The sequence below is a fragment of the Gossypium hirsutum genome, chromosome A05 (assembly GCF_007990345.1).
Source record: "Gossypium hirsutum isolate 1008001.06 chromosome A05, Gossypium_hirsutum_v2.1, whole genome shotgun sequence".
In the NCBI taxonomy this organism is placed as follows: Eukaryota; Viridiplantae; Streptophyta; class Magnoliopsida; order Malvales; family Malvaceae; genus Gossypium; species Gossypium hirsutum.
This window is the reverse complement of record NC_053428.1, coordinates 32491391-32563479: the sequence shown is the minus strand read 5'-3', so window position 1 is coordinate 32563479 and position 72089 is coordinate 32491391. Positions and strand designations below refer to the sequence as shown.

Sequence of the window (72089 nt, the reverse complement as noted above, 5' to 3'; positions counted from 1 at the left end):
AAGGCTGAGGCTATTGCTGTTGTCCGTAAGCACAAGGGACGTGGGGATGGCACCCTTGGCATCTTTTCTTGGCTTATTGTAGCAGCTCTTGCAGGGTAATTCTCATCCCTTTTATTATATGTCATTCCATTCCAATCCTATCTAATATACAATACTAATTTCCCGTCCTTTTGTCCGTCCAGTTGAGTGCTAAGACATGGTATAAGGATTAATAATAGTTTTATTCAATTTTAATATACATCCCCAGCTTGCTTTAAAATTAGTCGGACCAGGGCTAGGGAAAGTTAGGAAAAGTAATGTGGTCTTCTCATGTCATAATTATGAATAAAGAAGATGCTTTCCATCCACTTCGAACAATAATAATTGACTAAATGATCTCTCTCAATGACCCTGCAGGTCCTTGAATGTATTGCTGACAAACCCAATATGGGTTCTTGTGACCCGTATGCAGGTCTAGTGTTTCTTCCCTTTACTATACCTCTACCATTATTAATGTTGTTGTTGTTGCTACCTTTCTTTGTGCCTTTTTTTCCGTTGTAAAACTAGTGATGTGTGGAATTTCAGTTTTTGTGAATATTCCAATATTGATGTTTATGAATGATGCTCTCTCTCATCAGTACTAACTATATTTGAGTTTAATTTTCCACCTAACTTCCTACAAATACAAAGTGGCTTTGAAAGAACAAAAATTCAAAATCATGGAATGGAATGCTCACTAAACAACTGTTTGGTCTACATAGTGCTTGTGATCCCCTGAAGATAATAAACAGGGCGTTCTCTGTCTTTACTTCAGACTCATACTCAAGCAGAAAGAAAAATTATGGAGTCCAAAAAGGAAGCTCTATTAAAGGAGGCTTCTGAAAACGGCTTAATAGGTTCAACACTGCCAGAAAAATTGGATGAGCTTGAGTCAACAAAGCCTCATCCTTATGGAACCATTCATGCGGTTCGTATCTCTCTTGCTTTTTCTTTTTAATGCCTTGTGGGTTCAGAGTTTGAGGAACGGTTGCCATTGACATAATTAGTTTCACCATTTTCTCTGGTTGCTTTTCTTTTTATTGGTTTAAATAGATTTTTAGTTAGCCTTAGTTTTAGTGGAAAACTTCTTAAAAACTGCTAGTCATACATTTTCTGATCTTCAAAACTATGCATAATTATCAGATTATAATGTAAATGACAACCGTTATATTCATTCATTGCTAGGCCCGTGAAGTTTATACCGAAGCAGGAATTAGAGGATTCTGGAAAGGCATCATACCTACACTCATTATGGTTAGTCTCTATTTAATCTATGTAAACCTGGGATAAACTATCTAGTTGAATCTGACTAATGAAGATTTTGTTTATGCCAGGTCTGTAATCCCTCAATCCAGTTCATGATATATGAGACCTCATTAAAGCGTCTGAAGGAAAAACGTTCTGCTAATAAGCATGGATTAAAAAATGTATCAGCTTTGGAGGTACAACATAATCTTTGAGATGCATTACCGAATGGTCATCTTGGAGTTGCATTTTTATTTCAATTTCCTTTCTCCTTTTTCAGCATTGATGTCAAAATACTTAAAAACCTTGTTTGTTATGCATGGTTCATCTGATTGGTAGATTTCTTTCTTGCCTATCAAATTTTCTACTTTTGGAACAAAAGATAGATTCAGAAAAGGTTAATCACATATTTGGTACACTAACTACTGTCAAATGTTCAATTTGATACCTATTGTTGAAAAATTAAATACCATCAATGACATTTCAACCTCCCCACTATGGGGCTGGTCAATTCCATAAAACATCTGAACGGTAGTCTTGTCTAAATTTCTACATTTTTCTGCCTTGCTGTTTCTATGAGCAGGTGTTTTTATTAGGAGCCTTGGCAAAACTTGGGGCAACTGTAACAACATACCCACTGCTGGTCGTCAAGGTAAACATTGGCAGAAATGCAAGTGTCTTGTTATGTCCTTTGTCTTGCACCAACACTTTTGAAGCATATTCTTACTTTATTTGTTCTCTTTTAAACGCTTGAACAGTCTCGGCTTCAAGCAAAACAGGAGATTGGTGGGAATATATCACTAAGATATTCAGGTTTGTATACCAAAGGAATTCGGCCCTATCATGATATTTAAAACTTTTTGGAGTTTGGACAAATTCTTATCATCTTCCTGATACCAGAGTTTTTCTGTAGTAAGATATTGTACTGGCTGAGGTGAACTTATAATGGTTATAGTTTACATTTTACTATTTTTCATCTTCTGAGTGTCAGATTTTGTGCCATTTCTCCAAACCTTTATTGTTTCTGATGGGTAGCCAGTAACTACCTGATGCCCATAAGGTGCTTTCAGGAAGCTGCATTTATAAGTTACAGGAATTTTGTATTCAATTATGCCTTCATTATGAATGTTCTACATCTCTTACATTCTTTAGTTTAGTTCAATTCTATACTCATGTTCTACCTTATACAAAGCTGCATTATGATTTGATTCTAGTTTAGTTACCAATATACCTTTCCCTTGTCTTGTTCAATCTTTTTCATCTGCGTGCTCAAGTAAGGTAAAATATCAATTGACATCTACATCCGTTCTAACCTTGTCTAATGAAGACTTTGCCTTAAGCTTATCTACAAAGCTCATCCATGTTTCATTTGATGTTGGGCAAGAATGCTAACTGGAAAATTTCGCTGCACAGGTACAGTAGATGCAATTGTTAAAATGATGAAGTATGAGGGATTGCCTGGCTTTTACAAGGGGATGAGCACAAAGATAGTACAGAGTGTTTTTGCTGCTTCTGTACTTTTCATGTTCAAGGAGGAGATTGTGAAAGCTTACATATTCCTTGTTCATAGGATCCGGAAAGCAAAAGTCCCATTGAACTGAATGTGAAAAATTTATTCTGTAAAGGCAGGTATTATCTCTCACTCATTTCCTCTTTTCCTTTCTGGGGCTGGCATTGCATGTGCCCAGTTCTTAAAACATTGTGTCTTAACCAGATCCATTAGTAACGAATTTTGAATTATTTTCAGATAATGTTATGTTACAGGTAATGAAGTTCAAAGCTCTAGAGATGGTGAAAATTTCAAGCAATTTAAGCTTAACATTAAGAGACATGAAATGATCAATTTAAGCATGATAACAAAATTGATTATAAGCGTGTCTGTGTAGAGTAGCAGGACATAGGCTTTGAGGCTGTGAAAGTTTAGATGAATATATAGGAGTGAGATATTTGGCAGCAATTAGAAAACATTACAAAGCTCATCTCTTCCCGAATTACCTTGTGCCTTTTATGTACAGCTGGTTTAATGGCTTTGCTTATTGCAACTGCATTTTGGTGCCTACTTCCTATTTTAACCGTTGCTCTTTGTTAATATGATTCATACACAATTGATAAGGGCAGGGTTGTGCAGGCAGAGCCTGTTGATTAGAAAATTATGCGCACAAGCATTTGAGTTTTTTAGAAAGTGAAGCAAAAATGTCGCATTCATTTGTTGAGTTGTAAAAAAACTACCTTTCCATCTTAAGTTTACAACGCCCAACACATTCCCATCAGAATGAAGAGATATCTGTGCTTTGAAATTATAATTTATACATATAATTATTATTCAACTAAAAACATAACCATTAAATCAAACAACAATACACATACTTGGACAACCACCACATTAACATATTCTTCTTGTATCCTTCCATAATGACTTGAGTGTAAAACTTTCATTTGTGGCCTTCAACCTTTATGTTTTCAGCATCTAATTTTTCTCAAATCCTTCTTATAAAACAATTATACAACCATCTAAAGATATATACATGCATAAAACCTTACATTTCTGTCCCACTAAATTTTTCGCATTTTGACTTCTTATTCTTTTAAAATTATTATAAATATATTCGATAAAAAGAAAACCTTTAAATGAAGTGATTAGGACATTGGAAAATACTAAATAATCAAAAGATGCAACTCTTCAGAATTCTTATTGAAGACATAAAATTTCATTTATGGAACATATTCTTTAACTCATAAAAGAATGTTTTCAAAATGTTCCAACAAAAACTGTAGGTTTCTGCTTCTCAAAATCCTCTACTATACTGCATCTGTGCCTGCCAATCTGCCATTAGCAATTTTATTGAAATGAAAATACAGAGAAATCTGGTAACTCTTGAAATAACTTCGGCATTTTTAGTGCACCCAATTTAGTTTATCAGCAGTAGAGATTTATTCAGTAAATGGTTGCAGAACCAATTTAAAACACAGCATACGGCAGAGCTTCAGTGAACACATTTCTGGCAAACTATGTTCTATGGGTCTTTTCAATCTTCATAAACTTTTTGACTTGGTGCGAAATGGGAATGAGCCAGGATTTGAGGGCAAAATGTCATCATGGAACCTCTGTGTTCAGATTTCGTATTTGTTTTGAGCTGGGGTTAGTGAATAATGAGTTAAGAGTTAGAGAGTCAATGCCATTTTCATCAAGCCATGGCCTACTTATGAATGCTCTTAAATTAACTAACTAGGACAGCTGACAGAAAAATAATTCGGAGAAAGATCCTCCAATCTGCTCCACCAAAGTATTACTATCTATTTAATTTAAACAAACAGGAGTAATTATACTGCCTATTTAAACAGGAAATCAAACTGAATATTAAGAAATGAAGAGACAAGACAAACTGTGAGACTTATTTATTTTAGAACAAGAAAAAGAAATAGTTCTGGAATCTTCTTCGCAAAACTGAATCATACTAGCTTTCATGATTCACCATACAAATACAAATACAAATACAAACACAATTGTACATGTATAGTATTAATAAATGTACTCTGTAATACTTACATTATTACGAAGCCAAAGGAGGGGCGTGTTCAACTTTTTTTGTTTACCACTATGCTGTTCAACTCCCTCAGAGCGGTTACCTTATGATGGTAGATCAGGCTGAGGCTGCGGAGTTCGGCTCAATTAACTTGCTTGCTGGTGCTTTCTCTTGTCTTTCTACATAAGCAGAGGGAAACCATCCAGCCTTGCCCTTGCATTCTCCCTCCGACCATCCACTAGGACCCACCTTAATTTTCGTATTACATTACAACCAAACATATGATTATCATCACCTAAAATATTAAAGTTAAAACATTTAACCAGGCTAGCCAGCACTGCAGTTAGAAATAGCCCGTACCTGGCGAACCACAACATAATCACCAACTGCTAAGCTTAATTCCCCATCTGTTTCAGCATCAAATGGGTGTACAACCTGTTAAAACAAACACCTCAATCAAGTCCGCAACTGTAAACTAAAAGCACTTGAAACCAAGCCAGTTTCACAAACAACCAAAAATGTGTGTGTGTGTGTATATATATATATATATATAGACACCAACTACATAAGCTTGACGCACAACAATATAAAAACTGATTAAAAATTGGCATCCCACTAATCGATTTAATATCAGGGGATTTCTTCAATAAAGTTTTACTTTTAAAATGAAAAATAATGGTATATGATGCCACAAATGATTACGTCCATTTGCTAAATTACGTCACAAGTCTCAAGGTCGATCATACCCTAGCCAACTCAAATGCAGTACAAACATCAAGAAAGGGTTTCAATCAGCCTCCAATGAGTTTTCCGGCAATAAATAAAAAATGTTCTTTTTTCTAACAGACACAGAACACAAGAGAAAGAAAATAAGAGACTCAAAGAAGGCTGTAGAAAGGAACACAGATAGGTGAAAATGTGAAAAATAATCACTCTAAGTGGCTAACTGAAGCTCCAATCTAGGAAGAGGACCTTTTTGGTTTTTGGCAAAACAAGAAGAGGAGGTTCAAGTATCCTAAAATTTACAAGTTTTCATGGTTGTCAATCAGCTATTCTAACTGGCTGTTTACCCTAGTGGAAAAATTCTTGTAATTCTAAATTTGAGAAAGCATAAGAGGACTGAATCAAATTTTGCAGAAACCATAGCTAAACTGAATCAAATTTTGCAGAAACCATAGCTAACTTCAGTGTTAAATTCATCTTTTTCCTTCATTACACAAGACCAACACTCCAGGCCATTTTCAGTAAATTTTAGCTACTGTCAAAGTACACTTGTTTCAAAAATCTCTAAAACCTTCTACCTAACATAAGATAGGCCTGCTTGATATGATCACTAACAGATACATAGAATATAAGAGGAGTAAACTGACATGTCTACATTTACTTTATTCAGAGAATACGTTCCCGACTTCAATTTATCTACAGAGGGGCTAAAAAAAGGCAACAGAAGAGTTCAAAAGCTAAACCTTTGCTATGAAAAATACATCGCTTTGATTGCTTCCCTGAGCTTCAGATTTATTCGAACTAAATTTATCATGTGCAGAGGCGACATTCACCTCTCTCTGCAACGTCACTGAGTTCAATGACTCGTTCATCTGCCCCTCTAGAATCATCTATCCAGCAGCAAACTTTGATCATAACCTTTTGGATATGCAAAAAATAATTGAAAAGTAACAGCAATTTGGCCCCCATAAAATTCATGTACTTGATGCCGATGCCTATAGATGTCATGAGAACAATAACACAGCCAAGGGGGATTAAGTACAAACCTCAGCATGTAGCTTCTCTAAACTAGCAAGAACACGTTGATGGTAAGATTTTTCGGCGTCAACCTGCAAAATGATTCTGGTGAGGGCCAAGGACCTGAGCATTACATCTAGGGGTGATGAGCATTAAATATGAACTCACTGAAGAGTCAAGACTAAGTTGACTGCATCAGTTATCTCACAGATAAGTCTGAAACATCAGACAGACAATACCCTTGTGATACAGCCTTGGAAGGAAAAATCTTTGCTACTTTCATATATATGTGTGTTCAAGCACACATGGAGAGAGAGAGGGAGGGAGAGATTCTCATTCTATGAAGGACACACCATGCAGGGAAGTGTCCCCGTATCAAATATAGACATGAATTTGACACGACATACAAGTCGGTCAAATGAGAGCATGTCAATTTTTTTTTTTAAAAACAGACACAACATATTTGGACACTCGGAAACTACTAGAGTTTTTTTAAAAAGATATTGATACACCTTGATCCACTAAAGTTTCATCTTCCTCTGACAAGGAATTTTTTGTTCTGGACTACAAGTCAAACAAAGCAGCTAAATAATTTGCTAAACTAAATTTATGACTACCAATGTACATTCAAATGGAACCCTCAAAAAAGGGATCATTCTTTTTGCATAAATAACAGTTGCAAAACTTCTTTCAGTTGAAGGTCAATCTTATGTAGCTGTAAAGATAGTGCTGCTGAGAACTAGAAAAACAGTTTTGTTTTCTGAACCAAAGAAACAGGTTCATTACAGGCATTGCAAAAAATGGTTAAATTAAAATTAGCAATACCATTGCAAGAAGCAGCTGGAAAGTAATCTTTTGCTGCTGATCCTCAGCTGACAACATGGCAGCAGTTGCTTCTCTTCCTAGAACCATCATTGAGGATTTAAGGTCAGCCAATCTTGCTTCTGCTTGTTTAAGCTTCATGTAGCTTTCTGCAGATATATCAGCTTCCCTGGTTTTTGATCTACGCCTCAAAACATCTGCTGCCTGTTTGTGGGGGGTGGGGGGGGAAGGAAAAAAGGCTGAGAATAAATAAACATATAAAAAAGAATTAAGAAGAAAGCTATAAAAAGATATGATAAAATTGTTTAAAGGTTAGACACTTGAGCCGAAAAACATTTAACTCATTCCATATTTTTTTGGAATAAGAAGGAAGAACAAGCATAATTTCGCTTGTTAATGTGTTAGGAAAAAAAATTTACCCTGCCTATCCTGTCAGTGAACACATAGATTAATTTTTGTGTTAACTAGATAAACCTTTGATGAATTGGCTGAGCCATGCAATGACAATAATTTCAAGAGATTACAGTAGACTGCAGTCAGCACAGTACATCCAAATTTCTGATACCTTTTCTGTTCAATGGTCTAACCAACCAAAGTTCGCACAGCTAGATTCTGACAGTTGAAATTGGTCAACTCCAAAATTTAAAACAATGAAATACCTGAGCTTCAACCTCTTGGCAGAATCTATCATATCGGTGGGTCAAGTGCCGAGCATCTTCTAGAGGAGCTCCTGTAATTAATGCCCGTAGTGGCTCAGAAACCTACATATATGAAACCTGTAACACAATTAGAAGCATGAAAAAGAAAAAGAAAATGTAAAAAAGGAGGGAATATCAAAGCTAGGATACATAAATGTTATCTTAAATTTTCAACACTGTTTCCTAGCAATACTTGGTATCAAGTGCACCCTTGGCATGTTTAAAACAAAGAGAACAGAACAGAAGGGCAAATAATCTATTCGAATATGGTCAAATCAAAATATCCAATTTTTTGGAAACCAGTCCAAGTTTGCTAGCAACAAATGTCACAAGATAACTAATTATAACTAATTTTGGAAAAGCTATGGATAATTAAGTCCTCATTCGACCACACATTTTGATACAAAAGGCTGCATACAATTGGTAAGGCAGTTATGTACATTATGTATAAATATATATACATACTAGAAATCATGCTCAGGAAACAATAAATCAGTAAATTTTGTCACTTCTAGTCTATAAATGCCTAGAATCAGCAATACGCATCAAACACTCCATCTTGTAATCTGCACCATATCCTTTTGAAGGCCACTGCTTTCAAGGTAGCTTGTATAATAGAATTGAAAACTCAAATTCATTGAACTCACATTTTTGTTTTCTTCTGCTCTCAATCCGCAAGTATTGTTTCTTATTAATGCCAGAGGATTCACATCAGTGATTGCTATGTATAAAGTCTAATTTATTCTTGAAGCTACTGAACTATAATAATTACTAATATAAAATTCCTCACAAATGAACTCTGAAAAGTTTTATTCTTATTTTTAGCACAAAACAGCTTCACAAAAAACTAGTTCATGAGAGCAAACCATACACAAATTAATGAAAGAATATTTAGTTCTTTAATTGAAGACAATGCCAAAGGGGATCATCAACTGCATAAACTATTGAAGAGTAAAGACAATGCCTAACAAGAAACAATCAGAAGGCATACTTGCATGCTTGCGTTCTAGTCTCTAAATATCTCATTTCTTTTTCACAAACCATATTGCTGTCTGTCCGAAACTATATAACCCAAAAAATAAATGTTCCGAGTTAGTTTTCTACGAGTTAGTTTTCTACATCTCTTATAATTGTTTCATCATAATAATATTTTAAGTAGATTTCAATTATCTTTAACAATACCTATAATTTCCTCTCCACAAGAAGCTCCTAAGAACAATTAGTATATGGTAATAAAGTTAAGAAATCACCTGCTCACCAAGGATCCCAAGCAAGGTCTCTCTTTCATCTTCTATTGATTTATGTGAATTGCCAAAGTGAAGAGCGGCTTTTGCAAGAGAAGAACCAGTATTTTGATTTTCAACTCCATACTTGCAACAATCATCAGCCAACTTCCTAGCTAAAACAGTTGAGGTGAAAACCGTGAATCAGCTTTGTACAGGGATCAACACCCAGTAAATGAACCAACCATGCTTACATATTTCTATCAGCTTTGAGCTTGTTGCAATAAAACCTTCTATGCCACGGACGATGTTCCGCTGCAAATGCTGCAAGCATAGTTTAGAAGTGTAAGTTGATATGCATTTACTTACAAGTTAAAAGTTAAACCACTTTATTAGAAACTAGGACAAGTTAAGAAAGGATTGAAAAATGTACCTTAGCTGCCTTTGTAGAACTGTACAGGTCTTGAAGCTTTTGATGACATTGAAGATCAGCTTCATCAACAGTAATGTCTTCATTGCTAAAATGCCCAAGATGCCTAAGTACTGCCTACAATATAGAAAAGATTTGAACCATATATTTGAAAATTACCTTAGAAACTACTGAGAGTAATGAAAAAACAGAGTAACAAAAGAACGGTATATAGCTTAACAATTCTACCCAAAGTATTCTATGAAATTGAAGAAACAGGAAAACTTAAACATTAGAAATCAACTATTTATAAGATAGCAGGAAAATTGGTGAAGCATAGTGATCTATATGAGTGCTTTTTATCAGTCAAAAGCCTGAAGTTGAAACTTAGAAGCTTAATTAAAAAGGAAAAGAAAGAAAACCCTACTTGCTGTTGCTTGGCAACTTGCTCTCTGAGCTTGGTAGCCTGCTTCTTGATAGCTTCCATATCTAACAGAGGAAGATGAACAATAGATATGATGATTACTGTAAATCAATGTCCAAAACCAACAACAACAGAGCGAATCATCAAAAAGATGGGGAGAAATCAAAGGATAAAAGAAACCCAAAGACTGAGAATCAGAAAAAAGGCTTGGGAAGCTAGAGAAGAGGAAAGTGTCTTTCAACTGTACTTCCACCAGAAAGGCCGTAAGCTTTTTCAGTTTTTTTTTTTTAATTTGAGATTATTTTATTTTCTTTCAAGGAATTTACAAGCAGCGACAACCACAATATGAATAACAGCAAATATATTATGTAAAATTGATATATTACACCCTCTTGCACTATTGGTTAAACTTTTTTAGTAATACACGTGTTATTGAATTTTAAAAAGAAAACATGTTTATTTGTTTAATTATTTTTCAATCTTATTAATTTCACATCTTAGTCAAAAGTATTATTATAATAAAAATACGAAATAAATCTTAAAATTATACATAAATTTTAATTTAATGTATAATTATATATAAACTTTAATCTGGTGTAATTATATACGTGAAACTTTAACATTAATTTAATCATACATATTTAAAAAAATAAATATATTAATTTATTTTTATATTAAATTAACATAATTATTTATATGCAAGAGTGAAGCCAAAAAACTTTTTAGGAAGTTGAAATTAAATTTTAATTTTTAATAATTTATATCTTTATAATTTTTAAATGATTAAATATAATTTTTATTATTTTTAGGGGATAAAATATAATTTTACTTTAATTAATTTAAAATTTTAAAATTTTTAAAGGGCTAAATGGATAATTTTTCATTTTAGGGAGATTAAGCCCCTATCAGCCCCAATACGTCACTATTTATGTATGTAATATATAAACATTGTCGAAACTATTTTTTTATTTCGTTTTAAAAATGATGGATCGATTTTTTGGAAAGCGAAAATGGAGTCGCCACCAATCTTTTTTTGTTTAAGTGTGATCGGATCAGCTAGAAATTTGGGTTGTTTTAATAAAACATTTTGGTTTATTAAAATAATGATTTTGGTCTACGAAAATATGAGAAAATAGGCTCGGGAGTCGGTTACGTATGAGGAAGGATTAGCACCCTCATTACGCCCAAAATTGGTATCAAATTGATTAAATACTGTCCTTTTGTCTAAAATTAAAAATGTTTTTGAAATGTGGTTCTTGTTAATAACATTTGAATAACCCGAGTCCATTGCCAAAAATCTTCTTGTTTCGACGTTTGAAAATTTGTAATTCGAAAATAACAAAAGGATGCCCAACTATTTGGTCTAATGAAAAATCGATACCCAGCACAGTAGGGCACGATTCATCGAATTTCCAAACATTGACCATTGCCTCACCTTGGAAGATACAAGTGAAATTCCGAAGAGATATTCGATTATTTGAGCAAATAGGAAATTGCAACCAAGCACGATAGGGTACTATTCCCCGAACTGCTAAATACCGAACATTTCCTTTATAAGTTTTTTTTTTAGAAAACATGAATGAAATTCTAAAGAGACATTCGATTATTTTGAGCAAACGAGAAATTGCAACCCAACACGTTAGGGCACGATTCCATGAATTGCTAAATATCGAACATCTCTTTCGTTTTAATGAAATTTTTTAAAAGACATGAGTGGAACACCGAAGGAATATTCGATTGTTTTGAACAAACAGGAAATTACAACCCAGCACGATAGGGCACGATTTCCCGAATTGCCAAACATCTAATATTGCCTTTACTTGCGAAAAATCTTATTTCGAGGTAACAAAATGTCATATCCAGTGAGTTAGGACACAACTATTTCTCGAATTTCTAAACACGAAACATTGCCTTAATTTGTGAAGTTTCAAATACAATTGCAAAAAAATGAGTCAATATACTTGTTTGATTATTTAGAGATAAAAACAATTGGCGTTGAGAAAGAAGTTGGAATTAAAAAAAACATGATGCAATAAAGAGCATGCAAGCTTAGTATTGAGCCAGAAATAAAAATTTGGGACAATAACATTACATGAATAATCAAGAATGATACAAAAACATGAAGGAACAAATATATAAATACAAATGTTAATAATTATAAGCTAATGAATTAAAAGCCAACTTAAAAGAAGTTCTAAGCAAATTACTCAAATAAAATATCAAGTTTTAAAATAAAATGAACAATAGGGAAGAAAGGAAATTTTAAAAGAACACTACTATAAAAGTAATACAAAGACTTTAAAACAAATAATGGATATAAAACTTTTAAAATAAATAGAAAAATATAAATAAGTAATAAATTAAATAATATCATACGAATGAATTTTAAAATAAATGCCATAAAATAATTTACATGGAAATTTGAGATGCATCAAATATATATATATATATAGATAATACATAAATGAAGTTTCAAAAAGATTTAGCAATATGCAAAGTGATATATGTACAACATTTAAGTAAATAATATATGAAATTAATAAACCTAATATAATATATATACATATATATATATATAAGAGATAATGATAATATACAAAAGTATTTGAAAAAAGAAAAGAAAAAAAATATGCACATAAAAAAAAACAACGAAATCATCAAAACAATACAAGATTATATGCTAAAATAATATGCTCTTATTTCTTAAGGAAAAAAACTTCATTCTAAGCACAACAAAACCAAAGGGATAATTTATAAACAAAACTAATCATTTAAACAAAATTGTGGGCCAAAATAAATCGCACACAAATGCTCGGGGATCAAAATTGAAAATGACCCAAATCACCAAAAACACTGCCTAGACGCGGACCAAACTGAAACAGCGTGCAAACTTTTGGAGAAAAATAAAAGAAACATAATAGGGACAAATTAAAGGTAACGCAAAATAAGAAGGACTGGTCGCGCAAATTACCCATTTAAGGGGAACATGCGCAAAACCAACTGTCCATGCGGCCAACTGTCCATGCGGCCATCTTTTTCCTTTCCCCAAAAGCAATTAAAATTAAAGAATAGTGACCCTTTTTTAAAAAAAAAAAATTTAGAACACCCAAATCCCTTTTTTTAAAAAAAACTTTTTTTTTCTTAAAACATTCACCCCTTTTTATTCATTCAGCAGAAATAAAGAAAGCAACCCATTCTCCTCAACTTCTTTTCTCTGTTAGGTTTTCTACCTTCCCCCTTTTGAACTGTCACCAAACCATCGTGAACCCGCCGTGGCTTCCATCGTAAACGGTGGTTCAAAGCCTCATGGAACCGAGTTTTTGGCACTTTTAAAGGGAGATTCAATGGTGATGCCTCTCTATATCGAAGAAAACAAAGGAGAAAGAACCCCCCACCTTCTCCTTGCGTCGATTCTGACGACGAAAAAGAAAACTCCAGCGACGCAACCCCGGGGTGCATTCGGTAAGACTCTCTTCTCCTCTTTTTTTTTTTATTTTTTATGCCCACTTTCGTTTAATAGATTTGTAAACAAAAATAAAAAAGAAACTAAAGAACAAAATGAAAACCAAGAGAATACGATCGGAAATCCACCTTTTCTTTGTGTTTTTTTTTCTGAAATCCTACGTACAAGAATGGGGATCCCCTTTTACGATTTCTTTCGGCTTCTATTTTTAGCCGAAAAAAATGAGATAGAATCCAAAATCCCCCCCTTTTCTTCCTGATTTTCGGATGGCTTTCTTATAGCCATCCATTTTTTACAAATTTTATTATTATTTGTTGCTGTCTTTTCTCCTTTTTCTCCTTTGCAGGTGTAAGTAAGGCAAGTGGAGGTGTGGGTGGTGACAGACTTTGATGGCTAGTTTTTTTAGTTTTTTTTTTTTGTGTGTTTGGGTTGGGCTAGTGTAATGGGATTAGGTTGGGCCAAAATTGGGTTTGGGCTTGTAACTGGGTAATGGGTTAGGTTTAATTTGGGTTTGGTTTTATTGGGCCCCGGGCAAAATTTGGGCCTTACAAACATAAAATAATTTTATATAAATAATTGTGTTAATAATTTAAAAGAATTGAATCAAATTAAAATTTCATTTATAAAATTACACAAAATTAAAATTTATATATATAATTATACAATAATTAAGATTACTTTATTAATAAATAATTCTCAATTTAGCTCTTAAATTGGTAATTATTTTTTTTCTTTATTCCACTTTTATACTTCAACTATTAATTTGTTAAACCATATAACTTATGGGTTAAAAAATTGACATGTGACATCATTAAAACGTGCCATGTCGTTTTATTTTATTTTTTAAATATTATAAAAATTATATTAATTAATAAAATCATAAATATAAATTATAAAAAAGTCGAAATAGTACTTAAAAAAATAAAAATTAGTTAAATTTAAAAAAAAGTTAAAAAAACCTCAAAATTTTACAAATATATTTTCTTGAAAAAACTATAATAATTTTCTTTTTTTCAAAACACCCAAAATATATCTAAAAATTCAAAATAGTATATCAAAAATTCAAAAAATTGAAAAAAAAAATTTAACACACAAAATATAAATTCTAAAAAATGAAAAATAAAAAAGTTTTAACTTAAAAATTCAATATATATATGTTCTAAAAATTGTAATAATTTTAAAAATTGCATATATATAATTTCTATAAAATATCCATAAAATATTAAAAATGAAAATGAAAATTTCGTCAACAACAGTAGGTCAATGTTAGACAGCTATTAGTGAACATCGGTCCACGACGATTAAACGTCCATTGATTAAAGTCAACGGTATATTAATAATTAAAATTTTAAAAATATTTTTTATTTTTAAATTTTATAAATATTTATTTTAATAAACTTGACTGTCACATGTCACATGTTATATTCTAAATGATTGAAGATGCTACGTGGCACATCTAAATTGATACCTTATGTTAATTGAATTTTTTAATTTTTTAATACTGTTGGACTAAATCAAATAATAAAATAATAGTTTAAATATTAAAGTGCGACAAAAAGAAATGTTGAGGTAATGAAATGAGAAAATTAGTATAGTTTTAACCGGCATTGATATTTTTTATAAATATGTTTTGTAGGTTATTATATGATTTTTTTTATCTGAGATAAAAAGAAATTGTTAAAATTAATTTAATATCAACCAAAATTTAAAAATAACACAACAATTTTGCTGATTTTTTATATTTTATTTGGAATAAATTAATGAAGGTTTTGTTGGGTGGAAATGGCGTTGGTGAGTGAGGTAGGCTTTGTTAAATCAAGTTTTAGCATTGTCTTTGTCTTCTTGACAGTTGTGTGTTTACTGGGCCATCCACAGCTGTGTAAATTATTAATTAAGATGTTTGATTTTGAGCTAAACAATTATATATCGGTAATCCAGTTATTTCTGTATGATTCTTCTATCTACTTCAGAAAGAGGAATTGTATGTCAATTATTTTCGCCCATTTTAATCTACTAATTTATACATTTATTTTATTTTATTTAACCAACGAAATTGAATAATTATATATATACACATTGTTTTTAATTCATTCTGGCCGAATAGTTTTTAATCCCATTCATTGAGTCTTCGAAAGCTCTGAATGGAATTTATTAAACTATCGTTTAGGTTATTTGTCTATAATATATATATATGTATATATATATATTAAACTTTTTTATATGTTGTTTTATATTTTTTATTTTTAAATATTTTTTATAATTATTATAATTTTTTAATAAATTTAAAGAAGATACGGCACAATCTTAATGTGACACGTGGTAAAAATAACTCAAAAAAATTAAAAACAATAATGGCTATACTTTAATGGTTAATCATTAAAGTTACTAGGAAAAAATTGAATTGATAAAAATTCTAACATTCTAGAGCTTAATTCAATAAATTTGTATAAAAAAGTGTTATACCTCCCCCCAAGAATGAAGACATGTGGCAAATTGGAAAACTACATTAGCTATCGAATGGAAGGTCATCAGAAGCTTCACCTCCCATCCTAACCATCCAGACAAGCAAGAGGTAGCCTTTAAAGGAGGTTAGCCATCAACTCCTCCAACTCTCAGTTTCTATTAAGAACATGGTCTTCTTGGTCACCAAACCCTCACGTGAGTTCAACTACTTCGTACCATCAAATCAGAATGAATGACAGGATCTGTCTCATCTTAAGCATCATCGCCCCGTTAAAGACATTCGCCCTACACATCCCATAATGATGGTTTGATGGCAAGTCCCACGCACTAGCATCATTCAACACGAAACCCATCTATAAATTCCTTCAAAGACGATGAATAAGGGATCGACTTTCAAATATACTAGCCTATACTCTGTTTTATCTTTGGCATCCAATCTTTAGACTTTCTCCACCTCCACTTTTGCAATCTCTGGCTTTCTGCCTCAATCGGATGAATCGACCTTTGTTGTTACCACCATACTCTCATCCATACTCCTCCTTTGTTTAGGAATGATAGGGGGTTTGATATCTCTACAAATTTTGAAATATCTAAATTTGAATCCGTAAATCTGCCTAAAAATCTGAATCCGTAAATTATCTGTAAATTATCTGTAAATTCTTCGAGTAATACTATATCCAATTCCGAATTAAATATCACTATCTGTCAGATATCTAAATCCAAAAAAAATCTAATTTTCACATTTTCAATCACATGTTGAATCTGCAAAATAATATAAAATAAAAAATAAATTTAAATAAAATTTATTTATAGTTAATAATAAAAAAATACAAATGAGCAAAAGTAATTAAATATAATCCAAACAAATTAAACATGATAATTTTACAACATTTAAATATACCTAATAACTTAAACATAAGAATTTTGAACAAATTAGAAGTTTCATAACAATCTGCAAAAAATCTAAATTTAACATTTTCAATCATATGTCGGATATTTGAATCAGTAAAAATCTATATTTGAATCAACAAAAATCCAAATCTAAATATGCAAAATGATATAAAATCAAGCCAAGAAATTAATTTTAAATAAAATTTATTCATAATAAACAATAAATAAATGTAAATTAATAAAAGCAGTTAAAATAATAATCCAAACAAATTAAATATAACAATTTCAAAATAATTTAAATATACCTAACACTTTAAAGATAAGAAATTTCAAACAAATTAAAAGTTCCATAACAATCCAGAATTACTTAATTACTTAATCCATATTAATTGTATATATTATATGTTGGAAAAATTGCATTTTTATGGAACTTTGAGGCATATTCTCAATAGGTAAAGATGGAGAGTTGAATCATAAAATTATGGTTTCATATTCTACTCTATGAGACCTTTACAACAATATATCATATGCTCTAAATGGTTGAGTCATGAATGAGAAATTAATGCTCAAAGTAAGCTATTTGGAAATATTTGTTGAGGAAAAGTAAATGCTTAGATCCCATATTGGTTAAATACCAAGTGTAAAATGTGTTTATAAATGGGAACCCATTCTTAAAGAATGATTGAATGATGAAGTTTGGAATTTTGCCTCACGCGCAAGGGGAGTGCAGGTCCAAACCCAATAGGGTTAAGGCGCACAACATGGACAACACAAAATGTCCGGACAGGTTGGGGCACAAATGGGCTTATGGATATTTTAGCCTAACACGAAATTATTTTTTCCTCAACAGACATAATCTGGTTATATAAGGACACAACTTATTTATTTGATACCAATCAATTAAATCAAATTGATTTATTGGCTCCTTAATGGTAGATTTTGGGGTAATTTTCCAAAATTCTAACATTCTCATTGCCTATAAAAGGCTATGTTTTTTTGAAGGGTTTTACACATTCTGATATTTTCTCAAACCGAAATTCTGTTGCTCTCAATATTATTCTTTTTCCTCTCTGTTTTTCTCAAACATTTCGGTGATTAAAAAAATGTATCGTTTGTTCATTGATCACTGCAGAGGTACTGCTGCTTTGATCTTTGTGTTGTTGTATCCTGGGAGACATTCGACCAACGTTTCCTTAAGTACCGTAGGAGCGACAAAATCTGTCTTAAGGAAACTGTGTTTCACAGGCCTCAATGTTTCTTAAAATCTCTGTTCTTCCTTTTTATTTTAACTTCTGTTACGATTTTATTTGATTATTTATATTTCAAAAATTAAATATAAATTGTTCTATTTATATTTCATTATATATATAAATATTTATTTATGTTTATCTATTTTGTTTCATTAACGTGTTTTGTCTAACAATTCAAATAAAATCTGTTAACAAAAGTTGAAATAAAAAGGAAGAATGGCAATTTTACGAAAAGTTGAGGCCAGTGAAATATAGTTTCCTTAAGATAGATTTAGCTGCTCCTACGGTACTTGGAGAAATGTTGGTCAAATGTACACCAATAAGTTTTGATGTACACCAACACACTATCCCATACAAAGTGATCCAATTCACGTTAACAATTGAATATTAAAGGCTTTAGTCGGATTTTTTTGTAACCAATCCTACAATGGGAGAGAAAAACACAAACGTTGCCTATGAAGAGGTAAAAGACCGTTCCAAATCAAAGTTAAGCTTGGGCAGTCACGAAGTAAATGAATCAGGCTTTCTTTGTAACATTCTGGAATTTGGGGTTAGAAGTTTTGAGGTTTGTGGTTAGAGTAGGTTGAACCTTTGGGTTCAACTTCGCGTTTTAATATTAGAATGGGTCTGCTGGTCTGATGGTTAGTTGTGTGTTAGTGTATCTCGGGGTCTCGTATTCGAATCCCTGTGAGTGTTTTTGATATTTATTTGTCTTTATGTTGTTTTATTTTATTTTTTTAAAAAGGGAAGCTAACTTTAAAATAGAAAATAAGCTTATGTTTTTCATTTTTTATTTTTATTCTTTTTCTTCCCCATCATTCTTTTTTCTATTCTTACCAAATTCCAATTTCATTTGTTTCTTGTTTCTTCTGTTTTACACACGTTACGTGTTGTTTGTCAAGACTGATCATCCTTGTGTTTCGTTTTATCAAATGTGAAGCGAGTAAGTTTTGTTCATGAAGATTTATGGTAGAATTACTTTTGTTTTTATTATTTTTTAATGGAAGTTCTTATAGTTTAAATTTATGTGTGAAATTGAGGTTTCCGAACAGTTGGTGAGGGTGAATCGATTGATCTTTGTTGCTTGATATCGCGGTCTAAGGTGTGTGTTTTGAAACGGTTTAACTTTGGTATTGAATTACGGTGAAATTCGATAATGTTTTGTGTGTTTATGAAATTGGTTATTTGAAGTATTATATTGTTTCTAAATTGCATGAAATTTTATATGTTTTGGCATAATTCTGGGTTGCCAAGTGTTGGGGAACGTTTCGACATCAAAAGCATGATTTTCAGGCTATTTCGGTGTGGTTACGTGACCATACGGGTGGCCACAAGAGCGTGTGCCGCATACAGGCAGTCCACATGGCCGTGTGCAATTGGGAATTTAGGGTTTTCGATGGCTTTTTGGTTCCACACGACCTGACCACACAGACGTGTGTACCACACGGGCGTGTGAGATCTCCACACGGTCGTGTCACCTCTACTCTTTATTTTTGGCATTTTTGGACAGAGAGTTACACGGGCTGTTCATACGGGCGTGTATCCCCTCCACACGGGCGTTGTAGCCTTCACATGGGCGTGTAGACCCCCATAAGGCCTGGGCAATTCCACACAGCCGGGGCACACGACCTTATGGCCCTATTTTGCAATATTTTTATTTTAAATCATAAACTGTCTATTTTATGTTTCTGTGTAATCCGTACCTCGGTCAAGCCTCAGTAAGTGTGTTTGAGACTCGATTTAGTTTGGTTCATGTATATATGTGCGTTTATGGGCTTTAATTTTATTGCTCGTTTACATGATAAATAAGTATGTGATTATTATTGTTGTCATAACTGAATATCAGAATACAAGTGTAATCAAATCTGAATTTGTTCAACTGGAAATGTTAATGTCCGTTTCTGTACGTTGTCTACAAAATGTGTGCATTGTTGCATAACATGAAAATTTTGGGATCTGGCTATGAAGAGAAAGAAGACAGAATTAGCAGTTTTAACTGTGATACATTTGTATGACGGGTTACCGCACTATCCTATACGTATATCAGCTCAGCTGTATATAGTTACTCAAGTGGCATAGTTCCACGTTGTGGTGTGTTGGTGGATAAACCTATTATGGTTCTATGTGGTGTGCATTGTGGACGGGCCTACCATAGCCCTTATATGGTGTGCTAGATGGACGAAGTGGTGTTTGGTTGGTGGGGTGGGATTTTGACTTATGCATTTGTTCACATCTGAATATACGTCTGGTCCTCAGAACATTTTCTCTGTTTGTGTGAACTTTTGGTTATTGACAATATAGTTAATGTCATGTAATATGATCTGATTATTGTGTATGGCTATAAAATCATTTATGTGGTTTGACATTGTATTTGACATACCGATTGAGACTTCTGTAAGTGATATTTTTATGCACATGCTTGTCTGAAGTATTTATTGTGTCACTCCGTCTTTTGCCGTTTGTTCATGTTTCAGACTCACACTGAGCTCACGTAGCTCATCTCTGTAATGTCTTTCCTTTCAGGTACTTTCTGTGTTTTGAAGCTAGACTTGTTATACTAGAGGTCTTAGAAAGATATGGTTTGATTTGGTTTAAGTAAAATCTCATAAGTTTTATACTATTAATTTTAATTTGGTTTGTAAAATGATTATATAAACTGTGTTACAAGTTTTTATGCTGGACTTTCGTAAGGTGTTATTTGGATTGAACTTTAGAAACTGTGAGTTTTATTTCTGAATGTTTGACGCCAGTTTAATATCGTTTCAAACATAATGAACAAAAAGGTTTTCTTGGTCTAAATTAAATTTTTTGTTTCTGCCACTTCTGATGGCCAATGTAACCTCCAGGATTCGGTCTAAACTTCTAGGCCGGGTTTTGGGGCATTACATTCTTACTGTTGTGTTTTTCTTTTTTTTGGTATATTGTGTGAATGCATTTGAGGGGTGATTTGTTTTTTTTTTGTTTTTAATACATCTTTGTTATCTTTCTATTCTTTTGCTGGGTTTTTGGAGAATGAGTGTTTTTGTTTAGTGAAATCAAATAGGGAATTGTACTACTATTATGCTATGTTGTAATCAAGTAGGGGTCAAATTGATAAAAATTGTAAAAGTTGTAGGACTAAATTTTTTATTGTACCTAATTTTTCAACAGAATTAATGGAAAAAGTTAATGGATGGATTGAATATGAGCAAATCGAAAGATAGAAAGGTTAATTTTGAGTAAATAAAATTAAAAAAAATTAAATTTGCACAAATTGATAAGTACAAAGACTATCTTCAAAATCAAACCTATTTTATAATCTCTCCCTGATTAAATTGGACAAGTGAGTAATTGTAAACAAAATTTAAGGACATAGACACACAACTATTGTCGAAACCATTTTTTTTAAAGTTAAAAAATAGTGGGGATCGACTTTAAAAAACGAAAATGTGGAGTCGCCACCAATCTTTTATTTAGGTGTGATTGGGTTACCCAATAAAACACTTTGTTTTATTTAAATCGATTTTGGCCTACGTAAATTTGAAAAAATGGGTTCGGGAGTCGGTTACGTATGAGGAAGGATTACACCCTCACTACGCCCAAAATTGGTACCAAATTGATTAAGTGTTGTCCTTATGTCTAAGTTTTAAAGCTGTTTTTGAAATATGGTTCATTTTGAAGCATTTGAATGGCTCAAGTTGGTTGTCAAAATTCTTTTGTTTCAGACGAATGCAGCATCACATCCAGCACGATAGGACACGATCCTTTATACTCTCGAAAACAATGATAAACTTTGACTTCCGAAAGTTTATACGTTGAAAATTACAAAAGGATGCCCAATTATTTAGTCCAACGAAAAATCGAAACCTAGCACAGTAAGGCACGATTCTCCGAATTTCCAAACATTGAACATTGCCTTGTTTTAGAATTTAGAAAATATGAGTGAAATTCTAAAGGAATATTCGATTATTTTGAGCAAACGGGAAATTGCAACCCAGCACGATAGGGCACGATCCCCGAATTGCCAAACATCGAACATTTCCTTCATTTTGAAGAATTTTTAAAGACATGAGTGAAATTCCAAAGGAATATTCGATTATTTTGGACAAACGGGATATTGCAACCCAGCACGATAGGGCACGATTCCCCGAATTGCCAAACATCGAACATTGCCTTCGTTTTAAAGAATTTTGAATGAATAGTTATAAAACTAGCTTAAAACGTATTAATTCGACTTGGAATAAAGCGGAATACATAGTTTTAAAGAGTTGGAAGTTATAAAGCAACATTTGTAAACCAAGAGGAAAAAAATGAAGACATAGGATAACATGTATGCATAAAATACGACAATGGATGAATGAAGATAATATAACTTATTTAATCAACTAACAAAACAATTAAATATAATTAATCTAAAAAATATAACTCAATGTTCAAGCATGTATGGAGAATAATTGACATAATAAAAAAAACGAATAAGTGACGTGCAACAACAATCTATGGAATAATATGTAAAAAAAAATAAAATACAAAACAATATAGAAATTAAGAGCTACTATGAGGCGAATCGATATAAAACTATATATATATAAAAAATCATAAGTGAATAACACATGCAAAATTAGAAATAATTTATATATATAAAAACTAAGTATATACATAACTTATTATTGAAATATATATTATAAAAGAGGAAATTTGAGTCAAATAATGGACATAAACATTTTAAAGATGATGTATCCATTTAAAGTTGACAAATGTGTATATATATAAATAGTATTTAAATGTAAGACTTTAAATCAAAACAATATGTAATGAAATATGTTCAAAAAAATGACTCATATACATAAAAATATATACGGATAAATTTAAAAGAACTTATAAAATAAATTAGCATGGGACATAATATGTACATAGAATTATATTAATTTTATTATAAATTATATATATAATAGACTTAAAAACATACTCTTATGTACAAAGAAAACTATAGTTATAAAATACATGGATTTAGTAATGTATATAGATCAAATAGATGTACCAATATATATATAAATATTTAAACAAAATGTTATATAAAAGCGTTAAAATAGTAACTTTAAGAGAACTCAACGCATATACACATATGTAAAAAGAATTTTAAAACGATGATTTTATAAACAAGATAAAGTTTTTAAGAGAACTCAACGCATATACACATATATAAAAATGTTAGGAACTTTAAAATAGTAAGCATTACGAGTCAAAAACTCAATTAAAATATTACATGTACAAATATATATAGATTATCTAAAGGAATATTGTACAAAAATGTTAAAATAATCTAATAAAAAAATCTTCAAAAACAATTGTACAAATAGAACCAAACAAAATGATTAAAACAAATCAGCATAGAAATATTAAATATGTTAAAATGGTAAGTTATACAAATAGAAAACTAAATTAAAACTGAATTAAAATAAGAGGAATAATTTATAAATAAAATAATCGAAAATTGGATCAATAAGTAATCCGCGCAAATATATGGGGGCTAGAAATAGAAATATCCCCTAGACCAAAACGCTGCGCTGTACATCGGACTAAAATGAAAATGCGTACAAATTAAAGAGCTAATTTAAGAAAGAAAAAAAAGAAAAGCAGATAAGGTGCGATTGAATGCATACGCGAAAGGGGAGGACCTATCGTGTAAATATCCCCTCACCTCAAAAACGCGCGGGTCCCAAGGGCGACAGACCGGATCGAGTCGGGCTGGCTCCAGACAACGTCGTTTTAAACCATTGAAGATGGTTTAAACGACGCCGTTTTTGCTTCTTTATAAAGGCCAAATGAGGCCTTCATTCAGCCGAACCATGAAAAGAACCCTAGCCTCCCTATTTCATTCTCTTCAGTCGAACTCTAGCCCTCCTTTTAAACACCGATTCACCTCCCTAAATGGCGATCAATACCTTAATGCCTTGAGGGACATTTTTTAGCCTCGAAATTTCATTTTCACGTCGATTTCAAAGAAGCCAAAAGAGATCTACGACATATTTGCAAGGTAAAGTTTATTTTATCCCTTTTCTTTTATTTTTCTAAATGCAATGATGAAGGATTTGAGTAAATGCCAGTAAAAAGAAAGAAGAAAAAGAAAAAGAGTATAGAAATCAAAAGCAAAAAATCACCTTTCTCTGTTTTTTTTATATATTTGATTGCCTTATATTGCGTGTTTTTTATGCGTAAAAAAAATCAATACATTGTTTGTCTTGCTTTATAGCCGAAATCTAAAAGAAAAATAAATATAAAAATACAATATTTTTCTTACTTTTTGCTGTCGTTCTTTTGTTCGTTTAAAGGTACGGGGTACGGGGCGTGTGTTGGGACTTGGCGTGAGGCGTACGGAAGCGCGCGTGGCGGTCGTACGATGTTGAAGGCACATGGAGGTTGGGGCTCGGCTGCGGCGCAAAATGGGACAAGCCCTAGGGTTTCTGTTAGTGTTTTAACTTTTGGGCCATCTGGGCCTATTTCTATTGTTGGATCATTTGTGAAATTGGGCCAAGTGATCTGGGCTGTAATTTGGACAGTATTTATTTTGTTTTATATTTTTTTTAGATTTTATATTTATTTTGTATTTTGGTGGACCCGGGCAAATTGGCTCGTTTACAGCTACCCCTCTTTGCTCATTGTCGTGTAACGAGAATAGAGCAAATACTTCAAAGAGGACCAATTTTGCCCGGTCTCGTCAAATCATGACTTCTTTGAAGCTCTTCTTCTTCGAGGTAGCTTTGTTCCAATCCTATGCAACTTCAGGGATATAGGAATTGTTGCTTCAATCTGCTCCGTTGTAACTCTAGAGAGACTAGCCTTGTAACTTTTAATTTGCTCTACCGCAACTGCTCCACTGCAACCTCAAGGAGATATGGTTCGTGTATTTTTATCCTACTCTACTGCAACTTTAGAGAGATAAGGATTGAGACTTCGATTTGCTCCACTGCAACTTCAGGGAGATAAGATCTGCTAACTTTAGTCTACTCCATTGCAACTGCTCCACTGCAACTTTAGGGAGATAAGACTTGTAATTTTTGATCGCTCCAATGCCATTTCAGGGAGAAGAGATTTGTAGCCTCGGTCTACTCCGCTAAAATTTCAAGGAGATTTGCTGTGGCTTCGAGCCGCTCTAATGCCATTTCAGGAAGAAGAGGTTTGTAGCTTCGATCTAATCTGCTGAAACTTCAAGAAGATACGAATGGTGGCTTCGAGTTACTTCACTGAAACTTAAAGGGGATAAAATCTGGTAATCTTCAGTCTGCTCCACTACTGCTTAGGGAGATAGGATCTGTAATTTTCAGGCCGTTACCCTACTGCTTAGGGGGTTAAGGTTCACTGTCTTCGATCTGCTCCGCTACTGCTTAGGGCGACAAGATCTACAATCTTCAACCTGTTACCCTACTACTTAGGGGGTCAAGGCTCACCGTCTTTGATCTGTTCCACTGCAACTTTGAGGAAACAAGATCTGCAATCTTCAGCTTGTTACTCTACTACTTAGGGGGTTAAGGCTTGCTTCTTCGATTTGCTCCACTACTGTTTAGGGAGACAAGATCTACAATATTCAGCCTGTTACCCTGCTACTTAGGGGGTTAAGGCTTACCATTTTTGATCTGTTCCACTGCAACTTCAGGGCGACAAGATCTACAATCTTCAGCCTGTTACCCTACTACTTAGAGGGTCAAGGATCACCGTCTTTGATCTGTTCCACTGCAACTTCGAGGAGACAAGTCTGCAATCTTCAGCCTGTTACTTTACTACTTAGGGGGTTAAGGCTTGCTTCTTCGATTTGATCCACTACTATTTAGGGAGACAAGATCTATAATCTTCAACCTGTTACCTACTGCTTAGAGGGTCAAGGCTCACCGTCTTTGATTTGTTCCACTGCAACTTCGAAGAGACAAGACCTATAATATTCAACTTGTTACCCTGCTACTTATGGGGTTAAGGCTTGTTTCTTCGATGTGCTCCACTACTGTTTAGGGAGACAAGATCTACAATCTTTAACCTGTTACCCTACTACTTAGGGGGTTAAGGCTTTCCGTCTTTGATCAGTTCCACTGCAACTTCAGGGAGACAAGAACTGTGAATTCACCGATGTTACTATACCGTCCTCTAAGGGCATGATTTGTAGAATCGGTTTCCTGTACCTATGCTTATGCCAAATAATTAGGATGCCATGATCAAAATGAGTCAAATGCTTCTAACTAGATGAATGATTATGAATGTAGAAATGTCATGAGAGTGATTCCTTTTTAAATGCTTAAGGTATCATTGCTCATAGTTCATCAGGGTTCTATCATTGATGTGCTATTGTGTCTTTTTGTTTAGCCGGTATCTTTAACAGAAAATTTGAATAAATAGTCACAATTTGGACTACTTTTTCCAATGTTTCTAACTTTTGAATCTGGTTAGTCCTGACTAGTGTCCCTGTTTCAGGTCCTTGTACTATTTAGAGACCTTCCAGAGTAATATGCATAACTTCTTTTGTGTGAATGTTATAAGTCCAAAAATCGTGATTTCAACGAAAAATGCTCGAAAGAGATTATCATAATGGACAAGATGGAATTTTATTGAGCAAAACTCAAAGTGAATAAATTAAACAAGATAGCAAATTTGCTAAGGTAGAAAATAAGATGAGAAAAGGGTGCCCCAGATATCGCAGCACGAGCTTCTCTATTCTAACTTCTCAAAGGCCACTTCGAGTTAAATATGTGTTTAGGAGTCTCGTGTATTTCGTTGCTGCTCCAAGATGTACTGTTCTTTCCTCTTGATAATTTGGGAGGACAAGACTACCACATGCCCCATGTTCAAAATTTGAGCTGCCCGTTTTCGGGTTTTCAACTTAAAAACCCATTTGGTCTCAAAGCGCCCTTTGCGGGTTTTCGCCTTGGCCTCTCACTTTTTAGGTAAAATACTTCTTGATTGAATCCGAATTCACAGGATTGGGCAAGTTTTTACCATCCATCTCGGCTAGAATCAATGCTCCTCTAGGAAAAGCTTTCTTTACTACATAAGATCCTTCCCAGTTTGACATCCATTTCCCTCTGAAATTTTTTTGTATGGGAAGGATCTTTTTCAAGACCAGGTCCCTCTCATGGAATTCCCTCGGGCGAACCTTTTTATCATAGGCTCGCATCATTCGTTTTTGGTACATCTGACCATAACGGATAGCTCTTAGCCTCTTTTCTTCAATCAAGTTCAATTGATCGTATCGAGACTGGATCCACTCTACTTCATCTAACTTTAGCTCCGAAAATACTCGAAGGGACGAGATCTCAACTTCGATTGGCAAAATCGCTTCCATTCTTTAGACCAAAGAGAAAGGCGTTGCCCCAGTAGAGGTTCTAACTAATGTTCGATAAGCAAAGAAGGCAAATGGTAACTTTTCATGCCAATCTTTGTAGGTCACAGTCATCTTCCCCACAATCCTCTTAATATTTTTGTTGGCCGCTTCCACTACCCAATTCATTTTCGGCTGATATGATGATGAGTTGTGGTGTCTGATCTTAAATTAACTACAGACTTCTGCTATCGTACTATTGTTCAAGTTTAATGCATTGTCAGATATGATCCTCTCCGGCATTCCATATCGACATATGATATCTTTTTTCAGGAATTTGCTCACTTCCGACTTTGTAACATTGGCATATGAAGCGACTTCTACCCATTTGGTGAAGTAGTTGATAACCACAAAGATAGATCGATATCCATTGGAAGCTTTCGGCGATATTGGTCCAATTACATCTATACTCTACATAGAGAAAGGCCATGGAGAAGTCATGATATGCAGCGGTGAATGAGGCACATGAATTTTGTCTCAATAGATTTGACATTTATGACATCTCTTAGCGTAATTGACACAGTTTCCTTCCATAGTGGACCAATAATACCCGAATCTCATAATTTGCCTGGCCATTGTAAAGCCATTAGCGTGTGTCCCGCAGACGCCTTCATGGACTTCTTCCAATATTTTCTTAGCCTCTACAATGTCTACGCATCTTAATAGCACTTGATCCTTTCTTCTTTTGTATAGGATATCCACATTTAAGACATAGTCAATGGCCACTCTTCTCAGTGTTCTTTTATCATTCTCGCTTGCCTGGTCCGGGTACTCACGATTCCTCACGTATTGCAATATATTGTGATACCAAGGGTGATCATCTTTTTTTTATCTTCTTCAATATTGTAACAGTGAGCCGGAGTTTCATAAATGCTCATTCGGATGGGTTTGACATCTTCTTGTTTGTTCACCTTGATCATGGAAGCTAAGGTAGCCAAAACATTGGCCATCTGATTTTCGTCTCGAGGAAGGTAGCAGAAAGTAATGTCATCGAACTCTTTAACCAATTCAAGGACCAGTTTTCTATAATCGATCAACTTAGGATCTCTGGTCTCCCATTCTCCTTTGAGTTAATAAATCACTAACGCAGAATCTTCATACACCTCTAGCACTTAAATCCTGTGTTCTATGGCTGCACGAATACCCATGATACACGCCTCGTATTCTACCATGTTATTCATACAATCAAAATCTAATTTAGTAGTAAATGGATAATGATCTCCGTTCGGAGATACCAAGACTACCCCGATTCCATTACCCACAACATTTGATGCCCTATCGAAGTTTAGTTTCCAGGGAGGTTCTTCCAGAGTACCTTCTTCAGCGTAGCAACACACATCAGGTCTTTATTCGGGAAATCGAAGTTCAAGGGCTCGTAATCTTCTAAAGCTGTATTGGCCAGAAAATCTGCTATTGCACTATCTTTTACTGCTTTTTGATTCACATAAACTATGTCGAATTCAGAGCGCAGAATTTGCCATCGGGCCATCCTTTTATTCAAAGCTGTTGACTCTATCATGTACTTTAAATGGTCCAGTTTTGAGATGAGCCAAGTAGTGTGATACAACATATACTGCCTCAACCTTTGGGTTGTCCAAACTAGGGCACAACACAACTTTTCTATCGGCGGATATCTTGTCTTACATTCAGTGAACTTTTTACTAAGATAGTAAATAACTTTTTCTTTCCTTCCTAACTCATCATGCTGACCAAGTACGCATCCCATGGAATTCTCAAATACTATCAAATACAGTATCAATGGCTTATCGGGGTTAGGTGACATCAGTACTGGAGCGTTGGATAAGTATTGTTTGACCTTGTCGAAAGCCCTTTGGCATTTTTCATCCCATACACCTGGGTTGTGTTTCTTGAGGAGGCAGAAAAAAGGGTCACATTCCTCGATTAGTTGTGAGATGAACTGAGCGATGTAATTTAATCTTCCTAGAAAGCCTCAAACCTCTTTCTCGCATGCGGCGGAGATAACTCTTGTATGGCTTTGACTTTGTCTGGATCAATCTCAATCCCTTTCTCATTAACCACGAATCTGAGTAGCGTTCCAGACTTGGCTCCGAAGGTACATTTGGCTGGATTGAGCTTTAGCTGAAACTTCCTCAACCTTAAGAACAACTTCTTCAGGACTTTTATGTGCTCCTTCTCTATTTGGGACTTTGCGATCATATCATCGACATAAACTTCGATTTCTTTGTGCATCATGTCGTGAAATAGGGTTACCATGGCCCTTTGATATGTTGCCCCTGCATTTTTCAATCCAAACGGCATCACCTTGTAGCAGAACGGCCCCCACATGGTTACAAATGTAGTCTTCTCCATGTCTTCAGAATGCATCTTGATCTGGTTATATCCAGAGAAACCGTTCATGAAGGAAAACAGTGAGTGTCTTGCCGTGTTGTCCACCAATGTGTCAATATGAGGTAGTGGGAAATTATCTTTTGGGCTGACTTTATTCAAATATCTGTGGTCTACACACATTCGTACTTTTCCATCCTTCTTAGGGATGAGGACGATGTTGGCTACTCACTCTGAGTATTTTACCACCTTTAAAAATCTAGCGTCAAACTGCTTTCTAACCTCTTCTTTTATTTTTAACAAGACGTCGGGCCTCATTCTTCGGAGTTTTTGCTGAACTGGCTTACATTCTTCTTTTATGGTGAGTCGATGCACCACAATATCGGTGTTCAACCCGGGCATATCTTGGTATGACCATGCAAAGACATCTTTGAATTTTTGAAGTAATTCGATAATGTCTTACTTCATCTCTATGGTGATACAAGTTCCGATCTTCACCTCTTGTCTTTCTCTTAAGCTTACAATTTCTACTGATTTTTTGTGAGGTAGGATTTATTTCTCGTCTTGTTCTACCATCCTCAACAGATCAGGAGATAGGTTACAGCCTTGGTCATCTTCAAAATCCTGAGAATCCTCCATACACATATCTCGCTCAAAAGGAGACTCTGAGCCACTAGCAGTGTCACTCAGATCATTAATATCTGTGGACCTGTTATGAGGATGAAGGAAGATACAAAGAACCAAAAGAATTTAAGGATACTTATCTGTATGGTATGATTATGAATGAAGAACGAAAGAATATTTAAAAGAATATCCGAAGGACAAAAAAATCCGAAAGTAATCGTTTGTATAATATGATTATGAATGAAATAGAAAGAATGAAAGAATATCTGCTCAAAATGATAATAACTGTGCATTTTATTGAAATAACGTTTTTGAACATAAGCCTATTTCACAAAAGATTCTTATTACTCCTAGGCCTAGAGCAATAAGTGTGCTTTGGAAATTACTCTGAGTCAGCTCTAAAAACTACAGGAATCTCTTCTACAGTCTAGTTATCCAGAACACTTCTAGGTATGTAGGGGCAAATGCTCGACAAACTTTCTCCTCCAACCCCTTCTTCGTATGTGGCGTTGATATCTAAGCTTTCCAACTTTTCTTCTATGGCTTCCTTTCTTGGCTTTCGAGATGAATGATTCCTCCAGAAACAAAAGTTTTTGATATATGGGGGAGTATCATTGGCTCCCATTTGATTTCCTCCCCCTTCAACTGTGCTCTCCTTCTTTCTTGTTTCTTTTCCAGCTCCTTTTTCCTTTGTCTCGCATCCAGCTTAAATCCTAAGCCGAAGCGGTCTCTCTTGTCCTTCAATACTGGCGTTTCAATCCTTCCTTGGAGATGTCTCCCAAGTCCTCTTCTCGGTAGAGCTCATTTTCTAACCATCAATTGCTGACTCATCTTTATAGTCGGCGTCAGAATCTTGCTCCCCTCAGTAATGAATGTTGCATTAACAAATTCTAAAGGCCGAAATGAGCATTTGATTGCTTCGTCATCTATCTCTAAATAGGGTGCATCACTGTTTACAGTTGTAATGATATCCTCTTCAGCATTTATCGTTATCAACCGCCCCTCTGATACTAACTTTAATTTTTGATGCAACGATGAAGGCACTGCCCCAGCTGAATGTATCCAGGGCCTCTCCAATAAGCAGTTGTATGAAGGCTTGATATCCATCACCAGAAAATCCATCTCATATGTGTTTGGCCCGATCAGAAGAGGTATCTCAATTCTGCCTATCACCCTTCTCTCCGTACCATCGAATGCCTTCACTATATTCTGACACTCTTTCATGTGAGAGCTGTCTACAGGTAATCTACCTAGTGTGGACAATGGTAGGACGTTCAAGGCCGACCCTTTGTCAATCAGTACTCCTGATAGCATATATCCCTTACAACGCGTGGTGATATGTAAAACTTTAGTCGACCCTCTACCACCGGGTGGTATCTCATCGTCATTGAAGAAGATAAAGTTATCGGCACTTATGTTGTTAACCAAGCGGTCTAGCTTGTTGACGGAAATATCATTGGCAACATATGTTTCATTCAAAACTTTCATCAGTGTGCTGCGATGGACTTCCGAACTTAGAAGTAAGGCCAGCACTGAGATACGAGCTGGTTGTTTACGCAGTTGTTCCACAACACTGTATTCGATGTGCTTTAGAAACTTTAAAAACTCCTTAGCCTCCTCTTCGTTGACCGGCTCATTAACAAGAAGTTCAGATTTAGCCGCTTTCTCCTTCATCTCTTCGACCACCGTGGCTTTTCCTTTTACGGGTCCTGCTTTCTCACTTTGCTGAATCGTAGCGTTTCCCGCTACGTGTATAGGAGCCCCTATCTTGGTCCTCTTTTGAAGTGTCAACTAGGTTCTATTTTCCTGGGATCATCACGTTACAGTCATAATTCTATGGGACCCTCTTGCTGTCTTTATAGGGGAAGACTGCGGGTCTTTGGATTATGACTTTCGGTGGCATTTGCACTCCCGCTTCATTACTTTTGGGTCGTGATATGATGACCACGGGGTAGTTAACTGTTTGGTTCTATGCCGTCGATTCTCCCTTTGACGCGCATATATCTCTCTCTCCGGGGTTTTCAGTTTCTTCATAAAACTCCATTTCTCTATTGTTTATCATGTCATGTATGAGGGCCCTGAACTCTACACACTCTTGAATTTCATGCCCCACTTTGTTGTGAAACTCACAGTAGTTCCTCTCTTCTTCAGATGCTTCTTTCAAATCCGACACGATTAATCCTCTCTTGACCATCTCCTTTCACACCCGTCTTAATGGGGTCCTGACCTCTGCAACCTCATATTTGATCTTCTTGCTTCCGCCTTCACTTATCCTGTTTACTCCTTGGTCGGTATGATTGAGGATCGGGTTTCTTGCTACATTGGGTATGGCTGGGTCATCAAACCTTACAATCCCCATTTTAATGAATCTTTCAACTAGCTTCTTGAACGCGGTGCAGTTTTTGATCGAGTGTCTGGTGATTCCCAAATGGTATTCACATTGGGCATTTGTGTCATACCATTTGGGAAATAGGGGTTGCAGTGGCTTCAAGTAGAAAGGGGACACTTCATGAGCGTTGAATAGGTTCTGGTACAGCTCCCTATACATCATGGGTATAGGCGTGAACTGTGGCCTTTCTGTGTTCGCCCTCGCGTTGGATTCTTGTCTCACAGTACTGTGTTGATTGGTGGTCACCGTCTTTGGTTGGTTTACAGTGAGTGACTTGGACTGACCCTTACTAAATGTGCTCGTGTTGTTCACTTCGTTATCTATTTTCTTCGGGGCCAATCTTTTAGTACTTTCCCTTACTTCGATTTTGCCACTCCTCACAGCATTTTCAATCATTTCACCTGCCATCACTATGTCTGAGAAGCTTTTGGTGGCACTCCCCAACATATGAGTGATAAAAGGGGCCTTCAAAGTGTTGACAAAGAACATCGTGGTTTCTTTTTCTAAAAGCGGCAGTTGAACTTGTATGGAAACTTTTCTCCATCTTTGCATATACTGTCTGAAACTTTCATTTGGTTTCTTCTCCATATTCTGGAGAGTGATCCTGTTAGGAGTTATGTCCGTCACATGATTATACTGTTTCATAAAGGCTTGAGCTAGGTCTTTCCATGAGTTAATCTTAGCACGGCTCAATTGGTTATACAATTTAGATGCCGCCCCAACCAGACTGTCCTGAAAGCAATGAATTAATAGCTGGTCATTCTTGACGTATCCCGTCATTCGCCTGCAAAACATAGTGATATGAGCCTCAGGGCAGCTCGTTCTATTGTACTTCTCAAATTTAGACATTTTGAACTTGGGGGGAAGGACCAAGTCTGGGACCAAGCTCAGGTTCTTAGCATCAATCCCGTGATGACTATCAGCGTTTTTCATAGCTTTGAATTTTTCATCCAGTCATTTACACCGTTCTTCCAATTGTTTTTGCGATTCTATCTTTGCCTTTTCCTTTTCCATGACTTTATCCAAATCAGGAACGAGTGTATAATTCGAGTTATTAACAGGGTTAGAGCCTGAGCCGGCTTGGAAATTCATTGGTATCACAGCTCCAACTTGAATTTGCTGAGGCATAATCATAACAGATGGTCTTTTCAGATTAATCTTAGGTTGCGTCGGTATATGTGTTGGAGTGAAGCCTGGAGGATATTGAGGTTCTTTATTATTTTCTTCAACATTGTCCATGGGACCCTTTCCTTTATCCATTCTTCCTATCAGCAGTTGGGACAACTGACTCATCATCTCTCTTTGGGATTCCATCATTTGCTCTTTCATCTCTTGCTGAATCTTGGCTAGCTGCTCTTGCATCTGTGACTGCATTTGTTCCTGCATGTCTTTTTGCATTTGCTCCAATTTCTCAAGTCTTTTGTCTTTTGACTTGGTCTTTTTCCTTGTACCATAGGGGTGTGTAGTTGGTTGGTTTTCGTTGGTTTCCAGATTACTGAAATAATTTTTAATTAATTAGAATCTTTTTTATGACCTTTAATGCATATGATGTAATGCAATGCAAATACATGAATGCAAAGGAGGCATCAATTTTGATTCAATTCCCTTTAGAAAATTCATTAGAAAATAAAATTCTTTACATAAAAATAAGTTACAAATAAAACTTCGCCCTAATGCTCAGAACCTTAATTTTCCTAAGCAACGAGGCTAGCTCCTGCCCCCGATCTGACTCGAACTCGTACTTCACGCTCAGTGTGTCCGCTTGTACCGCTAAAGCTTGCAAGTATTCGGCTACCTCCCGAATTTGAGTTATGGCTTCCCTCATAATGTAATCCCTATTCCTAACTTGGTCTTGTGCATGGTGAAGCTGCTTGTTCCAACACTCCTCGCTTGCTTCGAAAAACTGAATCCGCATCTCACAGTTTTGTAGTGACGCTTCTAATTCTTCTATTTTTCCTTTCATTTCTTCTACCTTGCTCAAGCTTGCCCTCAACTCCATTACAGTATTACGGCTTCGATATTGATGAAGAGACTTCTCAAATTCTGCCACTCTAGCCCTTAATTCACCTTATTCATTTCTGCTTTTTGACAGACTCTTCTCCAAATCTTCATTTAGTGCCTGAGCTTCTCAGAATTTCATTTCCCATCGGCCAGCTTTGGTCTTTTCCTCCGAATTTCATGGCGCCATTGTTCGAAAGTTTTACCTAACCCGACAGTCCTCATAGACAGGCGTAACTTTTTATAATCTATCTTCAAACTGTCTAGATCTTCTTCGGCCCTACTTTTCCATTTTCTCCACATCTCAGCCTCTGATCTCTGAACGTCTACGTCTAATATCCGATGCATCTTTTCTTCCTCCAATTGTTCGATCTTTTCCCAAGCTTAGAATTCTTCTTCTCAAAGTCTTGCTTTATAATTTCCAACTCTTACGGGGCGATTTGTAATTGTTCCACCATAGGTCGAGTATCTTCTAAACTTGGCTTAAGAATATTTTTATTGACCCTCTTTCTAAACCATCTATTGTATTCAGGGTGTCACTATAGAGCCGATAGCCAACCTCTTCATCCAGTGAGTTTGTTTCCAAGCATCAGACAGTTCCTGAACCTTCTTCTTATAGTGGTCACCTTTAAAGGAGAATTCACACTGAGTAAGCCCGTAAGTCGCGGGTACAAACTGACTCGATTTATACTGTCTTAATGCAAGCAACAGAGTATATCCAGTAGCTCCTCAAATTCCTAACAACGGCACCCAATCAAAGTTCCCACATCGATACAAGATTTTATCGGGAACCATCTAAAATGCTCTCCACTCGATATCCCCTTCCTTGAGATTTTGAAGAATTTCTATCCACTTCTCCTCTGAGATATCCTCTCTCCTTTGTATGGCTGCCTCCTCTTTTAACGGGGAATAACCTTCAGAAAAAGACCCGATAAAAAACCTTGTCTACCTTCCAAAAGTACCTATGAAACCACACCATCAACAGCTGCGTACATTCAATAAACTGCCCCTCGCCTGCCTTCCGACACATGCTCAAGGATCTGAACGTCTCAGCCAATATTGCAGGCACAAGTGTGATTCCCTTCTCAAGACGGTCGAATAAATCAGAGACTGCCTCATCCACGTGCCTTAAAGCCTTAGGAAAAATTACCAATCCAAATATGCTTAAGGCGAAGATATTGACCCTTTTTCTTTCATCCGGATGTGTTAAAACCAACTCTTTCAAATTTTCCCAAGGGATACATTTACTATCTCCCTTTTGTTGAACCCGAGCAGTGACCCAAGGCTCGCTCGTCCCTAAAATATTCATCAATCTCTTCGTGAAAGTTTGACCATTAAAGACCTTGGCATAAGCTCTTCTAACTTAAACTTTTGGACACCTGAGCAGGGTAGTATATTCCTCCACGTTAGGTACTAAATCCACTTCCTCAAAAGTGAAACACTTATAAGCAGAATTCCAAAACTGAACCATAACTCGGAACAGGTGTAACAACCTAATTTTCAGTGGTGTCGAAAATGGTGATTTGAGATCACTAAATCCGACAAATAAGATTGAACAAGATAGTAATTTAATATTTATGAGTCACGTAAGAATTTAAAAGAATTTGTGAAATGGTGAAATTAGTGAATTAAAAGAATTTATTAGGTCAAACGGGTCAAAAATGAGGTATCGAGACCTCGAATTTGAAAATCAAGCTATAAATATTTTTATAAATATTTATTAAGTTTCATTTAGCTAGTATTAAAGTTTGGTTGAGAAATTTTAACGATTAGGTAGTCAATTAAATAAAAAGGACTAAATTGTAATAAAAATAAATTTTGCTAAAAGGATTAAATAGCTCAAGTGTTAAAAGAAGGAAGATTTAAAGGGAAATTAAGCCTAAAAGTTAATAGGCTGGACGGCAAAGGCAAGAAAATCAGCAGAAAAATAAGGGAAATAAGGGCAAAATTGGAAATTTTACAACTTTAACATATAAAATAAGAACAAAATTGAAGAATCTAGAGATCTCTTCATATTTTATCAGCCAAAACGCCGTAGAAGGTCTGGAGAAAGCTGGTTTTTCATATTTTTACATCATATCAAGAAAACGAACTGAATCGTGGAAAGGAAAAAATTCAAGAATAGTCCCTGAATTTCTACGACTTTTACAAATTAGCCCAGGTAAGTTCATATGGCAAAGTTCAATGTTTTGTTATGAAAATCTTATGATTGTTAAAGTATTTTATTGTTGATGAATACTATCAATTTGCATTAACTAATAAATAATGTGTAACTAAAAGTACAAATTAGTAGGAACAATGGATTTGAGTGCTTCTATTCTATGACCCTGATGAATTGACGAAAAATATGTGATAAGTGCGCCCGTTTAAGACCATAGCTGGGCTATGGCATCGGTGCAATGTGATAATGTGACTCCGTATAAGACCCTAGCTGGGCTATGGCATCGGTATAATGTGATAATGTGATTCCGTAAAAGACCATGTCTGGGATATGACTTCGGTATGATATGTGAACCGTGTAAGACCATGGCAAGGCTATGGCTTCGGTGTGTGACGCGTAACAATGTGAAAGTCCATAGTTTACTATGGCAATGTGATAATGGAGCACTCAATTCCCTTATTGTTCCCTAATTTGACAATGAAGTAAATGAGAAATGGGCCTAAGGGAGTTAAATTGTGAGTAGCCATATGGAAATTATTCAAATGAGTTATTAATGAAATTGTGATTTGGAGGATGAAATAGTTAAACTAATAGATATATGATTGTGTACAATATTTGATAAGATTTGTGTTTTTATGCCTATGAGCTTACTAAGCTTCAATAAGCTTACTTGTGTGTGTTTGATAATTTCTTTTGTAGATTGAATTAAAGAGAAGTTGGTAGATCGGATCAACACAACAAGGCACACTATTCAGATCAATTCCGGTAGTTTTTATTTTATGTTTAAATATTTATATGGCATGTATAGAGTTTGAATGAATTGAAGAAAAGATGTTATAAACTAGTTAACAATATTTGTACTAAAACAGTTTTTGGTAAGTAGCAGTAGTTTGACTTTGAAAATTCACCATAAATTGTGGAAATTGAGTTGAGGGCTGAGAAAAAAATGAGATTAAATCCTAATGAGTCTAGTTTCATATAGAGGAAACAGTGCATGCAATTGGATTTTATGTTATGAGATATTTAAATTGTTGTGAGACAGAGTCTGAATGACTTCGAGTTCCCTTGTTCTAATTTGTAAAAATCATTAAAAATTTCAAAAAAATAATTATGAGTCATACTGTATATGTATGGATTCCTCATTGGGTCTATTTCTAAGAGAAACAAACGGCATGGTTTTTTGAATTCTGTACAGGGAGAAATTTGGTTCGTAGTGCCCAAGGGTCAAAGTAGCCAAACCCTGAAACAGTGGAGAATTTAACTAATAAACTGTACTAATTGGACCAACCAAAAATTATATAAAAAAAAATTCTAAGTAGATATATGAGTCTAAATTCGAGGAAAATTTACGGATTTGAATTTCGAGTTTTATAACTCGAGATATGATTTTTTAGCAACTATGATGCAGTTGGATAGCTTGTCTGAAAAGTATGATATAAATTATCTGAATTTGGTTAAGTGCTCAATAAGTTTAGTAGTGCCTTGTGCTCGACTCCGGCGGCGGTCTCGGGTAAGGGGCGTTACAACAGGTGCTTGTCCACCTTAATATCTAGCAAGTAAGATATATCACCATAGCTTTGATAGAACAACTGTTTGGTTCCTTCATCCCAACGAGCCCATATATCTCTCAACTCTTGCAACTCATTTTGTGCTACATTGACGCGAGTGAATTCCTATAACTCTGATGTATATCCTTCTTCTAGGCTATCCCCTTTCTCCGATTGTAACTTCTCTAACCATGCGCGAACGGCTGCGTTATCCTCAACTTTATTAAGAAATTCATTCTCCATGTCAAACTTTCTAACTTAGTAATCGAATACAAATCAACACCTCCTTTAGTATGCAATGTCATGCAAAACACAATCAAAACAAAACACAAGTTAGTATCAAATACAAGCGATAAAATACAAGCACAGGAAAGATAATTATAACACATATATGGGCAAATACTAAGGCTTGATGTGGCTCTACCCAAGGATAGCTCTTAAGGCTCGCTATATGTGGTTCGGTTCTAGAGATAAGGTACCTAAACTAGCAGATTCCTCAATCCTCACCCATTATAGGCTCATATAGATCGAGTTCGATTCAGAGGAATACATTTCCCTATGACCATACGGAGATGAAAATCTCACGAAATCATAAGTACGGATGTATCCCGGAAGCAATCCACTAGCCCATGCGGAGGTGAAAACCTCACGAAAGTATAGTTTCTTACTCCCACTTAGAAGGTGTGACCACAGCGATCATGCAATGAAATGCAGTATTATTCTAAAAGCCCGAACCATAACAATCATACAAACAAATACAATCATGATAAAACAAATTTCGATACTTCGACAAAAGGAGAACAAATAATCAATTTTATGGCTAGACTCTCTTGTTCCCCAGTGGAGTCGCCAAGCTGTCGAAACTATTTTTTTTAAAGTTAAAAAATAGTGGGGATCGACTTTAAAAAACAAAAATGTGGAGTCGCCACCAATCTTTTATTTAGGTGTGATTGGGTCACCCAATAAAACACTTTGTTTTATTTAAATCGATTTTGGCCTACGTAAATTTGAAAAAACAGGTTTAGGAGTCGGTTACATATGAGGAAGGATTAGCACCCTCACTACGCCCAAAATTGGTACCAAATTGATTAAGTGTTGTCCTTATGTCTAAGTTTTAAAGCTGTTTTTGAAATATGGTTCCTTTTGAAGCATTTGAATGGCTCAAGTTGGTTGTCAAAATTCTCTTGTTTCAGAGGAATGCAGTATCACATCCAACACGATAGGACACGATCCTTTATACCCTCAAAAACAACGATAAACTTTGACTTCCGAAAGTTTATACGTTGAAAATTACAAAAGGATGCCCAATTATTTAGTCCAACGAAAAATCGAAACCCAGCACGGTAGGGCACGATTCCCTGAATTTCCAAATATTGAGCATTGCCTTGTTTTAGAATTTAGAAAACATGAGTGAAATTCTAAAGGAATATTTGATTATTTTGAGCAAACGAGAAATTGCAACCCAGCACGATAGGGCACGATTCTCCGAATTGCTAAACATCGAACATTTCCTTCGTTTTGAAGAATTTTTAAAGACATGAGTGAAATTCCAAAGGAATATTCGATTATTTTGGACAAACGAGATATTGCAATCCAGCACGATAGGGCACGATTCCCCGAATTGCCAAACATCGAACATTGCCTTCGTTTTAAAGAATTTTTGAATGAATAGTTATAAAACTAGCTTAAAACGCATTAATTCGACTTGAAATAAAGCGGGATACATAGTTTTAAAGAGATGGAAGTTATAAAGCAACATTTGTAAACCAAGAGGAAAAAAATGGAGACATAGGATAACATGTATGCATAAAATACGATAATGGATGAATGAAGATAATATAACTTATTTAATCAACTAACAAAACAATTAAATATAATTAATCTAAAAAAATATAACTCAATGTTCAAGCATGTATGGAGAATAATTGACATAATAATAAAAAAATCAAAATACAAAACAATATAGAAATTAAGAGCTACTATGAGGCGAATCGATATAAAACTATATATATATATAAAAAATCATAAGTGAATAACACATGCAAAATTAGAAATAATTTATATATATAAAAACTAAGTATATACATAGCTTATTAGTGAAATATATATTATAAAAGAGGAAATTTGAGTCAAATAATGGACATAAATATTTTAAAGATGATGTATCCATTTAAAGTTGACAAATGTGTATGTTGACAAATGTGTATATATATAAATAGTATTTAAATGTAAGACTTTAAATCAAAACAATATGTAATAAAATATGTTCAAAAAATGACTCATATACATAAAAATATATACGGATAAATTTAAAAGAACTTATAAAATAAATTAGCATGGGACATAATATGTACATAGAATTATATTAATTTTATTATAAATTATATATATAATAGACTTAAAAACATACTCTTATGTACAAAGAAAACTATAGTTATAAAATATATGGATTTAGTAATGTATATAGATCAAATATATGTACCAATATATATATAAATATTTAAACAAAATGTTATATAAAAGCGTTAAAATAGTTTAATGTAAAAAGAATTTTAAAATGATGATTTAATAAACAAGATAAAGTTTTTAAGAGAACTCAACGCATATACACATATATAAAAATGTTAGGAACTTTAAAATAGTAAGCATTACGAGTCAAAAACTCAATTAAAATACTACATGTACAAATATATATAGATTATCTAAAGGAATATTGTACAAAAATGTTAAAATAATCTTCAAAAACAATTGTACAAATAGAACCAAACAAAATGATTAAAACAGATCAGCATAGAAATATTAAATATGTTAAAATGGTAAGTTATACAAATAGAAAACTAAATTAAAACTGAATTAAAATAAGAGGAATAATTTATAAATAAAATAATCGAAAATTGGATCAATAAGTAATCCGCGCAAATATATGGGGGCTAGAAATTGAAATATCCCCTAGACCAAAACGCTGCGCTGTACATCGGACTAAAATGAAAATGCGTACAAATTAAAGAACTAATTTAAGAAAAAAAAGCAAAACAGATAAGGTGCGATTGAATGCACACGCGAAAGGGGAGGACCTATCGTGTAAATATCCCCTCACCGTAAAAACGCACAGGTTCCAGGGGCGACGGACTGGATCGAGTCGGGCTGGCCCCAGATGACGTCTTTTTAAACCATTGAAGATGGTTTAAATGGCACCGTTTTTGCTTCTTTATAGAAGCCAAATGAGGCCTTCATTCAGCCGAACCATGAAAACAACTCTAGCCTCCCCATTTCATTCTCTTCAGCTGAACTCTAGCCCTCCTTTTAAGCACCGATTCACCTCCCTAAATGGCGATCAGTATATTCATGCCTTGAGGGACATTTTTTAGCCTCGAAATTTCATTTTGAGTTCGATTTCGACGAAGCCAAAAGAGATCTACGGCATATTTGCAAGGTAAAGTTTATCTTATCCCTTTTCTTTTATTTTTCTAAATGCAATGATGAAGGATTTGAGTAAATGCCAGTAAAAAGAAAGAAGTAAAAGAAAAATAGTATAGAAATCGAAAGCAAAAAATCACCTTTCTCTATTTTTTTTTATATTTGATTACCTTTTATTGCGTGTTTTTTATGCGTAAAAAAAATCAATACATTGTTTGTCTTGCTTTATAGCCGAAATCTAAAAGAAAAATAAATATAAAAATACAATATTTTTCTTGCTTTTTGCTGTCGTTCTTTTGTTCGTTTAAAGTTACGGGGTACGGGGCATGTGTTGGGACTTGGCGTGAGTCGTACGGAAGCGCGCGTGACGGTCGAACGATGCTGAAGGCACATGGAGGCTGGGGCTCGGCTGCGGCGCAAAGTGGGAGAAGCCCTAAGGTTTCTGTAGTGTTTTAACTTTTGGGCCATCTGGGCCTATTTCTATTGTTGGATCATTTGTGAAATTGGGCCAAGTGATCTGGGCTGTAATTTGGACAGTATTTATTTTGTTTTATATTTTTTTGTTGGATTTTACATTTATTTTGTATTTTGGTTGACTCGGGCAAATTAGCCCGTTTACAACTATTGTAAAGGCTTTATATAGCATTCTAACTTCTTTTACTATAACATTCATTTAGTGTAACAAATATTAACTATGGCATGTGAAATTCATAAGGTTGATAAAAGTATAAATATAGAGGTTGATTGTTGAATTTAAAAGAATTATAGTGAATTATCGAAACCAAATAATATTGTAAATATCGAAAGCCATTAGTATACTCGAATAATTGTAAGAGACGTAACAGAAGATAGCCAGCACATATTATGTATAATTAATATATACAGATAGTAATCAAGAAAACCAACAGAATCCAATTTTCAAATTATGCATTATTTCAACATATCTTAACCATAAACAATATCTTGAGAATCTCATACATTAACTTCATATAGCTTCCTAATTTCTTTTACCATAATAATTTTTTAATGTAGCAAATATTAACTAAGCATGTGAAATTCATAATGCTGGAGGATGTATATAAACATAGATGTTGATTGTTGAATTTAAAAGAATTATAATGAATTATGGAAACAAAAAAATATTGTAAATATCAAAAGTTATTATTGTACTCGAACATTTGTAAGACACATAAAAGGTGATATTCAGAACATGCTACTTATAATAAATATATACAAATATTGATAACTAAATTCAATTAATGACACAGAGAAGAGAAAATCCAGTTTCTAGATACATAGTGCTTTAACATACCTTAACAATAAACACTTTCCTAAGAATTTGATACCTTTAAATTTGTCTCAATCTGCAAATTAGTTCACTGAACACAAAAGATAAATTCAAAATTGTCAGCTCGTCACTCTATATATAAACTTGAATATGTAGCCTATTATTTTCACATCGATTCAATTGCAAGTTGTTTGCTAATAGTAAGTGGGCAACAACATTGATACTCTTTCTTTTCTCCATTAGTGAACAGTTTGAGCAAAGTAGTTTCTAGTTTCTTGTAGTTTAGGTAATTGAATTTGGTCTTGTTTTATATTGAGTTTTTGTAGTTGCTATTCAATAACATGTTTTAATATTAGGAATCCATGGCACTGGCTTTAGTTTCAAGCGATCAACCATCGGACAAGGATAACAGGGACAATGGAAGACTAGCGCGCAAGCGACAACTAATTGTTCTAATGAACACGTAAGAGAAAATCCCTTTCCAAGATTAGAACCTCAGGCTTCCAGTTTGAAGTTCATGTTTTAAAAGTTGGGATGTCTCGTTGACTTGTCCAGTCTTGTTCTGAATTTAACTATTAGTTCAATAAGTTACATAGAAATTAAAAAATGACTTCATTGCCCATGCAAAAGGCCTAAACAGTCATGCTGATAAACGCTGATCAGTTGAGATGAAGGGGAATTGAACCGATGCAATCCAAAACCATGTCCATGTAGCAGCTTCACCATTCCATCCGCCAATTGGTTCCTCTCCCGTAAACATGCTTGAATGAAACCTCCCACGGTCGCTCACACGGGAACTTTATATACCGCATAAGCCGAATGCTGCTTTTGCCTTCATGAACTGTTGTAACCAGCCGCACCGCCTCAATGCTATCGCACTCAGTCCCAAGTCCTCAAAGCTCCGCGTCGATTTCATTACAAGTTCCCAAGAAGCAAGAATAGCCCAGCAACCAATTGCCATAGTGATCTCGCAACACACCTCCAGCAGCTGCGCTCCTCCCTCCTCTCATGGACCCATCAGAGTTGAACTTCACCAGCCCTCTTTCGATGGTGTCCATACTCAATTGGTCAAGGACTGCGACCTTCGTGTTCCACTCATAGCCTCCAGCATGCGCAACCACATCCTTTCTGCTAAAGTTCCCTATTCCAAACACTAATAAGGTTCGATGTTTCGATGTACACCAACACACTGTCCCATACAAAGTGACCCAGTTCACGTTAACAATTGAATATTAAAGACTTTAGTCGGATTCGCTTGTAACCAACCCTGCAATGGGAGAGAAAAACACAAACGTCGCCTATGGAGAGGTAAGAGACTGTTCCGAATCAAAACTACGCTTGGGCAGTCACAATGTAGGTGAATCAGGCTTTCTTACTATTGTTTTTTTTTTTTGGTATATTGTGTGAATGCATTTGAGGGATGATTTGTTTTTTTTTTCCAATAAATCTCTGTTATCTTTGTGTTCTTTTGCTGTGTTTTTTTAGAATGAGTGTTTTTGTTTAGTGAAATCAAATAGGGAATTGTAATACTATTATCCGCATGTTGTAATCAAATAGGGTCAAATTGATAATAATTGTAAAAGTTGTGGGACTAAATTTTTTATTGTACCTACTTTTTCAATAGAATTAAAGCAAAAAGTTAATGTACAGATTGAATATTAGCAAATCAAAAGATGAAAGGATTAATTTTAAATAAATAAAACTAAAAAAATTAAATATGTACAAATCAATAAGTACGGAGAGTATCTTCAAAATCTAACCTATTTTATAATCTCTTATTGATTAAATTGGACAAGTGAGTAATAGTAAACAAAATTTGAGGACATACGCACATAACTTTATATAGCATTCTATCTTCTTTTACTATAACATTCTTTTAGTGTAACAAATATTAGCTATGGCATGTGAAATTCATAAGGTTAATAAAAGTATAAACATAGGGGTTTACTATTGAATTTAAAAAGAATTATAATGAATTTTCGAAACTAAATAATATTGTAAATAGCGAAAGTTTTTATTATACTCTAACAATTGTGAGAGATATAATAGACGATGTTATGTATAATAAATATATACAACAGTAATCAATACAACCAAAAGAAAATCCAATTTCCAGAATATGCATTAACCATAAACAATTTCGTGTGAATGTCATACATTAACTTCATATAGCTTCTTAGTTTCTTTTACCATAACAAATTTTTAATGTAGCAAATATTAACCAAGCATGTGAAATTCATAATGCTGATGGATGTATAAACATAGAGGTTGATTGTTGAATTTAAAAGAATTATAATGAATTATGGAAACAAAAAATATTGTAAATATCAAAAGTTATTATTATACTTGAACAATTGTAGAAAACGTAACAAACAATAGTCAAAATGCATTACGTATGATAAATTTATATGAATCGTGATAAATAAATCCAATTAATGACACAAAAAGGAAAAAAATCTTATTTTTAAAATACTTAATCCTTCAACATATTAGAACAATAAACACTTTCCTCATAATTTCATATATTTACATCTAATTATTTTTTGTCTCAATTTAAAAATTAGTTCACTGAATATGGAATGTAAATCCAAAATTGTTAACCCTTCACTCACTATATAGACCTGAATATGTAGCCTCTAGTTTTCACATTGATTTAGTTTTCAAGTTTGTTTGCTATCAGCAAGTGAGCAAAAACATTGCCCATAATGTTAATGGATATATAAACATAAAGGTTGATTGTTGAATTTAAAAGAATTATAATGAATTGTGAAAATTAAAAAAAATTGTAAATATCAAAAGATATCATTGTATTCGAACAATTGTAAGAAATATAACAAATGATAGTCAAAACGCTATATATATATATATATAGATAACTAAATCCAATTAATGGCACACAGAAAGAAAATGGAAGAAATTGTGCATGACCAGATATGCAACTAGCTGCTTGATCCTTTATAGAAGACACAATTTTATGCCATTAACGTGTAGGATGATTTACATGTTGATATTTGAGAATTCATAGAGCACTTTTAGGTTCCATTCATGGTGTATGGATGCTTTTAGTTAATTCCTTTTCTTGTATATGTGACTTGAGCTACAAAAAACAAGTAGCTCTCTCCTATCCTGTAAATACCTTCTTTTTCCAAGATTAGAATCTTAGGCTTCCAGTTTGAAGTTCATGTTTTAACAGTTGGGGTGTCTCTTCGGAGACACAGTAGGGATAATGAAAACAAGTCAAGCAATTCGTTAACTATTGGGATGACTTGAGTTGCAATATGGTTTGGTTTTATACGAGGATTTGATTAGGTGTTGTGTTGCAGATGCAATGAGTGAGGTATTTATATTTGGACTTGCTTCTATTGTTTGATATCTATAGATGATTGTTGTAAATGGTTATATAGTCAGCCCTTTGTTCAAAGGTGTAAGTTGATAATGATGATTAGCTTCTTTCTTGGAAACATGACTGCTTCATGGCTGATTTCTTCACTTGGTATCTTTTAATGGACTCATATTTCTGCATAATAGGGTAATCTGGAAAGATGACCTTATGTGGGAAAGCTAATTCTTAAACCTCGATGTTATTTGCTTTTTTCTTATACTTGTTTGAGCCTTTCTAAAATTTGATGATGATGACTAATTAATTGTGAACTTTACAGGTATGATCAACTGCTAGAATGTGCAATAGAATGTTCTCCAAAACTTATAGAAATGTAAATCCATTATTGAGATGTAAACTCTCAGGATTTACTGATTAGTCGTTGAGAGCACCAAAAATATCCTATTCCCTGTAAAATAGTAAAATTAATAGTAAAAATAATAGTAAATGGGAAGTAGGGTCGAATCCTCAGGGACCAGATTGTACGAATGCTCGTTTCTTGAAATCCTGGACAATTTCTTGGCCAAGAAAACCTGCGTTCCTGAAAAATAAAAATTGAATTAAGAATCTGGAAAAAAATAAAAACAGAATTTAAAGTGAATTGAAATTGTGAAATTAAATAGATTGCAAAAATTAAAAATGGAAAAATAATAAACAAAGTTTGAAAATAAAGAAAGTTTCTTATGTGGCGAGATTTCAGCCTCCGGTTCTCTCGTTCCGCCTTGGGTTCAATCCTTGACTTTTAAGTAACCCTTCTCGAGCAGGATAAGCCTGTTATAGTGGAAGAGGACGCCTACGACCACCAGCTCCAAGGATTTAGACTTAACATTTGGCGAAGCCTGACTCTAGCCAATAATCGCTTTTGTAGGACTATCTTCTGCTAGATCATCACTTCCCAATGGCGAATACCACGCCGTTTTGTCTCTTGGATTCGCCAACCTCTGACGCAGAAAGCCAACGAACCGACTGTGCAATCTTCCCAAAACGTACAAAGCGGCCGTTCCTTGCACAAGTTGAAAAGATCACCTATTAAGGGACATGGACGGAAACGTCAACCCCGTAATGCGGAGAAGCGATGAATACCCTGTTGAGAAGGCTAAGCGCGGGTTTTAAGCCTTATGAACCTTTTTGGGGAATTTTGACAACCTTCGGCTAGGTTGGTTTAGTGGCTCATAATTTTTGGGAAAGAAATAAATATAATATAAATGAGATTTTTATTGAAGGAAATATGAAGAGAACAAAAAGACAGAATTTTTGGGAGAGGGAGTGTTTACAGGAAAAAAGAGATGTCAAATATGTGTCACTCTATCCCCTATTTATAGTACTAGAAAACCTAGTCTATTCCTAATAAAATTCTAAAAGATAAATACAAATAAATAAAGATAATTAAAAATAAATAAAGATAAATGAAAATAAATCCTAAAATTTAAATCTAAATAAAAGTCCTTAATAATTATCCTAATATAATTGAAATTAAAATAGAGTCTTGTGCTATAAAATCTCTTCTTTTGCATTTTAGTCCTTGGGTCTTCCATGTTTGCATTTTTTGGCACCACTTTTCTCTTTCTTTGCATGTTGGCCCATTATATCTTCAAATTGGCACTTTTTACCCTTAAATTTCCTCTTGCCTCCAATTTAGTCCTTAAAAGATAAAAAACCATAAATAGCCCAAATTAGTAGCATCATACTCAAAATAAATATATAATTAGCACATAAAAATATGACGTTCTAGAGTATTATCATTTACAGAACAATTATGTTCCAAACTTCCAGAGGCCACTATTGAGAAAGCATGTAGCTCGGCGAATGTCTGCTGAAGGAGAAGAGTTTTGATGATAGTCAGTTGTCACTTGGAGAGATGTCAAGTTATGTTGAAGGTCCAGCTTCTCTCAATGATGCCCTAAACAAGGGCTCAGTCCTAGTTCTGATTGGTCTACCAGGGTTGCTGCTTTTACTTATCTCCGGTCATTGTTGCAGCAAGGACCAAAAGGTATTCAGGAAGTGGTTCAAGACTTCGAGAAGGTAAGGAAACTGTTTTTCCAGCACTTGGATGATCCCCACCACAAAGTTGCACAGGTTGCCCTTTCAACCCTTGTCAATATTATTCCATCATGCCGAAAGTCCATTGAGAGTTACATGGAAAGGATCTTATCCCATGTTTTCTCACGGTTAATTGATCCAAAGGAGTTTGTTAGGCAGCCTTTAATATTCATATACTAATAAATAAATCCAATTAATAACACAGAGAGAGAAAATTCGGTTTTAGATTACGCAATGCTTCAATATTTCTCAACAATAAACACTTTCCTGGGAATCCAATACCTATTACATGTAATTTTTTTGTCTCAATCTGCAAATTGATTCCCTAAACAATGAAGGTATATCCAAAATTGTTAACCCTTTGCTCACTATATAAACTTAAATATGTAGCCTCTTATTTTCACATTGATTCGGTTTTCAAGTTGTTTGCTAACATTAAGTAAGCAACAACATTGCCTCTTTAAGGCATAGACATAGATACTCTTTGTTTTTTCTCCATTGGTGAACAGTTTGAGTAAATCGATTTTTAATTTCTTGTAGTTTAGGTAATTAAGTTTGGTGTTGTCTTATATTGGGTTTTTGCTCTTGTTACTCAATAACTTGTTTTAATCTTAGGAAATCAATGGCACCAACCTTAGCTTTGGGCAATCAAGCATCGGACAAGGATAACTGGGACAGTGGATGACTAGCACGCAAATGACAACTACTTACTAAAATTGCTTTGAAGAACAGAGACTTCTTTGTTCTTATGGGGTTAAAACTCAAGGTGTCGACAATAGCAAGGGTGCAGTCGACCTCATTGCCTCTGGTGCCAAATTCGGTTTCATAATCATCAACATGATTCTTCTTGTCCTAAATAGCTTTGAGGTAACCTTACAAATAAGAGACAAGTGTTTCATGTTTTGTGTAGAATCAACATGTGTGATCATTTTTATTATTATTGATGGACAGGCAACAAGGTAGATTCGTGAAATGGGGGTGCGTTGTTAGATGTTGGGGGTCACAGCTTGCTTGGAAGAAAGTGGAAGGCAGGTATTTTTGGCGGCTAATGTTGATGTGTTCATTGAGAAACCTTTGGATCCTCAGCATTTGGTTCCCATCTTGAAGGAACTTGATGAGTGGTGAGTGAAGTTCCATTTTGGAACGCAAAAATGAGGACTTTCCTATTGTTGTAGTAGTTGGCTACCAACTTTGATACATTTTTTTCGTTGTTTTTCATGTTATTAGCTTTAGACAATAATAATATTTTTTAGTAGGCCATAGCCTATTTGTCGAGTATGATCCTATGCTAATGCACTGGTAATGGCATGAATAAGATTGTTCTATTTTATTAAAGTCTTTCGTTTTATCCCAAATATCTCTTCATTTACCCCAAGTTTATGTATATATATTAAGATTCAGCTCAAATTTTTTCCTGTTTTAAGCATGGAATGCCATGAAATGAAAGTCTAGCATTGAATTTTTTTATAATAAATTTATTCAACCCAATATTTGTTACAATTTTTAAAAAAAAATATTTTGGAAGATTATTCCAAAACATAAAAGTAAGAGAATTTTTTTGGCATAAGATCTTTCAATATACATTAATCACATTGTTACATCTTGCTAGGACCTTGCAAGCAATTACTGCCCAAACAACTCCTTGCGGTGGCTCTCCTCAACTAACTATTTGCCTAATAAATGGGTTCACTCATTAGCTATCCTGTAGAGTTAGGTTGAACCATTTAAGATGCAAGTGGGACCACTTAAAGTTATCATAAAGCCAACCTACCTAGCGTAGAAGCATTTAGTTATTGGCTTTTGACCTTTGACCCACTAATATCGAATCATCGTATGGCACTTCAAAACAAGAGATGATTTGTATATATGGTTAGTAGCTCAAGAAGAGGTGGAACACAACCTTTTTCCCTCACTAGACTCAGATTCTCATTTCTCCCTCCTTATATCTCCAATCACCATATACATGACCCTAGTAGTGAATCAGCCATCTTTACCACTTTTTCATCTTTATATCAACATATATTAAAGTCATGAAAAATAAAATAGAGTTATTATATTATTTAATATGCTATCATTTATAATTTATTTATAAAAAATAAATAAATTATTATAACCATATTAAATGAGCAATATTTAATTAATGTTAGTAGAAAAAGATTAGAGGTTCAAAGATATTGTTATATTCAGAGTTAAGGAAACTTGAGTTTGTCTGTCTGTATTTGATACTGTGAGCACTATAGAATATATAAAATTACAGACTTCTTTAGTTCTTTTATGGTTCCAACTTTTTGTTGCTTCTCTTTTGGCAGTATTTTTTAAGTCTTTAATTCACATTAAGTTTTGTTTGTCCTATCTATCTTTATTTCAAAATAAATTATTAAAATATCAATTATACAAAGAGATATAAAAATGTGTAAAATTAAAGTAGTTTTTATATCGGTGTAAGTGGATCACTCCCAAAATTAAAAATTTAATTTTTAATGGCATTTATTATTATTTTTAGCTAAATTTAACTATTAACTTTTTAAAGGAATAATTTGATCATCAATCTTTCCAAAATAGTCAATTTGTTATTTTTTTTAAAAATAAAGGTTAAAACATTAAATTTTTAAACATGAGAACCTACATGGCGATTTATATGTACTTCATGTTAACTTTTTTTAATTTTTATGATAATTTTTATTTTTTTTTAAAATAGTGTCATATTAACATGAAGTACACGTAGTTTGTCACGCTAATATTGTTAAAATGTTATTTTTTTAGTCAACATTTTTGTTAAACAAAGTAATTTGATTGTTTTTGAAAGATTAATAGCTAAATTTAGCTAAAAGAATAAAGGCCCAATTAACAAAAATTGTAAACATTAAGGGATTAATTTAGTTTTAAATATGCCAAAGGCCCCTGTACTATTTTGAAATGTAAAATTTAATCCCTATACTTTAGTTTTGAGACATTGAGCCCCTGTACTTTTTTTATTTAAAAATCTTGGTTTCTCTGTCTAATTTTGCCATTAAAGTTAATGGTTTCGAATGTAAAATAAATTTTTTTCTCCCTTAATATTTACAATTTTTTTCAATTTGGTCATTATGTAAAAAATTAATTTTTTTCATATTTTAAATAAAAACATAAATAATTTTAATTTTAATTTTAATTTTTTTACAAAATAAAACATTATGAAAAAAATAAAAAATCCTTAAAATTCAAAAAATAAAAAATAAAAATGATTTTAAAAATATAAAAAAATCCAAAGATTCATTATTATCTAAACTGGACCGGACCAGCCAATCGGATTGGGAACCGATAGGGGTATTGGCCTGACGTGAGGTAAAAAACCGATTGGTCCATTAACCGATACAAATTGATTGAACCAAAATAAAAAATCGATTGATCTGACAGTTGAAATGATTTCGAACTAGTCTGACCAATTGGTTCCCAGGACATCTAGTTTAAAGCAAATAAATTATTAAAAAATCAAAAATAAAAATTATAAAAATCTATCCAGCTGTTAGTTCAACTGGTTTTGTAATTTGGTTCATCCAGTTTGTATCAGTTCGTGGGTTAAGCAGTTTGTTCTTGATCCAATCAATCCAGTCCGAATTGAATATCATTGAATTTTAGATTTTTTATATTTAAAAAAATATTTTTATTTTTCATTTTAATTTTGGTGAGTTTTTATTTTTTATTTTTAAAAAAATATGTTTTTCCCTAAAATCAGAATTTTTTATTTTTTTTCTTTTTAAAAGATGTATGTCAGGGGCGAAGCTAGAACAATTTTTTAAGGAAGGCGAGATGAAATTTTAATTTTTTATACCTTATATCTTTATAATTTTTAAAGGATTAAATTGAATTTTTATAATTTTAGGGGGCCAAATTATAATTTTACCTTTACTAATTTAAAATATTTAAAAAATCTCAATGGCATAAATAGCAATTTTACATTTAGATTCACCACTGATGTATGTACTCTTCAGGGGTATGAACCAAAGTGATAAAAAATTGTAAATGTTGAGGGCTAAAAAAATTTAAAAATTTTAAACACAAAGAAGAGAAAATTCAGTTATAAATTACGCATTACTTTTACATATCTCAACAATAAACACTTTTCTTTTACATCTAATTGTTTTTTTGTCTCAATTTGCAAATTAGTTCGCTGAACATGGACAGTAAATCCAAAATTACTAACCCTTCACTCACTATATAAACTTGAATATGGAGCCTCTTGTTTTCACATCAATTCAGTTTTCAAGTTGTTTAAGCAACAACATTGCCTCTTCAAGGCATAGGCATTGACACTCGCTCTTTTTTTCTCCATTGGCGAACAATTTAAGCAAAATATTTTTTCGTTTATTGTAGTTTAAGTAATTAAGTTTGGTCTAGTTTTACATTGTTTTTTTGCACTTGTTATTCAATAACATGTTTTAATATCAGGAAATCGATGGCAACGACTTTACATTCGAATGATCAAGCACCGGACAAGGATAACTGGGATAGTGGAGGATTAGAACACAAGCGACAACTACTAACTGAATTTGTTTTCAAGAACATGATGATAAATCTTGTGGTTGATGGCGTCACGACGTGTCGGGTTCTGGTGTAGGGACTTCTTCGTTCTTATGGGGTTCAAACTCTAGGTGTTGATAACGGCAGAGATGCAGTCGACCTCATTGCATCCGGTGTCAAATTCGATCTCATCATCATTGAAAAGATTCTTCCTGTCCTGAATGGCCTTGACGTAACCGTACTTATTAAAAAAACAAGTGTTTCATGTTTTGTGTAGAATCAACATGTGTGATAATCTATTTTATTATTATTGGCAGATTCGTGAAATGGAGGTGGTAAGATGCTGGGGGTCACAGCTTGCTCAAGAGAAAGTGAAAGGCAGGCATTTCTGGCAGCTGGTGTTGACGTGTTCATTGAGAAACCTTTGGATCCTGGGCATCTGGTTCCCATCCCAATGGAACTCGATGGGGAGTGAGTGAAGATCCATTTTAGAACACAAAACTGAGGACTTTCCTATTGTAATTGTTGTTGGCTTCTAGATTTGATGTTTCTTTCTCTTTGTTTTTCATGTTATTAGCTTTGAACAATAATGATGTTTTAGTTTGGTGATGTTTTTTTTAATAGGCTTTAGGTTGTTTGTCTAGTTTGGTCCTTTGGTAATATATTGGTAATGCTATGAATAAGATTGTCCTCTTTTATTACAGCCTTTCATTTTACCTTAAATATCTCTTCATTTACCCCATGTTTTTGTTTACTTATATATATACATAACTGCAAATAAATCTTAATTCAACTCAGATTTTTTTCTGTTTTAAGCTTGAAATGCCATCAAATGAAAGGTGAATTTCCTATATTAGTTGATTCAATCTGATATTAATAATTTTAAAATGAATTTTTAAAAGATTGTTCTGAAATATAAAAGTGAAAAACAATAATATTTTCTTCTCTTTTTTTGTATGAGATCTTTCCGTATCTCATAATTTTATTGTTACGTCTTGTTAGAACCCTCCGAGTAATAATAGCCTAGGCAACTTTCCACAATGGCTCTTCTCAACTAACTACTTGCCAAAGAGATGAGTCCACTCATTAGTTGTATTATAGAATTCGGTTGGACCATCTAAGATGCAAGCGGGATCACGAGTCATCATAGCACCAACCTACCACGCTTGGAAGTGTTTGGTTACTGATTTTTTACTTTTCACTCACTAATATCAAATTGCCACATGGTACCTCAAAACAAAAGATGTTTTGTATATAAGGTTAGCAACTTGAAAAGAGGAGGATACAACCTTCTTCTCTCACCAATCTCATATTCCCTCTTATCTCTATTTTATATCTCTTATCACCAAACACACTACTCTATTTTAAATAGAGTGAATTTACCATCTTAACCACCTTCTCGTTCTTTTGTAAACACAAATTAAATTTTGATAGTAAATGGAAGCCAACACTATCCCAACAAATATACTACAAGTTATAACACAATATAATATCTAAATATTTATATTAGGGTTAAATCCAAAAAAAAAATTACAGATTTTAAATAAATTTCTACCTTATAATTTCCTAAACAAAAAATTTCTACCTTATAATTTCCTAAACAATTTTCTTTTGAATGAATGATTTCATAAACATAAATATCCAAACACATAAATTCCTTTATCTTGATTTTTTTTCTTATTCTTCTCTATTATTTAATTGTAATTATTTTTAAAACAAAAACAAACTTATTTCGACAAAAGATTCATAAGATTTAAGCAATTCAGTTCAATATAAAATGTCCCAAGTGTACTGTATGTTGCTGTAGCGATTTATTGCTTTTTCTTTTTCATCTAGGATTGTATTATTTGTGATTCAAAATAACTGAGAGCTTATAATAGTCTTTAATGGGAAGTGAGGAAGCTAAAGACCCATTGAAAGGGGTTGATTGCAAAGCAATTGGTAGTGAGTTGCAGAAGGACCACAGTGCCAGTAATAAACCTTTTATAAAGAAACGACTTCCTCAGAAGATTAGACAAATTCCGGACTGTTATTCCCTTCCTCGAATGCCCACGCCTTCCACTATTGCCTTCTATGGAGCCTGCGTTGCGGGTGGAATCGGTTCTGGGATGCTGCTGGAAGTCTGGATAAACAACAAGATTAAAGGTGTCAGATCAAGGATGAGGCTTGCCGGTCTGACAAGGAATACTGCGCAGCAACAAAGGTATATGACTCACTGCAAAATTCTAAATTTCCTAATATCCTTTTTCATTGTTAATGAGCAAATTGCTTTGTTTAATTGTTTGTGCCAGAATTGGGATTGCCTTTCAAAGACAGAAGCAGAGATTGAGGCTTTTGAGTTTGCATAAAGGCCTGGACTTGACGTTGTTACTGTTTGTCCTACTCTCAATGGGGGCCACTTCTGCAGTCCACCATCAATGCTAGTAGCAAGGTTCTCTTTAATCTTTTAAAAGGTAGTCTCAACTCCTACATATGCTTGTTCAAGTTTCGTGCTCCAAAAGCTACCAAGATTTAGATAAAATATTAAATTTAAGAAATAAATTTAGGTAATAAGATTAGACTTATTTAAAACATAGACAAAATTTGGGCTTAAACATTTAAAGTTTAAGTATGACTCGACTCGATTCGTTTTTAAGTTTATGATATTTTATATTATGTTATTTTTTTATATTATATAATTTAAAATACATTAAAAAATTAAACATATACAAAATATATAATACCATTGTAATGTAAATATTAAAATAATATTAAAATGACTATATAAAAAATTTCAATAAATAAAAAATATATAAAATCATTAAAGATTAACATAATGTAATATAATTTTTTTTAAAAGATTAAAAAATAATATTGACAGACTTAAAATGAGCTTGAGTTAATCTATTGCAAATATGGATGGGTTTGAATAAAATTTTAAACTTATATTTCAGGCTGAGCTGGACTTGAAAAAATATAAAATATGTTAATATTATGCTTAACCTCGGCCTGAACCCACCTGACCCGGCCATCAACACTTTTATTTTAACTAAGCGAACCATAAAACTAGTTGCTCGGCTTTGTGCAACGGGTTTGCATGAGCTTAATGTCAATGATACTTCTTAAGGTTTTAGATTCAAGCAATTCATAACCTCGAAATTTGTTCTATGAAATTACTTGATATTCTGGATTGTTACTCTGCTACTTCTTTAGCCATAGATTCATTAAGCCCTTGTGGCCTTGCAATTTATAAATTAGTGTCTTGGAGCTTAATTTACTTGGCTTATCAGATTTTAATCTTAAATTTGTGGTGCTGGATTGGAGTCCATTGTTGCTGGAGCTAGGGCATTATTCTAGTTTTCTTGTCTTCCAACCATGGTCTTTCAATAGACATTAAAATATGGTTTAAAGTGAAACACATGATATCTTTTCTTGTGACATTCTTTTTCTATTATGAATCTGTTTGGTTTACACCACTGCAATCCGTTGATGTGCAGAGGGATACGACTCTCTGGAAAACAAACTTCAAAAGATAGTTGATGTGCGCGATATAGCTCAGGCACTGCTTCTGGTGTATGAGAAGCCAGAGGCTGAAGGCACATGATCTTGTTGACAAGTTGAGAAGTATGTTTCCTCAATACAATTATCCTAAAAGGTACATCTCTTGCTGCAGCAGAATATGTAGCATCTTCTAGTCTAACGCTTTAGGAATTTGTATGTTACTTCATCATCATTATTATACATGGCTTGGGATTTTTCATGTATGATTTTCTTCTTTGTGATCCTCAATCACTTGTGCAATGGCAGCTTTAGTGAGGGAGGGGAGGAAGATACGATTAGTTCAGAGAAATTACAAAGGCTGGGGTGGAGTTATCGGCCATTGGAAGAAACTCTTGTGGATTCCATTGAGAGCTATAAGAAGGCTGGAATCTTGGATTAGTATATAAAACAGCCTTTTGGTTGTGATTTTAATTTCTGTTTACTATGTGCTCTAGTTTCCTCCTGGTCGCATGAGAGTCCCCACTTTTTGTGTTCAACGGTTTCCAAATAATAATGTCATACGACTTGCATTTCTTTCATGCTAAACATAGCGACTATCTAAATAAACCGAGAGATGTTTACATGTTTATGAATATAAGCATTTTTATTTTCGAAAACCGTAGAAGTTGGGTTGGATAATGCTTTGTGAATGAACAAAAACCATAAAATCTTCACATTCTATCAACTGTGGTTTAGACTAGTGTGCAGCTTTGGGTTTGATAACGTATTCTTGGAATTGAATTGGTGTTTTGCTTACTGAAATGAAGGAAAATATTGAACATTTCTTAGTCGCCAGGGGTATTGAAACACTAATAATAGTAATTTATCAAAATTTCATGCCTCATCATCCAAATTGTCTATCCGTATTGTTTGATATGCAAATAACCAATATATTACGTCGCAAGGACTAAGGATCTTTACACTCAGAAAGTTAAAAACTATTTTCCAGACAATTTTTTTTATATAATATTCTTGGGTTAAAATGTAAATTCATAACCGTACTATTGGTGAGTATTGAAATTTGCCACTTTATTTTGTTTTGGTTAATATTTATCATTATACTTTAAGAGTATGATTAAATTTGCCACATAATTATTATATGATTAAATTTTATTACTAAACTTTGAATTTTATTGAATTCTAGTGCTAATCTTGATTTTTAATAAAATTTTACCAATTAATATTGATTTTTATGATTTGAAAATAAAATTTAACAAGAAAATATTATTTCAAATATTTAATTTTCATAGTTAACAATAAATTAATAAAATATTAAAAGATAATACATCAACATAGAATTTTTATTTAATAAAAGAAAGACTTGAAAATTTTAAAATAAAAAGATTAAGTTTACTTTTTCGTAAATAAGTTTTTTATTAATTGTTGATACTATATTAATTTATTATAATTTTAATTATTAAATTATAATATTTTTGTATTAAATTCGTCTTCAAAAATATTTTAAATTAAAATTGAATAGTAAAATTCAATCAAAAATTAAATTTTAATGGAAAAATTTTATCAAACAAAAGTAAAGTGAAAATATAGTGGTAAATTTATCTTTAGTTCAAAAATATAATAGTAAATATCAATCAAAATAAAATATAGTGAAAATTTTCAAATTAAACCTGAAGTGTAGTGGCAATTTTAAACATTAACCCAATATCTTTTTTAATTACAAAATCATAAAAAGTAATTGTCAAAACACTTTTTTGAAAATCGACTTTTTATTTTAAAATAAACGGAAATGAGAGTCGCCACCAATCCTTTTATTAGGTGTGATCGGATCACCTTAAAACTCATTTTAATAAAATGTTAAATTTAAAATGATACATTTCAATCTACAAAATTCAAGAAATGGGTTTGGGAGTCGATTACGCATGAGGAAGGATTAGCACCCTCGTGACGCCCAGAATTGGTGCCTAGTAGATTACTTGATGTCTTAGTGTTGAGAATTGAAAATTTGAAGGGAGTTTAAAACACGGTCTCTTTTTGTATTAAGAAATTACTTAACTAAATTAATTTTCACGAAAAGGACTTATTTCAAGTTAATCAAGAAGAAAAGATCACGTCCGGTAAGTTAGGACACAATGCTTTAAATTCTCAAAAATAAGAATAAACACCATTTTATCGTTACTTAAATCTCATTTTTTTTAAAATTTTTAAAATAGATATTCGACTATTTTGGTTTTAGAAAGAAGCCGTATCCTATAAGTTAGGAACACGACTCTTCTAATTTCAAAAATAATGAACATTACCTCTTTTTTCCTTTTAAAATATTTCCTATTCATGTGGTAAATCGAATGCAACCTTTTAATGATATGTTTTTATTTATTTATCTAGACCTAGTAATAAAATGGACGAATAGGTTTTAACGCGATACATGGCACGGATGTTAGCAAAAAAACATAATAAGGGGTAAAAATGAAATGATGTTATTAAAATGATAAGTAAACAAATGAAAAAATAAGTATAAAAAAATAAAAGTACAATGCAAGTGAGTAGTAATAATACAACTATGATGACAACAAAACGACAATTTATAGTAATAATAGCAATAATTATACTATAGTTACTATCATAATATTAACATGAACAACAAAATAATAATAATAAGGGTGAATCATGCATCATAAAAGGAAATATAAATAATATGAATTTAATTATTAAAAGGGGTTAAAGAAATAATAAATAAAAAATAAATTCATAAAAGATTAAATTTAAATAAACCAAGGACTAAATTAGAATTAAAATAAAATTAAAAGAACAAATTGTAATAAAATAAATAAGTAAAAAAAGGACTAAAATATAACATGCAGAAAATAACAGGGGCTAAATGGAGAATATTCCTAAATAAAGGACTAAAATATAATACGTGAAAAATAACAGGGTTACATAGGAAAATATCCAAAAACCCAAGACACCTGTCATTCCCTAGAAGGACGGTGATGAGTCAAGGGACCAATTTGTAAGTGATTTAAAATTACAGGGAAAAAATAAAATAATTAAAAAGAATATGACTAAATTGAAACGAGCTGCAAAAGCATAAGGACCAAAGGCACAAATAGACCCCTACGTCAAAAACACGAGGATCCTATGCGGTTTGGGTTGGGTCGTCGGGTCGGTGCTTCGTAACGACATCGTTTTAGGGCTTTTGAGGCCAACCCCAAATGACGTCGTGTAATAGCCCTATAAATACCAAAAAGAATTTCAAAAAATCGTTTCAGACCCCCTTTAAAAAAAATTTGTAACACCTCTTAACCCCAAATCGTCACTAGAAGAGGGTTATGGAGCATTACTGGAGTTTACAGAATAATTACACACAATTCCATTATTTTCTTATGTTTATGTCAAAGCTGTCTTCTTGAGCAGTAGTCACTAAAATATTTATAACTGGAGCTACGAAACTTCAAATTAAGTTCCGTTAATTTTCCTTAAAACTAGAATCATATACCTTTCTACCATAAAATTTTCAGAATTTTTAATATAGCCAATTAGTACAGTTTATTCCTCAAAGTTACCCCTGGTCTGCTATTTGACAACTTCGACCCTTTTTTACTAAAATTTAACTATCTCATAGCATAGGACTCAGATGATGTTCCCGTTTATTTCTATTGAAAATAGACTCATTAAAGATTCTAAGCATATAAATTATAGCTCATAATTATTTTTATACAATTTTTAATGATTTTCCCAATTCAGAATAGGGAATTCCAAAATCAATCTGACATTGTCTCACAAAAATTCAAATTCATACCAAATTAGTCAAATCCTATTTTATACCATAACCAAACCTAAATTTATTTATTTCATCCTTACATTTACAATTTCAAAATGACACACACAAAAGACATCCTAGGTACATGCCATTACCCATAATTAACACACTTTACCTCATTGAATTCGGGATCGGCCTGGGATGCTGATTCAACGTTCTATCTGTACTTTACCTGCGCACGGAAACAAACCGTACGCTGAGTATGGTATACTCAGTGGTATTTCTATAATCCAAACACTTGATAATATAACAATTAAACTTAAAATCACAATAACAAATATAACTATTCATTTATTTATTTTATAGATAAGTTTCATTTACTTACCATAAAAATTCTATACAAGCCATATAACAAACACAACAACATATTTGCTCAATTCTTTTCATTTTCTTACCGTATAAATTCTTTACAATATATTCACAATGCATTTGTATTCACACTTTACTTCTTAACAATATACCATTTTAATTTATTCTAACATCAATCATCATCCATTTGAACTTCACTCATTTCATGAACCTTTTGGTTCATGTTTTCAATCTCATATCTCAATTTCAATTCTCAATTCAATTTCTCATTTCATTCCAATAGCTTAATCAATCAAATTCACTCGATTTATCTTTTCACTTATTTACCCCTATTAACAAGACCCGGACTCTGATAGATACGAGGATTCCTCCCAAGCACACCAGAATATCCAACCCAAACACACCAGAATATCCAACCCAAACACACCCGGAATATTATAAATCCTCCATAACACACCAGTATATCATATCCTCCCAAACACACCAATAAGGCATTAGATGCCTCTTCGGATAAACCGAAGTATATAATAACAGAAACATCTTCTCGGGCGAATTACAAATCTCCCCATCACATCACAAATCCAATGGCATGCCATTTATATCCAATCTGGTCCGATATTGTTAATAGGGTATTTGATTCACTTTCTCAATTTAATAAGTCTTTCATCAATATACCATTCTAATAATCACATATATTCATATCAATTCCCTCATATTTCCAATCAATATAATTTTTTTCAATATAACATTCATTCAATATTCAAATTTTTACATAAATCATATATATATATATATTAAATTTCAATCAATATAAATTCAATCAAAATGATTTCAATCAATATAAATTTGATAAATTCATCACATACCAAAATCAATCCATTTCAATTGTAAAATATCATAATTCTAACACTAACAATTGTCATCTATATATAAATATAACAAATAATGTCTGAGTTCGAATTATAGAAATATAAACCGTATTTTCTCGAGCTAACTCCCGTTGTCTTTGCCATTTTTCCTTGCTTAGCCGAGATTTCCCAAGACAACATTAGCTATGGGAATTAAAACAATTCATATTCGTTAATTCTCTACTAATTTATATCTAATTAATAAATTTTGATTCAATTTCTACTTTAATTTCAATTTAACCTTAACTAAATTCACTTACTTTTTCTATCTCAATTCATACTTCATTTCTATTCAAATTTTGTCCAAACTCATACTTAACTATTAAATTTTCAGCATATTTTCCTAATTTCGAAAATTTCATCAATTTAGTCCCTTCAACATAAAACTTATGAATTACTTTACAATTCAATCATTATTTCATTTCTAACTTGAATTCCTATCAATCTAACCCCTAATTCATTTTTTTATTCAACATGAACAATATTTAGAATTCTATTAACTTTCAAAATATTAATTTAATTTCATCAAAACTTTGTTCTAAAGCTTTTAAAACATCAAAATTAAGTAAAAAGGGCTAAATTAACTTACCTATTAAACTTCCAAACCTTCAAACCCTAATTCTCGCTTTTTCTTTTCTTTCTCCTTTCTTTCTTTCCTTCACCTGCTTTTCGTTTGCCTATTCTGTTTCTTTTCTTTGTTTCCTTTCTCTTTTTCTTTATTTATTTACTATATATATATATATAATATAATAATAAAAATAAAATATCTATATTTAAAAATCTATTTAATAACAAATATTTATTTAACACTTGTATGCATTTTTTATTATTACACATGTCACAGATTTTACCATACATTTGTCATAATTTAATATATTTATTACATAAAAATCTCATAATATAATTATTTAATTAATAAATATCTTATTTAATATTAAATACTAATATTACAATTGTACACACTTATATTTCACATTTGTACCAATAAATTCATTACAATTGTCATTATTTAATTTATTTATTAAACAAAAATCTCATTATTTAATTATTTAATTAATAAATATCTTTTATTCTAAAATTAAGTAAATATACAATTATATTCCAAGTGTTCAAATACATATATTACACTTGTACAATTTTATCATCACACATTTGTCTTTATTTCAATTTATTTCATAATATAATAACTTAATATCAATTAAATAATAATAACCATAATAATAAATTAATTAATTAATATAAGAAAATCCTAGACTCTTCCATCTTTTGCCGCCTAAATTCATACATTAGGCATAATTCCCTATTTGGTCCCTTTTATTTTCTTTTAATCTACAATTCAACTTTCATTCTTTATTCAATTTAGTCATTTTTCCTAATTACTCTTAATTAAGCTAAATTCACTTAATTAAAACTCTAATTAACCACTCGATTAACTTCATAAATATTTTTAATAAATATTTTCTAATTCATTTTTCAGAAACAGTGATCCGAAAATATACCTTTCTAATAACCTTAAAGTTCGGGTCGTTACAATTTTGAAACCCTCTTTTTTCTCTCCAAAGCCCTCCTAGATTCAGCCTTTGAGCCACCGTAGCCACCGGTCATCGGCGACGGTGGTCGTCACCTCCGGTGGCTGGAAAAATGCCCTTTTTAGCGTCTTTTAAAAAAAAAATTCAAACACTTTTTGGCCCTGATCTCGAAAGCAAAGCCTTCTATTCGCAAAAGACCAAAAAAAGCTTTGGATTCTTTTACATAACCGATGCGCACGACCATGCCTTGCTCCGTCGAACCCAAACCAAACCTTAATGGGTTTTGGGTTTTTTGGTGCCGGAGAAAACCTCCAACAACGGAGGGAGGTGAATCGACTCAGGTAAAGAAAACGATTTCTATCTTTTTATTTATTATTTTTTTGAAATAAAAATATAAAAACAAGAAAGTCACCTTTGAAATTTTCTTTATATTCTATTTTTTTATTGCTTTGTGTATATTTCTCCGTAAAAGTTACATGCCATTGTTATGACTTTTATAGCCATATTACAAAATCATTTATCTTTTTTTTTTATGTCTTTTCTACCATTTTGCTTCTATTCTTTGTTGTTTCTGCACATTTTCTTTGCAGGTATCGGTGCGTGGTCAACGATGACGGTGAGAACTGCACATTTACCATTTTGGTACAATGGCGGCAGGGGCGAGTCAGGCCTTGGGAAGCGAGCACGTTGATGTGAGGCGCGGCGTAAAGGGCTAGGGTTTCTTTTAGTTTTTCTAAAAACTTAATGTTGTGGGTTATTAGGAGTTTGGGCTTGGGTATTGGGTTTTAGGGTTAGGTTATATTATTTTGGGCCTTGGGTTTTTTTTATTTGGGTCGTTTTTGTAGTTGGACTTGGGTTTTATTATTATTTATTTTTTGTTTTTATATATTTTTTATTTATTTTTAGTTTTGGGTCAGACAAAATTAAGCCTTTACAGTTGCCCCTCTTTGTTTTTTATCGTGTAATGGGAATGGAGCAAAGACTTTAAGAAGGACCCATTTTGTCTGGTCCTATCGAATTTTGACTTTTTTGGTGCTTCTCTTTTTCAAGTAGCTTCATTCTAATCCACTGCAACTTCAAAGGTATAGGATTTATCGCTTCAATCTGCTCCACTGCAACTTCATGGAGATAAGATTTGTAGCTTCAATCTGCTCCACTGCAACTTCAAGGAGATAAGATTTGCAACTTCAATCTGCTCCGCTGCAACTTCAGGGAGATTAGATTTGTGGCTTTAACCTGCTCCACTACAACTTCAAGGAAATAAGATTAGTAGCTTTAATCTGCTCCACTGCAACTTCAATGAGATAAGATTAGTAGCTTTAATCTGCTCCACAAAAAATTTCAGGGAGATAAGGTTCGCTTTAATCTGCTCCACTGAAACTTCAGGGAGATAAAATTTGTAACTTCAATCTGTTCCACTACAACTTCAGGGAGATTAGATTTGTGGTTTTAATCTGCTCCACTACAACTTCAGAGAGATAAGATTTGCAGCTTTAATCCGACTCACTGCAACTTCAGGGGTATAGGACTTGTGGTTTTACTGATCTGTTACACTATTCTCTGGAGAACATAACCTGTAGAATCCATTTCATAGGCCTACATTTATGCCAAGCGATTAGGATGTTATGATCAGAATGAATCAAATGCTCCTAACTAGATGTATATGAATGATATTTGTGTGAATGTAAAATGTCATTTTCGAGAATGATCCCCTTTTTAGTGCTTAGGTTGACATTGCTCAGTGTTCATCAAGGTTCTATCACTGATGTGTTACCATGCCTTCTTGTTTAGATCTGGTATCTTTGACAATAAACCCAAAAAAGTGATCACAATTTAGACAATTCGTTTCCAGCTATTTCCAACCCTTAGATTTGGTTAGTTCTAACTAATGGTCATGTTTCAAGTCCTTGTACTATTTAGAAAACCTTTCAGAGCAATATGCAAAAATCCTTTTACTTGAATATTGTTAGTCCATTAATCGTTATTTCAATGTAAAAATGATTGGAAAAGATTGTAACAAATAGACAAAATTGAAATTTATTGGGAGCAAAACTCGAAATGAATAAATTAATCAAAATAACAAACATTGCTAAAATATAAATGAGTAAGATAAAAATAGGTGCCCCAAATATTGCAGCATGAGCTTTTCTGCACAAACTTCTTGAGGACCATTTTGAGCATGATATATGTTTAAAGATCTAGAGTGCTTTGTTGATGCCCTAAGATGTAAACGTTTCTCCTTCTGAAAAGACACGACTACTACATGTTCAATCTTCGATATAAATTTGAGTTGCTCTTTCCCGGGTTTTCAACTCAAAACACTTTTAGTCTTAAGGCGCCCTTTGCGAGTTTTTGACTTGGCCTGAAGTATTTCTTGACTGAGTCCGAATTCACAGGATTAGACAAGTTTTTTCCATCCATCTCGATCAAAATCAGCGCTCCTCTAAAAAAATCCTTCTTTATCATATAAGGTCTTTCCCAATTTGGCATCTATTTTTCTCTGAAGTCCTTTTGTATGGGCAGGATCTTTTTCAATACTAGGTCTCCCTCATGGAATTCACTGGGGCGAACCTTTTTTGTCATAAGCTCGTATCATTCGTTTTTGGTACATCTAACCATGACGGATAGCTTTCAACATCTTCTCTTCGATCAAGTTCAACTGATCATATCAAGATTGGATCCATTCTACTTCATCTAACTTTAACTCTAACAAAACTCGGAGAGAAGGAATCTCGACTTCAATGGGAAAAACCACCTCCATTCTATAAACCAAAGAGAAAAGCATTGCCCCAATAGAGGTTCTGATAGATGTTCGATAAGCATAGAGGGCAAATGGTAACTTCTCATGCCAATCTTTATGTAACACCCCAAACCGGTATCTTTCACCAGAATAAGGTTACAAAGTATTACTGGATAATACACATCAATATCCATTCAATTAATCCACATTGTCCCTTATAAGGTCCTACGAGACCTTAAAACATGCTTAAAAGAGGTTCGAGACTAAACCGATAACATTTGCAAACTTTGAGAAACTTATAAAATTTTAAATCATTTAAGGGTACACGCCTGTATCACAAGACGTGTCAAAACAGGGCATACATTCTGAATTGCACCACACGGCCGAGGACACGTTCATGTGCCAGATCGTTTGAAAACTAGAGAGGTTACTGACTTGGGTCACACGGCCAGCCACACGCCCATGTGCCAGCCCGTGTGCCACACACGGCAAGTAGACACGCCCGTGTGTCTAGATCAAGTCAAACCTATAGGTATACTGACTTAATTTGAAAGGGTACCCCAAGGGACACACGGTCGTGTAGCATGACCGTGTGTCGCACACGGCTGAGACACATGCCCTTGTCTCTGCCCGTGTCTCTTCTCGTGTGAACAAAAATAGGCTATTTGCAAAGCCAATTTACCACCCTATTCTCAAGCACACCTAGCAACTACTATGGTACCATTTCAATACATTTATAGGCAGCCAAAACATGTCAATTCATGCACATTTCATGCCATTAATAAACCATTCTCTTAAATACTCAAATCCATTACCAAAATATACCAAATCAACATGCCAAAATCATCAAACTTACATAATTTCTAAATGTATTTCCTCGTCATCTTATCATCCATTTCATACTTCAAATCATACCATTTCATCATCTCAAAACCAAGCCATAACATATCATCATTCAAGAATTGACTCACCAAATAACAACTAGTTACTTGAGCAACCATATAACCATACCAAACAAACCAAAACTTATGACAACTTATACATCATGAATTACTTACCAAATACCTAATTCAAGCCAACTTAAATGGCCTATACACCAACATTTACATCACAAGCCAATACAAATGGCTAATATCATATCTCAAAACTTATCATCAAACTACTAGCCTATATGTGCCATATACCATATTTATAAAGCTTCAAAAGTACCAACAAGATTATCGGTACTGTGATGACGTTTCCCAATGATCCTCGAGTCCGAGCTAGCTTTGATAATCTATAGAATAGAGAAAGAACACACAAAGTAAACTTTAAAAGCTTAGTAAGCCATATACAAATAAAGTCATAATATGAATATTTGCATATCAATTCAAATATTCTAAGCATAGCTAAACACAAACAAGTTCACAAACCTTTCTCATTGTACACATATCCAATATCATAATTGAATTCATCAAATACTTCCATCTTCAGTACTCGTATAAATCTAACACGTACCTGAGTCACTTAACTTATTCAAACATTCTTTCTCGACTTGGCTTTGCCCGTTGAACCTGTAACACCCCTTTTAACCCCAAACTGTCACCGGAATAGGGTTACAAGGCATTACCAGACATATCAGGCAACTTACAAAATAATTCACAAATAAATAATAATATTCATAGTATAATATAACAGTTAAATCCTAATAATAGACGCTCGAAGCCAAAACGTAAATTAAAAGTGAAACGGAACTTGTTCAAATTCTCCAGAATTTTTTCATAATTTAATTTAATTTAATTAATTTTTTTTTAAAAAAATTCGACAATATTTCTGCTTATTTTTACATAAAACTCCCTGCAAACTTTAAACCCAAAATAATCCAATATCAATACTCCAACCAATGATTAAGTATACTCAATTTCATCCAACTTATATTAAATAATAATTTAATACCTTAGTTTAAACAATATAACATATTAGTATATATGTATAATTAATAATATTTATTTCATTTCAATTATTTAATACCAAATCTACCATTTCATAACTTTATATCATATTCATAATCCAAAACATTATAATCATTTATATACAACCAAAATCATTTAACTTAATGTATATACATAATTTATATTTAACTACCTAGTACATGCCACTTAACAAAAGGAAGAAATACAACACCAAAATCTTCTTGTTGGAGTCAGGTTTGTTTTGGATGCTAGACCGGATCTGAAACTCTAATGACCTACGCACGGAAACAACCGTACGCTGAGTATTTCATACTCACTGGTATTACTATAAATCAAGACTATTTAACATTAATAAATTACAAACATCAACCATAAATTTTATAATCATTTAAACTAATTATATATATAATTATATTACTTCATAAATCTTAAATTCATATTTCATTTTTCACATATGAACTCAATTCATAATTTAGTTTATACATTCTTTCTCATACTTTTCAATAGTGCCAAAACAATTAATTTCATTTTCAAAATTTCATTTCAATTATTTACCCTATTAACAAGGCTCGGACTCTGACAGATACGCGGATGCCACCCAAACACACTAGAATGTCCAACCCAACACACTCGGAATATTATAAATCCTCCATAATACACCAGTAAGGCATTAAATGCCTCTTCGGATAAACCGAAGTATATAATAACAGAAACATCTTTTCGGTCGAACTACAAATCTCCTCATCACATCACAAATCCAATGACATGCCATTTGTATCAAATCTAGTCCGACAAGTTAATAGGGTATTATTTTACTTTCCCAATTTCAATTTCATTTACACACAAATTTTCAATTCACAATCAATTCAAACATCTATTATCTTAATTCATATATAAATTAATTTTCACACATACTCATATTTAATTTCAAATATATTACTTACCTTAACTTAATTATTCCATAACTATAAATTCAGTATACATTTAGTAAATAGTTTGAGTTATAGTAATACAAACCCAGAATACGAGTTTACTCCTCAACGATCTTTTCTTTTCCTTTAGATGTCGATGCCTCGTTTTCCTTGTTAGCTACGAAAGAAAAAATAATAATAACAATTTACATTATTAATTACAGCATTAATTTAATTATTAATTGAATTTTTATTCAATTTTTTAATTCCAATTTAATCCTAATTAACTCTTTTATTTGTTTAACTTAATTCATATTTCATTTCTACTCAATTTCCTTCCATGTTCATCCTAACAATCTAATATTCACTATAAAACCCTAATTTAAAATTTCTTTCAATTTAATTTCCTAAAACACAAAACTTATAGCTTCTTTCACAATTTAATCCTTTTTTTCAATTTCTAACTTAAAATTTATTCAATTAAATTCCTAATTCTTCTTTTTCTTCAACATGAACTTTGTTTAAAAGCTCATAAACTTTCAAACTATCAAATTAATGTCATCAAACTCCTTAATTAACTCTAGGACCAACCTTCTATACTTGATCAACTTGAGATCTCTTGTCTCCCATTCAGCTTGAGTTGATATATCACTAGTGTAGAATCCCCATATACCTCTAGTACTTTGATCTTGCATTCTATAGCTACACGAATACCCATGATGCATGCTTCGTATTCTGCCATGTTATTCGTGCAATTAAAATCCAATTTACTAGTAAAAGGATAATGATATCCGTCTAGGGATACCTGGACTGCCCCAATTCCATTGCCCATAACGTTTGAGGTCCCATCAAAATTGAGTTTCCAAGGATGTTCTTCTTGAACACCTTCTTCAGTAGTCACAACATACATCAGATTCTCATTTGGAAAATTAAAATTTAAAGGCTCATAATCCTTTAAAGCTCTACTGGCTAAAAAATCTGCTATTGTACTCCCTTTTATCTCATTCTGATTCACATAGATTATATCAAATTTGAAAAGCAAAATTTCCCATCAGGTTATTCTTCCATTCAGTGCAATCGACTCCATCATGTACTTTAAAGGGTCCATTTTTTAAATTAGCCAAGTTGTATGGTACAACATGTACTGTCTCAGTCTCCGGGTTGTCCAGATTAAGTCACCACACAACTTCTCAATTGGAGACTATCTTGTCTCACATTAATAAACTTCTTACTAAGGTAATATATTGTTCTTTCTCTTCTCCCTAACTCATCATGTTGGCCAAGCACTCATCTCATAGAATTCTTAAATACTGCCAAGTACAGTATCAGCGGCTTATCTAGGCTAGGTGGCATTAGCACAAGGGCATTGGACAAGTAATGTTTGACCTTGTCGAAAGTCTTCTGGCATTCCTCATCCCATAGACTTGGATTATGTTTTTTAAGGAGATAGAATATGGGGTTGCATTTCTCTGTTAATTGTGAAATGAATAGGGCGATATAATTTAATCTCCCTAAGAAACCACGAACCTCTTTTTGAGAGCGTGGCAGAGACAACTCCTGTATAGTATTGACCTTATCCGGGTCGATTTCGATCCTTTTTTCGTTGACTATAAATCCTAGCAATTTTCCTGACCTAACCTCAAAGGTACATTTTGTTGGATTGAGCTTTAGCTAGAATTTTTTCAACCTCAAAAACAGTTTCCTCAAGACTTGTACATGTTCTTTTTCTATTAGGGATTTTGCGATCATATCATCAATGTAAACCTCGATTTCTTTGTGCATCATATCATGAAACAAAGTTATCATGGCTCTTTGGTAGTCACTCCCACATTTTTCAGTCCGAATGACATCACTTTATAGTAAAATGTTCCCCACATGGTTACAAATATAGTCTTTTCCATGCCTTTAGGATGCATCTTTATCTAGTTGTAACCGGAGAAGCCATCCATAAAGAAAAACAGTGAATAACCTACCCTGTTGTCTACTAAGGTGTCTATGTGAGGCAACGGGAAATTATATTTCGAGCTGACTTTGATTAAATCCCTGTAGTCTATACACATTTGTACTTTTCCTTCTTTTTTAGGGACGGGGACTATATTGGCTACCCACTCTAAATATTTAACCACTTGTAGGAAGCCAACGTCAAATTGTTTCTTGACCTCTTCTTTTATTTTCAACAGGACATTGGGTCTCATCCTTCGGAGTTTTTGTTGAACCGACTTGCATTCTTCTCTTATGGGAGGCTGGTGTACCACGATATCAGTACTTAGACCAGACATGTCTTAATACGACCATGCGAAGACATCTTTGAATTCTTGGAGTAACTCAATGAGGTCTCGCTTTGTCTCTGCAGTGATGCAAGCTTCGATCTTCACCTCTTTATTTTTTTGTTTGTCTCCCAAACTCACAATTTCTACTAACTCTTTGTAAGTTAAGATTTATTTCTCATCTTGTTCTACCATCCTTAACAAATCAGGAGATAGTTACAATCTCTATCATTTTCAAAATCCTGATGTTTTTGTGGACACATATCCTGCTCAAAAGGAGACTCTGAGTTAGCAGTAGTGTCGCTCATATCATTGATATTTTGAGACCTATTATAAGAATAAATGAAGATACAAAGAAAAAATATATCTAAGAATAATTATTTGTATGGTATGAGTATGAATGAAATGAAAAAAAAAGAAGAATATTTGTCAAATGAGTCACAAAGATGCATTTTATTGAAATAAAAAAAAGTGGACATATGCCTTTTTCACAAAAGGATTCTTATTTCTCTCAGGCTTGAAGTAATAAGTGTGTTTTGAATATTACTCTGAATTAGTTTTAAAAATTACAGGGATTTCTTCCGTAGTCCAATTGTTCAGAACACTTCGGGGAATATAAGGACAAATGCCTGACAGGTTCTCCCTAATTCCTTCTTCAGATATAGCATTGATGCTCAAGTTTCCTAACATTCTTTCCAATCTTTCTTTTTCTAACATCTTTTGTTCAAGATAAATGATTTTAGATATGTAGGGAAAAATCATTGGTTCCCATTTGACATCTCCCCCACTTAGTCACGCTCTTCTTCTTTCTTGCTTCTTCTCTAGCTCTTTCTTTTCCCTCGCATCTGGCTTGTATCCTAAGCCAAAATGGTTTTTTTATCCATCAGTATTGGTGTCTTGACTCTTCCTTGAAGGTATTTTCCTGGTCCCCTTCCAGGTAAGACTCCTTTTTCCAACCGTCAACTGCAGGCCCATCCTCGAGGTTCTGGATATTTTTGGCATTGGGATCTTGT

At 33.2% G+C, this 72089-nt stretch overlaps 3 protein-coding genes and 2 long non-coding RNA genes across 9 annotated transcripts in view; 4 read left to right on the top strand and 1 right to left on the bottom strand.

The window, feature by feature from the left end:
* The window catches only part of LOC107960612 (peroxisomal nicotinamide adenine dinucleotide carrier), a 4009-nt gene extending 699 nt beyond the window's left edge, over positions 1-3310 (top strand). The window contains exons 4-12 of one of the 4 annotated variants that reach the window (XM_041112233.1): positions 1-95; positions 397-451; positions 794-946; positions 1204-1272; positions 1353-1460; positions 1847-1915; positions 2022-2076; positions 2677-2888; positions 3028-3310. The exon at positions 1-95 is cut by the window's left edge and continues 36 nt beyond it. In XM_041112233.1, the coding sequence (XP_040968167.1) occupies positions 1-95; positions 397-451; positions 794-946; positions 1204-1272; positions 1353-1460; positions 1847-1915; positions 2022-2076; positions 2677-2864 (792 nt within the window). In that variant the 3' untranslated portion in view covers positions 2865-2888; positions 3028-3310. Of the gene's footprint in view, positions 96-396; positions 452-793; positions 947-1203; positions 1273-1352; positions 1461-1846; positions 1916-2021; positions 2077-2676; positions 2893-3010 lie in introns of all 4 variants that reach the window. The other 3 variants (XM_041112234.1, XM_041112232.1, XM_041112231.1) reach the window with 3 other exon arrangements.
* Positions 3311-3949: 639 nt separating this feature from the next.
* LOC107957462 (SH3 domain-containing protein 1) lies at positions 3950-10454 on the bottom strand. 2 transcript variants are annotated; one of them, XR_001700453.2, is made up of 11 exons: positions 10107-10434; positions 9704-9817; positions 9525-9594; positions 9298-9446; positions 8009-8110; positions 7353-7553; positions 6557-6619; positions 6254-6400; positions 5148-5222; positions 4811-5036; positions 3950-4397 (listed from the first exon to the last, which is right to left on the bottom strand). XR_001700453.2 is itself a non-coding variant. In XM_016892983.2 (10 exons), the coding sequence occupies exons 1-10, from the start codon at positions 10164-10166 to the stop codon at positions 4905-4907; spliced, it is 1113 nt and encodes a 370-aa protein (XP_016748472.1). In that variant the 5' UTR covers positions 10167-10454; the 3' UTR covers positions 4636-4904. The 2 variants fall into 2 exon arrangements, 1 of the variants encoding a protein (XP_016748472.1); XM_016892983.2 differs by lacking the exon at positions 3950-4397 and having other exon boundaries at positions 4636-5036; positions 10107-10454.
* A 30891-nt stretch (positions 10455-41345) lies between these two features.
* Positions 41346-42624, top strand: LOC107957463 (uncharacterized). The gene is made up of 2 exons (XR_001700454.2): positions 41346-41972; positions 42267-42624. It is a non-coding gene; the product is annotated as an uncharacterized lncRNA (long non-coding RNA).
* A 10052-nt stretch (positions 42625-52676) lies between these two features.
* On the top strand, positions 52677-53864 carry LOC107957464 (uncharacterized). Its single transcript, XR_001700455.2, has 2 exons — positions 52677-53395; positions 53481-53864. It is a non-coding gene; the product is annotated as an uncharacterized lncRNA (long non-coding RNA).
* Positions 53865-54966: 1102 nt separating this feature from the next.
* LOC107961210 (uncharacterized) lies at positions 54967-57271 on the top strand. The gene is made up of 4 exons (XM_016897409.2): positions 54967-55366; positions 55455-55616; positions 56640-56797; positions 56950-57271. The coding sequence occupies exons 1-2, from the start codon at positions 55050-55052 to the stop codon at positions 55585-55587; spliced, it is 450 nt and encodes a 149-aa protein (XP_016752898.1). The 5' UTR covers positions 54967-55049; the 3' UTR covers positions 55588-55616; positions 56640-56797; positions 56950-57271.
* The last annotated feature ends 14818 nt before the right edge of the window (positions 57272-72089 follow it).

Coding starts and splice junctions, on each gene's coding strand:
- LOC107957462 (XM_016892983.2), bottom strand. CDS start 10,166: ATGGAAGCTATCAAGAAGCAGGCTACCAAGCTCAGAGAGCAAGTTGCC. Junction 9,595..9,703: donor GTTCTACAAAGGCAGCTAAG/GTACATTTTTCA, acceptor CTATGCTTGCAG/CATTTGCAGCGGAACATCGT. Junction 8,111..9,297: donor TTGGGATCCTTGGTGAGCAG/GTGATTTCTTAA, acceptor TCATATATGTAG/GTTTCTGAGCCACTACGGGC.
- LOC107961210 (XM_016897409.2), top strand. CDS start 55,050: ATGGGAAGTGAGGAAGCTAAAGACCCATTGAAAGGGGTTGATTGCAAA. Junction 55,367..55,454: donor AATACTGCGCAGCAACAAAG/GTATATGACTCA, acceptor TGTTTGTGCCAG/AATTGGGATTGCCTTTCAAA.